At 37.9% G+C, this 72,089-nt stretch overlaps 1 protein-coding gene and 2 long non-coding RNA genes across 4 annotated transcripts; 1 reads left to right on the top strand and 2 right to left on the bottom strand.

Annotated features, from left to right (window-relative positions):
* The first annotated feature begins 23,682 nt into the window (after nucleotides 1-23,682).
* LOC149918587 (uncharacterized) lies at nucleotides 23,683-32,836 on the top strand. Its single transcript, XR_016465171.1, has 3 exons — nucleotides 23,683-23,732; nucleotides 30,314-30,373; nucleotides 31,242-32,836. It is a non-coding gene; the product is annotated as an uncharacterized LOC149918587 (long non-coding RNA).
* A 504-nt stretch (nucleotides 32,837-33,340) lies between these two features.
* LOC149918586 (uncharacterized) lies at nucleotides 33,341-38,335 on the bottom strand. The gene is made up of 3 exons (XR_016465582.1): nucleotides 38,293-38,335; nucleotides 35,195-35,302; nucleotides 33,341-34,229 (listed from the first exon to the last, which is right to left on the bottom strand). It is a non-coding gene; the product is annotated as an uncharacterized LOC149918586 (long non-coding RNA).
* Nucleotides 38,336-59,867: 21,532 nt separating this feature from the next.
* On the bottom strand, nucleotides 59,868-62,938 carry PPDPFL (pancreatic progenitor cell differentiation and proliferation factor like). 2 transcript variants are annotated; one of them, XM_031612843.2, is made up of 4 exons: nucleotides 62,776-62,938; nucleotides 61,869-61,958; nucleotides 61,677-61,776; nucleotides 59,868-61,272 (listed from the first exon to the last, which is right to left on the bottom strand). In XM_031612843.2, exons 1-4 carry the CDS (start codon nucleotides 62,828-62,830, stop codon nucleotides 61,260-61,262), a joined length of 258 nt encoding a protein of 85 aa, XP_031468703.2. In that variant the 5' UTR covers nucleotides 62,831-62,938; the 3' UTR covers nucleotides 59,868-61,259. The 2 variants fall into 2 exon arrangements, with proteins under 2 accessions (XP_031468703.2, XP_089993695.1); XM_090137569.1 differs by having other exon boundaries at nucleotides 61,869-61,954; nucleotides 62,776-62,933.
* Nucleotides 62,939-72,089: the final 9,151 nt, after the last annotated feature.

The raw sequence follows: 72,089 nt of genomic DNA, 5'->3' as shown, positions 1-72,089 counted from the left end.
TTAGTCACTCAGCAGTCTCTCTATAGTCTGTGAAGAGAAAGATGCTTAACTACTTTTCTTTGTTACAGACTGGCAGAATCTGGCATGAATCAGTCTTATTGAATCCATATACATATTTCTCTCTACTGACTAGAAAGAACATTTTGGACAGCTTGAACAGTATGATACATTTCACTGTTAAGCCTCCAGAATGCATTACAAAGTGTGGGAAAGCTGAAATGAAAATAAAGAGTTTCTGGAGAGTGGTACTCAGTGGTCAGATATATCTCAGCTTATCAAAGGTATTTTAGGTATACTGCACTCCAGTTAAATTTACAAAGTGTGAGCTTCAGATGGCCTCATCAGTATAATTACAGCAATTTTGGTGGAGTTTCACTCACTCTGGATGTGGAAATAGTTTATACCTTACCACCGTGCTTCACATTGGGTTGTCTATGCACCAATGACCTATGGGTACAAGAAAAAGCCAAGGATTGACTTGAATGTTGTTAAAGAAATTTTTGTGAATATAATCTTTTGAAAATATTGATGCACTTGAAAAAAAGCATTACAAATCCATGTTCTTGGACAAAAACCGTATTACAGGCAGAAGTATGAAAGGTTTGTACACATCAACTTATAGAATCCAGAACAGCCTAATTATCAGTATAAAGCATGTAGAAGAAACATTCACAATATATTTTAGAGGCGGGCAATATTACATAATCATACTGTTAGTCATTATCATTCAAGAGCAAATTATGTCTTATGAAAAGCATCCTTGACTATTCTATTTCTTTTGATCTAAGTAGTCTAATGAGTACAAGAAGTGAATTAGAAAAACTGAAGATATAAAATCATTAATTCTCAATACAGATGAATCATTTGCATAAATTTTATTTGGCATCACATGCACAGCTCTGGATTGATACTGGTCTCTAGAGGACAAACAGCTACAGATATTGCTTTCAGCATGAGAAATTTGTCAGCGTAATCATCTTGTGTTGGTGAAAGAAGGCTTGAGAATAGGCTGATAAAACATCCAGGATGCTGCAGAACTGTGCATTTCAGGGTTGAGAGGTTTACGAACATAAAAATCCTTGCATTGCTCATCATCCTTCATTAGCAAGATAGTAAAATCCATAGCAATTTAAAGCAAAGGCTATAACTTTACACAAACTCTCCCTTGTGGATTAGTGAAATTGCAACAGTAAGTAGGTAAATATAGCTACAAGCTTCTTCCATATCTGAATCAAAATCCAGTACATTTCACTCAAGATCCAGCATTCATTCAAAACTGAAATGAACAAAGTTCCCTCAAGAATGCACACATTTCTATAGAGATGTTAAGACTTCTGTCACAAGACTGAACACTGTTTTCAGTCCTTTAGTTTTTCATGAAAATAAGTATAGAAAATTGTCTCTATTGTTTATATTATCCTTCTGTAATAGTTCATAATCCAAAGATACAGAAGGCGACAAGCCCGTGAAATGACAGGCTTTTTTCCCCAGCTGCGGCAACTGATCAAGATAATTCCACAGCTGCACTGAAGGGACTGATCCTCCCAGCTCACCTGAGACCACCTGAAACCGTCATTTACTTGTTATACAAAAAGGTACACTCTAATGGAGACCTCTCTTCTGCCTGCACATAACCAAGTCCTTTCAACATTTCATTCTTCAAAACATCTGAGCTATATCTCAATGAGAGCACACCAGCAGGATTTGATTTATGCACTGAAATCATAGAATCATAGAATGGCCTGGGTCGAAAAGGCCCTCAAAGATCATCTAGTTTCAACCCCCTGCCATGGTTAGGGTCACCAACCACTAGTAGGCTGCCCAGAGCCACATCCAGCCTGGCTTTGAATGCCTCCAGGATATCCACAACTTCCTTGGGCAACCTATTCCAGCACATCATCACCTTCTGTGTGAAACCCTTCCTGATATCCAACCAAACCTCCCCTGTCTCCGTTTAAAGCCATTCCCCCTTGTCCTATCACAATCCACCCTCGTAAACATTCCAAATATACACATATCCAGTGAATTTTACTGTTATTTGTTCTCACTTTGGGGGGTTAAACGTCCATTAATAACTGCAACTGTACTACTGTACTGTATAACTGTACTGTACTGTCAATTTCTGGAGCATATCTGGTGTTTTTCTGCTACGAATACAATAGGTGTGCTTCTTTTTCGGAGATATCACGCATTTGCTTCTGGTAAATACTGTCTGATCCTCTTCACTTCATTTCATCCTAAAAGAGTCTGTGTTTTGATGCTTTCTCAGGTTGTTAGCTTCTCTGTTTCCAATGGTTTCTTCTCGAATGCCACTAACGTTGAAAAGAGGCAAGAAAGAGTATTATCAAGACAAACAATCAGAACAGCCTTTAACCTATATATAGGGTTGCTTAAAAGTCTGCAAATGACACTTTCAAAATCAGTTTAATTTAATCTTTCCCATGTTTAGTCATCAACAGGAAAGAAATTAGAAAGTTCATTGCATTTCATAAGTGTTAGAAAAGAACACCAGTTATCTAATTCTTCAACAGTCAATGTGGCCAACACAAAATTAAAAATGGAGGAGAGTATCCAATGTTCCACTAAGATTCAAAGCTGGATTTTTCTGTTTTTACGGTGGTGAAAATAGTGCTTTCAAGTGAAAAAACGTGGAACATTATGATGCATTCAAAAAGCAAAGTAGGTAGCATAGAAAACTACTCTAGAACATTGTTCCCTCTAATCAGTTTCCCTCCACTTCCCAAATTCACATCTATTAAAAAATTTCGGATCGGTCACTATCACAGATGCATAGGTCCAAAAATATTATTTTGGATTTCTGCCTTTTCCCAAGCCACATATCTTGAACAAATTCCTGGAAGCTCAAGTTGTAACACTTTAATATAGGCCACAATATGCTGAAAAATATAATAAAACCAATGTTCACTGATTAAGAAAATACCATAAATACCATATACTTTTTTTTTTTTTTTTTACAATAAATTACCGTAATTATCCTTATTTTTACTTTCACATTTCATTATTTATCTTCGACACATCAATATTTTACCCCTCCTGCTGTTCTTGAGTGAAGAAAAATACCTTTTTAACACATTTTCTCCTTACTGTATTTCATAGTTATCACATGCTGCTATTGTTTGGACAGACTGCAGCATAGGGAAATATGAGATCTGAAGCCAGTTCCTCACTCTGCCATTGACATACTACACAAAGTCTGTCAAGTCTAAGCTTTGTTTTGTCTTCATTATTTCCCTTCAAAACGAGACTAGTCTTACTATTATACCACTGAAAAATGCTGATTGAATTACTCATATGACATTTTCATGGTCCACTTACTTTATACCCACTCCACTCCCATAGATTCATTGTTTTCCTATCTCATTTCTCTGCTAGTTTTTCCTTTTCTCTTCATCTTTACAGTTATTCCTTCCCTTGAAGAGATAGTCCATTTCTATTTTCATGGATTCTCCCTCTGATATAATAAGATTACACTTTTTCCTTCATAAGTACCAATGTCTGAAAAGGCTACATATCTGAAGGTCAGCTTCACTGCAGAAATAATAACCTAACTGAAATTCTGTCATCTTCTTCCAATAATAACTCCGAGGTTTGTAGTTATTAGTTCATGCACAGCTTGACTAAACAAAGCTCTTAATTCCTTCCCTTCCTCTCCGAGACAACATTCTCATCCATCAGAGCAACACTATACATCCTACTAAATTCTATGTTGCTTTACATTGTGGCATATAAATCCATGCATTTTTTTACCCCGATAAATCCTCAATTGCAGGATATGTCTAAATCTTGCTGAGTTTTATGTGCGGTTTTTGTTGTTGTTTGTTTTTGTTTTTTTTTTAACATAGGATTGCTAAATACATTTCCTATATCCTTACTCAGCCAGAACAGGTGTTTAGATCTTCATCTCATTGTGTCCTTATTCTTGAAACACTTTGTCTTGACAAAGGCAATCATGACCTACCAAAGTTTTTGAAATGCTTATAAAAAGTAACCTCTTCATTTCTTGTATTGTCTGTGTTGCACTGAATCTCTTTTCGCATTTCTTGGAGCATAAGAGTCTTTTAATGCTCTCTACTAGTTTTCTCTCTCATTCTTATTCTAGATGTCTATACACCAGCTTAAACAATTCCTGGGTGTCCAAATTCCTTGTTTATTTATCAAATTATCCAATAAGTATATTTTTTCTTTCTTCCTTGCTTCTTTTTATGCTTAGAAAGAATTTGCTGTAATATTTCATCATTATATTTGCGTCTTTAAGATAGTATTGTCATATTAGCAAAGTACCCACCCATGCTGAGGGTTAAATATATGTATGCATGTAAAGATATGTGCCCAGATATAGATATATAGGTGTGCGTGCAGGAATGAGAATAAATACATTTCTGTGTATGTAACTGCATATGTATAGGTATGTATGCACACACATGCATAAATTTGGATGTGGCCACATGTATGCAAATATGTGCATGCATAAGCATTTGTGCACATGTATAAATACATATATATGTGCTGGGTGAGTGTACAAATATATATCTGATTTCTTTTTTAATGTAGTTTTAGTAACCTTCACTATGTCTGTGAACATTTCTAGCAGATACATTTGAAGCCAGACTTTAATAACCGCACATCTCTATGTGCAGTTGTAAATCGCAACATGCAGTGCAATCCCTTTAACAAAATTAGTTCAGACACCCTTCTTTTGCAGGACATCAGAAATGGAAAATAACATTTTGTATAAGATGTTGGATGGCTTTTGTAAATGCTTCATTTAAAAGTCTGAAAATAAAGTATTGTTTACTTCTGTCTGAAATATTTTAAGAATATTTTGAACCCATACATACACTAAATGCATAAAGCTTGGAGGGCTTTCAAACTTACTGCACTGGATAAAGTAATTACTGACTAATTTCCAGAATTTAAAGGTGACTGATTAAATTTTATAAGCAAATAATAATGCAACACAATTGGCTTCTCTGAACATTGATAGTATTTCTTACATTAACATACCTAAATGGTAAGGTTCCATTCCAACCTCTTGAATAAATAAGCACTTCTTCCAAATGAGAAACTGCTATTCATTAGAAAATTAAAGCACTTTACTATTCTTTTGCACTTACTGCATCATACTGAAAATTACATCTAATTTGAGACAGTTTAAAGATATTTTTCAAAATTAGTGTTTGAGTATTTTAGGAAAAGACTGCAATAACAATCTGTAAAATGCCTTTTTTTTTAGCCGAAAAAATAAGTATTAAAAAAACACTAGAAATAGCAGTTGACTCTAAAATTTCACAGAATAACAGAATCCCAGGGGTTGGAAGGGACCTCAAAAGATCATAGAGTCCAATCTCTTGCTAAAGCAGGTACCCTACAATAGGTCACACAGATAGGCAAATTTTGTTGAATTTTTTCACAAATGAAACATTATTTTTGTGCTATGCAATATTTCTACAGAATCAGAACATCTTTATACACAAAATAAGAGTAACACTTGAAAATGCAAACATTTTTCTTTATTTGTTCACAGAAATAAACAGAATGTATGTTCTGTTTGCATCTTAGATTAGTTATTTTCAACTGTGAGAATAACAAACAAATCAAAGTCACAAAGATCATCCAAGTTTCAGATTTCCTAATGTCAGTTTAAGCTTCTCCCTGGAAAAAGTTCTGCAGTTGAATTTCATCAGTTTTCCAGAAATGGCTCCCACAGAGACCAGCTCACACTCCTTTGTTCACATGAGCATTTGAAAACAAATAATGACAACAATCAATAGATGACAGTAGTTCTTTTGTAAATTTTCCTTACAAAATTCAGAGCTTAGTTTCAGTTCTGATATGTTCAAGGGCCAAATTTCTCAAATTATTCAGGTTTGGCTTAACACCTTCTAATAAAATACTTCAGCATTCCAACATTTTTTATTCTATATCCAACATGTTTTATCTCATTTGAACTTCCTAAACTTTATACAGTACTAAGCTGAAATTCTAAGTACAGGATTTCATAAAAGCTACAAAATTTTCTGACACAATCTGGAGACATTTTATTCCAGAATTCTGTTCTGAACACTTCTATTCTTCAGGTATGGTTCTTACTATCCACCTAAAATAAACACTCTGATTCAGTACCTTTTTTAATGTTCACATATCTAATATAGAGCTGAAGAATGAGTTAGATTGATGAGTTCGTAATAATATCGCATCCTTTGTGCAATAGAAATAAAATGCCAACCTCACATATAGAAAAGTCTAGAGTCTCACTGATAATGACGACTTTATAACTACTCTATGAATTTGTAGTTTAACCTGGCAAGCAGCTAAGCATCACACAGTCTTTCACACACATACCACATACATTATAACATACAATAATATTTTTTTCTTTATTTTTCTCCCAAAGTCAAAACAAAGGCAAAACAAAGCATCATACCAGACACAGTGAAGAAAATAAACTCTGTCCCAGCTGAAACAAGGTTATATATCCACAGAAGCATGGGAAATTTGTGAATCATTAACCAAAGCATTTTCCTTAGCCACGTTTAAAATATTCTCAAAGCAGAATCGTAGAATGGCTTGAGTTGGATGGGACTTCAAGGACAATCTAGTTCCAACCCTCTGCTGAAGGCAAAATTACTGGCCACTAGATCAGGCTGCCCAGAGTCTTGTCTATCCCGGTCTTGAACACCTCCAGGGATGAAGCATCCACAATCTTTCTGAACAAACTGTCCCAGCACCTCACCACTCTCTGTGAAAACCTTTCCTTTAATATCTATCTAAATCTCCCTTCCTCTAGTTTAAAATCATTTTCCCTCATCCTATCGCTATCTACCCACCCAAAAACTATTTCTCTCCTATTTATAATCTTCCTTTAAATATTGGAAGGCCTTCTCTTTTCCAGACTGAACAAGCCCAACTTCCTCAGCCTGTCTCAGTACAAGAGACATTCCAGCCCTCTGATCATCCTTGTGGCCCTCCTCTGGACCCTCCCTGTGCTGGAGGTCCCAGGCTTGGACACAGTACTCCAGATGGGGCCTCATGAGGTCAAAGCAGAAGGGGACAACCCCCTTTCTCTCACTGCTGGTCACCCTTATTCTGATGCAGCCCAGGAAACAGTTGGCCTTCTGGGCTGCAAGTGCACACAGAAGTCTCATGTTAGTTTATTTATTTATTTATTTATTTAATCTACCAGCACCCCTAAGCTCTTCTCAGCAGGGTTACTCTAAGAGTTCTTCTCCCAGTATGCATACATATCTGGGATTGCCCTGACCCAAGTGCAGCACTCTGCACTTGGAGTATAGGTAAAGAAATGTACACATACTTTAAGGTAAAAGTCTAGGTGTTTTCTTTCCCACATAAAGAGCACTTCGTTGCATCATATTTTTCAGTACAAGTCATACTGCAAAGCTGGCTTTTCTTCCACATGAAAAACAGCAGTACTGAAGAAAGGTAGATGCTGTTAAAGAGAGAAACAGGCACTGGGGTTTTGGCAAAAGACAATGGCTTCAACAGAACTACTTTCATCTTTTTCTGTTTTAGAAGTCTTCAAAAAAGTATAAAGACTTCACAAATGTCAGACTTCTGCCTTAAACCATCCTAGAGGTTGTGAAGTTGAAGCTAGCTAACAATAGATGTTATGCTTGTCTGTAGGACTCAAACGCATAGTACTTAGAAGACAGTCTTATTTGTGTAAATTTACTATTCATTGCCTCTCACAAAATACAGTGTTATTTCTAAAGGCAGCCAGGGAGACAGGCTCCTTTGAACAATGATTCATCCTACACAGTCACTGTGATCAATTAGATTCAGTTTATTTATGAAAGTTGAGGAAAATGAAGAGGGGAGAAAATTTCTCTTGGAACTCAGGAAAGCAATAAGAATCACAATTCTCCTCCAACTTCCTACTAAACACAAAATTGGCCCAGGAGATTGGGCTTTAAATATTCATCTTGCTTCGAACTTTAAGAAAGAGAACCCTTCAGTTCTAAAAAATTGGAAACAAAGTACAGCAGGACTGTCATCTTTAGTATGTACATTTCATATTGCCTTTCTTGTCTCTCATAGTGGTTGAGCCCCTTTTACAATGTAAAAACAGGTATTTATTAAAAAAAAAATATATAGTTTCTGTGTAAATAAGGTAGTATAATATGAATAAGGTAGAAAATTCTTAGGTTGTTATGAACCCAGGCAAGACTAGCTTATACGCAAAACCTTAGGAGATTCAATCTGAGTTGGGTGCTCATGTAATTAGTAATAGTAATAATTAGTAATTACTAATTTCCACCAGCATAAAAGCTAGCTGGTTGATAATACATTTAACTAAAACGCATGCAAGTTATTTTATTAATTCAACAAAATAAGTAACAAAAATACTTAGGAAGACACATCACTATCTAACTTGTATTTTAATCACAGAATAAATACATTTCAACTGGAATTTTTTTTTATTTTATTTATAACAAACTACAATACAAACACACTTTGGCTTTTAAAAAACATTAATAAGAAATCAGTGAAGCAAACATCAAACTAAATATGAATTAAACAACCATTGACATCAGGGCATTTAAAATAGCTATAAATACCTCTGGTCTCAATATCTGCTTTAGGCTGATACCTTCACCCAAATCATCTCCTCAGTAAGAGCCACATACTGAAGCCTAGGAAGATGTATTTGTTTCTTTCATGAAGTACAGTCTCTTCAAGTTGTCTGAGACAAGACAATCCCACCACAATGAATTCTATCACTTCCTGTAAATGAGAATAAACCTTTTGGGAAATTACAGTCATCTAAGAGACATTAAAAGTCAGACAAATACAGCACCATAGTAGCAAAAGGTCTGTATTTCCATATACAACAGTGTTATCTTGAAGATACCCTTTAAAAAATGGGTTAGCTGTGTTCCTCTCCTTTAGCTGCTTGAAGGCTAGAGTCCTTCAGCACATCTGTAAGACAACTTCCTAGCTTATGAAAATGGAATGTTGCAAATTATGGTTAAACAAGAGATTGTTATATGCAAGAAGAAAGTATTATCACAGCCTCAGTCTTCCATAAAACCAGTGGTCTATCTACCACTTGCAGGAAAAGTCTCTTTAGGACATCATCACTACTTCCCCAGGCCTTTATTTCACTGTTCAGTTATACAGAAAATGGTTGAGATCCTGGCATTTTATAAATCAATTTGCTTTGACAATACCGCAGTTACTAAATGAATTTCTAGTGTTTAAACAGAAAATGTAATTCATCCTTTTCTAAAGTTGGAGTGAAATTGTATGCACATTTTGGAGGCAAAAGTATTAGCATCTTAGGAGGTATTATTTTCAACACACGTTACAAAAGAAACCAAGAAATTTTAAGAATTGCAGAATGTGTTGAGATGATCTTTGAGGTTTCTTCCAACTATTTCCAATCCTATTATGAGCAGAATTGCCAGCCACTAGATGAAGAACAAGATCAGGCTGCCCACATCCCCACCCATCCTGGCCTTGTGCACGTCTAGGAACAGGGCATCCATAATCTCTTTAAATATTGGAAGGCTGTAATGAGGTCTTAGAGAGCCTTCTCTTTTCCAGAACAAGCCCAATTCCCTCAACCTGTCTTAATACAAGAGATGCTCCAGTCCTCTGATCATCCTTATGGCCTTCTTCTGGACCCTCTCCAAAAGCTCCAAAAGCACCTTCCTTGTGCTGGGAACTTCAGGCCTAGACGTAGTACTCCAGATGGGGCCTCAAGTACATACTGCTGGCTCATTTAAGCATGGGATGTAAGTGGATTGAAAAAAAGATATGATCTAGAAAGAACCAACAGCTAGATAAGGAAGGTATCTTATGCTATGAAGAGAATCTGTTATGCCACTTCCAGTCAAGATACATTCAGAAGCAAGGAATTAGTCAGATACGACAAGCTTAGTGTTAATTTGACACATCAGCAGACTGGGAAAGAATCACAGATTCACTCAAAAGAGAGTAGAATCTGTGTATATGAAGGTCTGTGTTAACATTGCTGGAAAATCCTGCTTTATTTAGAAAAAAACAAGAACTGTCTTCATTTGTGCTCCTCTGGAAGTCTTTTTTCAGATGCAATTTCTGCCTGAAGAGAAATCTTGCATTTCACTTTTAATCTACTCAACACTTATTATTAGAGTCTAATCGAGTCTTCTTATCAAGACAGAAAAAAAAATAAATATATATTTTAGTAGAATGCTTATGTAGGTAGCCAGCAGATTAACTATTTTCTAAACAGAAAAAAAGAAAGGATATAATTTATATATTCAGATACCAAAAATACATTTAACAACAATCATTAATGAATAACAGCAAAACCTATTTCTGTAAGAAGTGAAACATATTCAAGTTTCCAGTTAGACCAGTAGTAGTAGAATTAACAGGCAGAAAGAACTACTTAAAAATATTTTGGGAGCTGGTCAAGAATAACATTCATTTTCTAAACTAACCATGTTCTTTACTAAAGTTCCAACAGACCACACGAGCAGTCTACTAAGGAGAACAATTAAACTGAATACACCTGCAAGTAACTGACATCTCTGGAGCCTGAAGAGTCTCTTTGAAGTCTGACTCAAAGGAGGGCTTGAAAAAACTATTATGTTTTCAAATACTGTCTAATGTATCATATCTGAGACACATCTTGAGGGAAATATTTTTCTTTTTAATAGAGTTTTGGGATTCATTTATTTGTTCTATTTTCTTCTGAGAACAACCTAAATGAATCCATGCACGAATATATATGAGCATGGCCTGCTGTTCTGATTCCCCTCACTGTCAGAAAGTACTGGAAGAGTTACAGGATGAGTAACAGATATTATAGTCATGAACTGCTTCCTATTATAGTAACAATGAAACAAAGTGGGACTTTTCAGCCTAGAAAAGATAGACAAAGAGTAATATCACAAAATAACTTTATGTGGCACAGAGAAATTGAAGAATGAATAGCTTTTTTACATCTCCCATAATAGAACTACTAGAAAACAAAAACATGAAGTTAAGATGCAGATTCAAGGAGGAGAAAGGCAATTTCCCTTAATGTTTCCTCCTAGTTAAACTGTATAGTCACTTTAACATCACAAGCACTTGTCTACAAAATAAAAATAATGACCAGCAAGTTTATTCTTTTTCAGATCTCATACAATTCAGATCACATAAGATGTGAATGAAGATCAGACACCAGATCATGCAGGACAAATCTTATTTAAAAATGCTGTTTTACCTAATCAATTTTGATGTTTAATGGGTTGTCACTTCTATAAAGTTGAAGTGCACTAATCAAGAAAATTTTTAATTGCAGGAGATAAGTCAGACAACAGAAATTACTTTAATTGTTCAACTACATATTATTCAACTGCACTTCCTAAAGCTATTGACAGAAAACAAATTAAGGTTTTTTTTCCCCACTACTCTGTAACACTTGCAGAATACTATCATTCCCTTGATTAGAGTAATGCATTTTGCTACATTAGCTTTCATTTGAAATATACTTTAGAAGATGAACTGCTTCCTGCTTTGGAAACAAAAAAAAAAAAAGAGAGAGAGAGAGAGACCCAAAACATTTAATGGTGTTTTTGTTCTGTTTTTAATGTTAATCAGAAGCTAACAGTACATTCTGATAAGCAAGAGTTTCCTGAGCTTTCCCATCCAACTAAATTCCAGCAGAAGATATTCTCCTTTTACACATTCTTTCTCAGGTTAAATTCAGCCCTACAGCCAAAAAAAAAAAAAAAATATGTACAACCTATTCAGACACATTTTTCAGCTTGATTAGCTGACATTACCTAAGGAGGACACAGATAATGGCTTCGCTGTCCAACATACATAGCACAAAGTTCATCAGCAGTCGTAGAACTGCATTACAGCTTCAGAATTACTATAAGACTCTGGCACAGACTAAATCTTGTTTACGTCCATCATTCTGACAAGGGAGCAACATGAAAACGCAATGCTAACCCTAACACTAACCAAACACTGAAATACATGCTCATAAAGCAACCTTAGCTTGCAGAGGTATCTTTAGGCTGCAGGCTACACGCAGAGTTCAACTTTTGCCTAGTCAGCAGACCCGAACTCAGATGGTCTGACTCAGGAAAAAAAAAAAAAAGCAGCTTTTTCACCGAGACTAGAAATCTAGAAATGTTATACTGCCTTAAAATTACTATTTCTAAGCTCTTCTTCACATTATTTTTCATGATGAACAGATCGAACAGATTTATCCTGAAAAGTACTAAGATTTGTTTATCTAATGAAATAACTTACTACTGACTCTCCCCAGTTTATTCTGTCCTATATAGCATTCCTATGCACGTTCCCCAACTCAGTTTTCCAACATTCACCTGATAAACAAGTGAAAAACTAATCTATCCCTCAATTCTTGCCCCAAAATTTCTTCTGGGGTCCATCATGCCAAAGATGTCACCATCTCCAGAACCTTATCCAAACAGTCTCCCAACAAGGATCTTGTCAGAAAATCTAGAAGCAACATGTTCACACAGAGAGACTATCAGATAACTACAGAAAATATTGGTGAAGATATGGCACAGATATTGCCAGCGAACATGGCAATAGCTGAACCACTACTGCCATGTGAAAAGATATATCAATATCACTTACCTGCATTGAAATACTAAAATTATTTTTTGTAAATATAAAGAGCCAGTAGGAATAAACTTTTCTTACATACACCTTACAATATTAGGCGCATTCCAGTAAGAGTCAAAAACAGGATACTGCCTATAATACTGGACAGAGAAAGAAATTTAGGCTTTAGATCCTGAATTCATTATGCTTAAATATTCGATATTTTAAAATACTGAAATTCTTTTCTCATGAGGAGAGAGAAAAATACTTTGAAAGTAATACACATGTAAATAGTTCTTTGAAAAATCTCTTAATGATCTGTAGAATATGGTTGAGCAAGATAGACACTTAAAATTAAGAATTTTAAAAAGTCATAATAAATAACATACAAGTTATTCCTAGGCTGAAATTTAGGAATAGTCTTAGGTAACTTGCTAGATGGAAGAGCTTCTTTTTTCAACTTCATTTTTTTCTTTTTCAGAAGAAAGTTTGTTATATCACCACAAAAAGACAAAGTATTTCTTTCCTTTTCTTTGAATTCCAAAAGGAAAGCAAAATGCTTTGTACAATTGGAAAAACATTCTTAAACAAAATTTTTATTGCAACATCACGATAAAGCCAACATCACTTACTGCACTATAATTGCATACAGAACAATCTAATAATCTTTTGCTTTATACTATAATTTACTCTATCTAAAAAGTTCAAAACTTGCAGGTGAGCTGGTAGGCTTTTAAACACATTTGTCATTTATTTTTAAAAAGAGCAAGTAATTATACTAGAAGAAGAAGGGGACTGAAGTGACTTACAAAGTCTAATCAGATGCCTTCTCAGAGAGTCACAGAATCACAGGCATTGGAAGGAACTCTAGGGATCAAGTCCAAACCCCTGCTAAAGCAGGTTCTCTAAAGTAGCTTGCACTGGAAGGCATGGAGGATCTTGAATATCTCCAGAAAAGGAAACTCCACAACCTCTCTGAGCAGCCTGCAGAGTCCTTCTCTTAGATTATGCTATAACCTGACACCTGTGCAACATTCCCACCAAACCCAGCTGCACACTATCTGCCACTCTACCTCCCACCAGGGACTGCTGGCCTGCCCAGGTGCCTCCTGTCCCACCTCACTGAGCTCATTAACCCCATTGCTAGCACATACACCTGCCCACCACTGCCCTCACAGCAGGTATCTGCTGCTTCTGGGACAGAGCTTTCTGCTGCAAGACATCTATGGGTGGCTTCTGGCTATAGGAGCCCTGGAAAAGAGAAGGCAGTTTTCCTGCTGCAACACACCTCTCCAGCAAATAGGGCGTTGTGTATCCCACAGAAGCAAGCAGGGCAGCCTCAGGGGGACCAGCTTTGGCAACATCTCTGTTGGTGGGACAGGCAATATCCCACCTGGGACAATGCCTGTCTTTCAGTAGACAACATTATAAAAAAGAAAAGAGAGAGAAGTAGCTTTCCAGCTACAAACTGCTTTTAAAAAAATAGACAAAAAAGAGGATTTTTTCTTAAAGCAGTGTGCAGGTTTGCTGATTGATGGCCTGTCTAAAGAATGCTCTTAGTAGGGTAGTTTAGAAAAAAAATATCAGCGCAAATATAAAATTTTACATCAGAGTACTGCAGAAAAATACAACCTATCAATTTATTTTTTTTAATCCTCTTTCATATGAGGCTTTATTGATTTTTTTTCCTCCAGTTTTTGTTGTTTTAATGTTCAACTACTGTCACCTAAGGAGCCAGCCCTCATTTTCTAAGTACCTAAGCTATTTTTAGAGATTCTTAACACTTTTTTTTTTTTTTTTCAGATATGACCTAAATAGACCTCCAGGGCCCAAATTCATAACATGAGCATCTTTAATAGTCAGTGGCATTATTCCAACCAAGTCTTCTCATCTGTGTTTTTCTTCTCTTTCCACATAATGGGAAGCATCTGAAGCATCTTTTGCATCTGGTAGTGACACCTGCCTTTGGGACACAGTGAATCTAATTTTTCTAATATCTTGCTGTTTGATGCAACTATTTGATGCATACAATGGTTCTTTGATCATATACATTACAGCATTTCCTGTTCAACAGTCTGCTCGGTATCATCGCATGTTTTATTTACCAAATAAAATATTTCTCTAAGATTCCTATATCAACTCTGTCATCTAGTCTCACTTTTTTTCTTCACTTCAGAAGAGGGCATTTAAAAATAAATTTAACTTAGAACTATGTATCTTCTCCTATTAGACAGCAGTCACTTGTAGTTGAGATAAGAGATACTAGTTTCCATTTGAATTTTAATTTACATCAATTTTGTTCAAGTCTATATGCCTTATCATTCAGCTCTAAAGTGACTGTAGTTAAAACATTTGTGAATTCACTCTTCATAAGATAGAAGAGATTCTTCAGCAACAGACCACAGGTCTAGTATCACTGAAGGCCTAGAGATGTTCATGACTAATTTTAATGAACAAAAAAAATCTATTCCAAGAGATAAAGGAAAGTGGATTCTTCAAGGAGTCATTTAAAGGAGTCACACTTACATTAAGATGCAAGGAAAAACTTCTAGATAATGGTCAGTGATTACAAGCATAGTTTTATATTAGCATCAACAAAGTTAAATTATTATTATCACTTTAAAACAGGTTTATAAAAAAATAACTTAAAAAAGGAACAATATCCCTCCTAAAAATATATTTTTCCACCATTTTTACTTTTCCTTTTTTCTGTAATGCAAAATATTAGAGCCAATATATACAAACCAATACTATTTACAGATACTTTGCTCTGAAATACTGTACTGTTGTGCTAAAGTTCCCACTGCCCAGCATTGTCATCTGAACCTATACGTGGTTTCCTGTATGTGAAGATGTGTACAGACATATAACATATGAAGGTAGCATGCCTAATAAACTTTATCCACTTTTCTTGGACTTCCAATTCTTCATCTGAGAAATAAGCTTATAAAGTAGGTTTTCTCAAGAAAACTCAAACTGTACACTGATTGTTCTGATGGTTTTTAATTTCCTTCAGTGTTATATGGGTGACCTGAATGTTTCCTTTGTATCAGCAGATCTGGGAGCAACAGAAAGGAAGATTAGAGTAGGCGATGTTTGGTCTTTAAATACAGCCCAGGAGGTAACCCAAATAAGACACTGACCTATGAAGTTAGTCTTTGAATTTCTATTCTTAGCAACCAATATTCTGAGAGATTGAGATTATAAAAACTATTTGTTGAACTGTTCTTTACAAGCAGAAAACATTAATCTGATCTTATGTGATGTAAGCTAAATGCTTCTATGGGGGAATCAATAAGGGTTATTCTACAACAAGGAAAAGTAGAAAGTGACCTTTATGGAAGTCATACTTCATTGAAAAATTATTATTTTATCAATTGGCATGATTGATACGGAAACCATCCACCATTGCAGTTCTGAGAACTTCAGTAGTATGTAGAATTGTTTGAAATACTTCTGCCAGTTCTCTCATTCTACAATTGTTTCTAGCAATTTTTAACTACTTCCTTGCATCTTTCCTGGATATACCACTTAGAAAAAAAGCAAAAAATGTTGCACAGAGGAAATCAAAAGTGCATAAGACTTGATACTTCCCAAATCTTGAATGTTTTTAACAACCTCTACTACTTATGTTATAAAAAAATTTCAAAATTTGTGCTAGTATTTTTTATCAAGGGAGCACTCCAAGGTATAATAACATAATCTACTTTAGCAAAGGCAAATGTAGCACTTCAGACCAAGTTTTTTTGCAGAGCCATTGTTTTTCATGGCAAATGGGAATGTTTATATTGATGGATTTGTAACTGATACAGCAGCCAGGCTCCACCCCTTCCTGTCACATAGGTGAATTGCCTTCACCTGTGCTCCCATGGCTGACTCAGTCCTTTCCTCAGGTGATCAATCAGTGGTTCAGGCCCTGACTCAGCAGTTCCCATACAGTATAGTAAAACCCTTCACTTCACAGTTTATGCTACAGACAGAGAAATGTTTAGCATGTTAGTTGGCTAACACTTATAATACTGTTCAACTCAAGAGAATGTCTACCTGTCTATTAGTCTGGGATTCTTAGCTGAAGATTTTGATTGCAAAGACACATCAAAAATATACAGAGATAATTTGCTGAATCATGGATTTACTCTGTCATTTTAGGAGATTAATTACATACAGGTTGCTCCAGAATTAATGCCTTCTATTTATTTCCATGAAAACTAAAATCAGATACAAAGAGCACAATAACACTATTTGGAAGAGCAAATTCTTAGCTACAAAACTGTAATTTTTTTTCAACACAGTCACCACCATTAGCTATTCCTTTTTGCCAGCAGTAATAAGAGCCTACATGCCACACTTGCTGAAATCTGCACCAACAGAGGTGACTCACCCTTTTATAGCTGGCATGGTTGCTAGGAAAATATTGCAAAAGGAAGGTTGTCTTGTTCTCTGGCCGGACTCTGGACTCTCAAGCCTTCAGCTTACCCAGCATAACGATGTAGCAGACAGAGCTGTTGGTTCATGTGGGTTCCAGGAAATCCAGAAGGAACATCCCTTTCCTATTCCAAAAGGCAGTGTATATCACTTTTCCCTCTGAGGTCTGTATCTTGAACTTTTTTCTTGGCAGGGAATCCACGTCACCACTCCACAGATGCCATGAACTACAGTTTTGACTCCAGCTCACACCGGTGACACTATGTCACATCATCAGTAAAGACCTGTTTCAAGAAACTGTCACTCACCTTCAACCCCACAGCTGTTCAACAGGTCCTGAAAAACTTGCATACAGTGTTCTTTCTGATCCTGTGTGAGGATTCGTGGCACCCAACTGACATAAACTGGAATATTCCAACACAGTCAAGCTGATATTCAGCTCCTTACAGAGTTCTCTGGTCATAATCTGACGATTTGAGCAGGTGAGCTCATTGAGATGCTCTTAATTTTGAAGTGTGACAGGTGTACATGGCTTTCCAGAATATGACTTGTCTTTCATTGTCACTGTCACCACTGTTGAAACACACCACTCACCACCACTTCACTGTGCTGAAATCCACTGTTTGGTCTCCATAAGTGTTCAACAAGCATCAGTAGATGTCAATGGGTGTAATTTCTTCTGCACAGAGGAACTCAATGACACACTTCCTCTTCATACACACTTCCAGGTCAGACTCTGTTTTGTCCCTCTGCTGCCATCTGTTACACAGCAACAAAATGTAATGGAATATTGGCAAGAAGTTTCAACCTCTACTGCCATACCCCCAACATCTACCTCTGATGTCATGGACCAACATAATAAAATAAGAGGCATTACTTTCAGAGTACTCCTCATTCATAGTATTCCACCACCAAAGAGGAATGCATTTTTGAATAGTATTTGAAATTATGATGTATCATTAAGAGGCAAGGGATGATTTCACATTCAAAATAGAAGACAGACTAGAAAGGAAAAGTTTTGTTGCTGAGTAATGTTGGTTCCTCAAACCATCATGAGTATTCATCAAAAAGACCCTGTGGAGCTGAGACTCTGGCTTGACTAGCATTTTCTTTTGATTTTTGTCTTGGATCTATGATTTCTTTCTGGCCTGCACAACCAAGGACAGACTTTGGTGCTGCATAGTTACTTCGCATCTCAGTCATACAGTGATATACTGGTATCTATGTAAAGAACAGAAAAGGAATCTTCTAATAGCTTAGACAGGGAAGATAAAGCTCTGATGCATTAGGTAACCGTTAAACTTGAAAACAATCAGAAATCTTCAATCCTGGTAAAAAAAAAAGCCACTAGTTATGTTTTGATATTCGAATGAGACCCAGGAGTGTCCTTGGAGATTTGCCTACCCTTCTCTTTCTTTTGGTAGACAATCCAGTTATATGGCAGCAAGTGACTTTGACATGGACATCCTGGCAAAGATGAAGGTGCAGTACAAGGGAACTCCATAAAATACCATCCTGACCAACAGTTTGCATGTAGTATTCTTGTCACCTACCAGTATAGAAAATAGCATCAGAGAAAAGAAGCTTTTCTAAAACTGAAATATACTTGTGGAATTCTGCATGTGGTAATGAATAAATCAGTAGCTCTGATTTATGTAGAGAGATTTCTAGCATCTGTTTGTCACTTGAACTGTTGAGTCACTTCCTGAATGAGGCTAAAACATTTAATAATACTGTATAAATATAAGAAAGTGGATGAGGGCAGGAAGGGCTACATTTAGAAAAGTTATGGTGTTGGGGATTTTTTTGTTTGTTTTGGTTTTGATTTTTAAACTAATGAATTACTGATTCCTTGTGTACAACAAAATCTATATATCAAATATATAAAACTAATCTCTGTTTTCTTCTTGCAATTTTATTGTTGTTGTTCCTGCAAATATCATTACCTACAAACACAACTGTGTTTTAGGAAGGACTTTCTTATAAACTGAGTCAACAATCAGAACAACTACAGAAGCTACTTTAAGAAAAATTGAAAGGTATCTCCCGAAAACTTGTAGTAAAACATTAGAGATAGTCATGTTGGTCTGCAAGCATGGAAATGAAAGTTTTTAGGTATCAAACATAGTCATATGGCTGTTCTTCAGTTCAGAAAGCAATGCAATATGCTCCCATGGAGTGCAGTAAAGTGATCTGGGGATTATTCAGATTGTTAAACAGACAATACTGAGGAACAAAGTGTTCCTTTGTTTGTTCTACACTTCAAAAGTGCTTATAATTGAGAATAGCAGTACCCATAGAGACCTTTGGAGGCAAATTAGTGAATTATAGCTCTCTGTTGGCAATAGAAATGTAAAGTTTGCTTTTTCTTATACTGACAAGCTTTAAGTTTGGGGGTATTCTATTGAAGATTTCAGTAATTTTACTGTTTGTAGTAAGATTGTTTTTTGTAAGACTGCAATTCCACCAAGTAGACATGTAAAAAGTAGAACATTTGAGTTACATTTACATTTAATCTTATTCCTAGACTGAATAGTAACTCAGATACTTATTTTCATTACATCCATTTTTATTTTGTCAGATGGATAAAACAAAGAAATGTCAAACATCCTGCTGAAATGAATATGGGTCTTTTTCAACCTGAGCAATTCTATGATTCTGTGTTCTTTTCTTGAAACTTATTCAATAAATACACATTTCCCTGCCAGCTACATTAAGCATCCCACGGAGTTATTCCCCTCCTGTTGTGCAGCTGGTATTTAGCTGCTTCTTCTCATTGAGGCTACATAAATGGAAGAGTGGATTTATTTCTCATTATGTCTTTGTAAAACTTTAACCAGAAGACAGCTAGAATACTTATTTGACTTGGCTAGCCTCTTTTTCATTATTATTTATTGATCTATTTACAGCTGTTGATGAAGAATTACATTTTACAGCCTGGACAGTGTAATAGCTTTTTACTGATAGAAGTGTTCACCAGTATTCATTGCTGTGCAAACAAAGGTGAGACAAAGGTGACACACAGATATATTTGGTACATTATTCATTCTAAAACACATCATAGCAGTTAAGTCTGACACTCTAGGAAACAGCTCTCACTTTAATATTATAACTTATAAATTATATAGAATGTCCCATAAACAGAGTTTCCAAGTTGATGCAGTTTCAACCAATCATGTGTTTACAGTTTTATCTGGGAATATGATAAACCAGAATCAAATGTGTGCTGTGATACTTGAAATTAAGGATCTGAGATGTTCTCAGAGACAATTGGTTGAATTGACATTCATATACCTACAGACAGCATAACAGTAGAACAGATTTTTAATTAAATGAAAATCATTCTGGAAGGTATTTTTGGTAGTGATAGTTTTAAGAGATGCCTGAAAATGTCTGCAGTTTTTCCCATTAAGAAAAAAAAATTTATTTTTTCTTTCAGAGGGAATTATAGGATTCTTACCTTTGACAAACACAGTTTAAGACTTGTACAAATTTTGATGCATGAACTCCGATATTTTCTGTAAAGTAGTCACTTCTGTCTTTATGCTGTATTTCTAATCCGCACAATGTTGAACTCTGGAGCCTCAATCATTATCTCAGTCTCGTCAGTATGAATCCAAGCTACCAACTTCATTGCTTCTAGTGAATATACTAGCCTTACTCTAAAACAAAGTATGACTTTAAATCTTTATCAATAATGTCCCCTTCCTTGCTGTTCTCTGTCTACTTCGTACACAAAAAAAATTATCTTATTTACCTTCTTTTCCCAAGTCTTCCCCCTCTCCATTAGAATCCTAGGCTGATATGCTATGTTGATCAACTCTAGTAATTGCTCACATTTAATTGTTTTCTTACTCTGGAATCACATTCACAGAATACTAAGAGGTTTTTTTGGTAGATGGATCTTCACCTTGTCCTATGCAAGAATAAAATTCTAAGTATCTGTTAAGTATCTGGGACAGTTACTAAGCACAGTGAGATCTATGTCTGAGAAATAAGTTGAGTAGTAGTTGAGTTTGTAGTTGAGTTATGCAGTGGGTTGTAGGATCTTACTTTTTCATTTCTTCTTTTTATATTGAAATTACTGTTAGTAACACACAATACTTTTCTAGTGACATCTGCCCTAGCTGCCTTAGCCCCTTTGTCAGATAGATCTCTTCTTCAGAGTCCTCACTGGCATCTGCATCCTTTTCTCTGGGGGAAGAATACTTTTTTTTATATTTATACCTTATTCCAGCTTTCAATTTTCTCTGCCCATACTGGGTATTAATTAAGTACACAATAACAAGGGTAGCCTACAGAATGATGCATGAAACAAGCCATTATACTTTTCTCATTTAAAACTAAGTAGACGTACTAATCTAGTTTCCCTATTGGCTTCATTTTGGCTGTAAAAGCAAAGATTAGTGAGATGTTCTAATTAGTAGGCCTACTATTCATTCTGCAGTGTCAGATAACAAATGTACCTTCAGCTAATAAGTATGCTGTTCTGTAGCTTCATTTACATGAGCAACCCATCCTTCCCCTCCAATGTCAAGAGATTGTCATTTTTAACTGAAAAATTCAAATGATTCTCTGGGCACTCTTAGAAGAGGCACAGTAGAATGGATGGCTGTGCAAAAATCTGGCATTAAGAGATGCTATGTCCACTCTTTACTTTCTGCATTTTGTATGGTTCAAGAATTATTTTTAAGGCCCATCTATGAGTACATTTCATAGCACTGATCTGATGAGGATGTATAGCAAGTGATTTCATAATGCAGTTAGATCACTAATAAAAACTAATTAAAGTGACTGTGTAGTGTTGACCTACTACTGGAAAAAAATACAAAGAACAAATTTAATAACAGGCTTAGTAGAAGATTCTGAGACAATGGAGATGCTAAAGAATGACTTAATTTTATATTTTATGACATACACAGATGAGGTGCTACTGACCAGAAGGGGCAAGAACATCATAAGCAGCAAGCTAGCAGGGCTCATCACAAGAGTTTTAAGCTAGATTTGAGGAGGGAAGGAGATATGCTGCTGAGTGACAGAGAAGAGCTAAAGAACACTTTCACCTTAAGAAGCAGCAGGAAAAAAATCTCAGATTTGTGCCAGGGAAATTTGGGAGGGCTTCTCCAAGAATGTAATGCAGCTGACAGCTCAGCTAAGTATCTCCACACCCCTGCACGCAGCAGGAAAAATAAGCAAAAGCGGAGTCAGTACCCGAAAGTTTAGGAGAGTGAACTTCAGTATATGTCAGGAATTATTGGATGAGATCTCCTGTGAAACTGTCCTTAGGGACATAGGAATGGAAGAAAGCTGGAAGCCCTTTAAAGACACCTTTCTGAGCTCTCTGTCCCTCCGCATAAGAAATCAAGCATTGGTCAGAAGAGACAAGCAAAGGAGAGTGTACTCCCTCTGATAAATGAGAAGGGAGAACTGGCAACAACAGACATGGAGAAGGCTGAGATACTCAATGAGTTCTTTGTCTCACTCTTCATTGGCAGACAGGTTTCTCATGCCTCTTATTTTCCTGAGCCTCTTGGCCAGGTCAGGTGAACAAAATACCTTCGCTATAAGAGCAGAGCAAGTCAGAAATCACCTCATAAGGCTAACTGTGCAGAAGTCCACGGGGCCAGATGGCATGCACTCCAGGGAAGTGAAGGAACAGGCTAATGTGGTCACCAAGTTTCCATCATGTTTGAAAAGTTGTGGCTGTCAGGCAAAGTCCCTGATGACTGGAAAATGAAAACATCAATCCTATTTTTAAGAAAGGGAGAAAGGAAGACCCAGGGAACTACAGGCTGGTGAGCCTCACCTCTGTGCCCAGGAAGATCATGGAGCAGATCCTATTAGAAGATATTTTAAGGCACATAAAATATGAGAAGGTTATCCGAGATAGCCAGTATGGCTTTACCAAGGACAGATCATGCCTGACCAATTTGGTGACCTATGATGGAGCGATGTCATCAGTGGACAAAGGAAGGGCAACTGATGTAATCAACATAGAATCACAGAATCACCAAGGTTGGAAAAGACCTTCAAGATCATCCAGTCCAACCAACCACCTATCACCAATAGTTCTCACTAAATTATGTCCCTCGACACAAAATCCAAACATTCCTTGAACACCTCCCAGGTCGGTGACTCCACCACCTCTCTGGGCAGCCCATTCCAGTGCCTGATCGCTCTTTCAAAAAAGTAGTATTTCCTAACATCCAGCCTAAATCACCCCTGGTGCAGCTTGAAGTCATTCCCTCTAGTTCTATCACTAGTTACAGGAGAGAGAAGAAGCCAACACCCAGCTCACTACAACCTCCCTAGTTATAGAGTGCAATAAGGTTTCCCCTGAGCCTTCTCTTCTCCGGACAGAACAATCCCAGCTCCTTCAGCCATTCCTCGTAAGACCTGTGCTCCAGACCCCTCACCAGCTTTGTTACCCTTCTTTGAACCAGCTCCAAGACTTCAATGTCTTTCTTGCAGTGAGGGGCTGTATGGGAACTGCTGAGTCACGGCCTGAACCTCTGATTAATCACCTGAGGCGAGCAATGAGTCAGCCCTGGGAGCACAGGTGAAAGCAATTCACCTGTGCTGCAGGAAGGGGTGGAGCCTGGCTCCACCTCTCCTAGACCCATTTAAGAGCTGACTACCAGTGGGGAAAGATCTGTCTCTCTTTGGAAGATCTACTCCACTGGTCTTTCCTGAGCAAGCCCATAATGTAGGTAAGCATCCTATTGATTCTCTTTGTCTTACTGTGCCTAACTCTCTTGCTTATTTTGTTATTATAACATCTTAATATTATTTGATTATATAATATTCCTTTATATAATTTTCATTGATTATACACTTGGCAAGCTGAATATACTGAAACTTACACTATGTCCTTTCTTTGGAATTTCTGTAAACAGTTCAAGGGGGAGAGAACACTACCCCTCCTAGATAGAATAATTCCAGGGCAGATCCCAGGATTTGTGGGATCCCCTTATTATGAATTTTCAATTATCATTGAAAAATGGGGTCCCTTATGTGTTGTGGGAAACACTTCCCCATATCACCTAGCAGATTACTTTCAGGGACTAGGCAAAGATATATTTTTCACAAGAGAAAGACAATTAGCTGCTTCTACAGTGGCATGGCCACTGTTAAATGCTTTAAACAATGCTGAAATAAGGAATAATACTTTAGTGAATGAAAATGAACTTTTAAAAGACTGTATTGAAAAGTTAGAACAGGAACTTGGCATATTAACAGGAAAGAAAACAATTCTACATCTTCCAATAGGTTAAGTTCATAATATTTCAATAAACAATGACCAGGTTCCTGAATCAACAGACTGTGTTGATCAGGAAAATAAACAATCTAAATCAGATCTTGAATCTCCAGTTTTAACGGATGCACTAGAAGTCCATCCTGTTATAACTCAAAAAACAAAAAAGGTACAGGACAGACCGGCAGGGGTGCCGCCTGATCAGTAGCCCCCTGTTCAAACCCTCTTGCACGTAACAGCCCAACCGTACATGGCAACAGAACTGATGGACTTAGTCCAACGATTCAGGCAGAAATCTAGAGAAAGTGTGCCAGCTTGGTTATTAAGACTGTGGGATTCTGGGCAGAAAGTGTTCTGGTGAATGGCCCGGAAATAGCCGAATTGGCCACAGTGACTGTCCATCCTGCTCTTAGACAGAGATTATATGCAGGTAATCAATATAATGATGAAAACCATTCTATAATAGAATGGTTAATGGCAGCCTGACATATGGTATGGCCCAATAAATCTGATATTCCTTTACATACAGGGATGTGGTCCTCCATGGAGGACCTTCAAAATTACATCCGTGAACTAGGTGTAAGGGAAGCAATTTATGAAGATACCTTTGATGGCCCGGATCTGGTCAAATTCTCAGTGGGGATGAGAGACCTAATTTTACAACAATCTCCCTCCCATCTGTATGGTATTCTGATCTCTATATTAAATCCCCTAGTGGCCTCAGAAGTAGTTGTCTAGCAGGCTGCGCAGTTAGTGGCTGACCTAGGAGAAACAGAATGCCTGCGGAATAGGCGCAACATTCGGACACTAGAAGAAGCCGAGGTCTTGCTGGTGACTAAAACCAAAATGCCGGCTACTTGAGCTCCTCAATCAGGACCCATAAGGGTCTCCTGAAAACAAATGTTTAATGATTTAATTTGGGCTGGGGTCCAATTTGCTAAGATTGACGGCCAGTCCAACCATATCCTTCTCCAACTGTGGAAACAACTAACGGACAACCAAAAATTTCAGACCTACCCTAAGAAAACAAGGGTAAGGGTTATAGAGAGAATGCCAACAATGACATGGAACTTAGAAGATTTCATTGTTCCTAATAGGAAAAAAAAAGCCGCCTTAGGTGTCTTGGGCTTCAATGCCTGAGCCACCGGAAGGAAAAGAATTGGACATGCTCATGCATGGCGTGACAAGAGATGTTAGTCCCCCTAGGGCCTCCAGATGGGACCGGAGGCCCTATGTAGAATTAACAATTTACTGGTCCCGAAAAAACATTCAAAGAGTTATGGCACTGGTGGACACTGGAGCAGAAACATCAATTATTTACAGAGATCCAACCGAATTTGATGGAGACAGAATGATGATTGGTGGTTTTGGGGGACAGACTATTCCTGTCACCCAAACATGGTTGAAACTGGGGGTTGGGCGTCTCCCACCCCGGGAGTATAAGGTATCTATTGCCCCAGTCCAGGGGTACATCTTGGGCATAGATATTCTATGGGGTCTGGCTCTCCAGACGACTGTAGGAGAGTTTTCAGACTTCAACAGAGATGTATCAGTATCCAGGCAGTGCAGGCAATATTAAGAGGCCATGCAAAACATGGGCCTATTTACCTGCTGAAACCACGCCGGATTACAATGTAAGACAGTATAGACTCCTGGGTGGGCAAGATGAAATATCGAGAACGGTGCAGGAATTAGAAAAAGTGGGCATTATAAGACCTGCACACAGCCCATATAATTCCCCCATATGGCCAGTGTGGAAGTCGGATGGCACGTGGAGAATGACAGTAGATTACTGAGAATTAAATAAGGTCATGCCGCCTATTTATGCGGCTGTACCCAATATTGCTTCCCTAATGGATATGTTGAGTAGGGAGATAAAAACCTATCATTGTGTCCTAGATTTAGTAAATGTGTTCTTCAGTATCCCAATTGCTGAGGAATCGCAAGATCAATTTGCGTTTATGTGGGGAGGCAGGCAGTGGACCTTTCAGGTCCTGCCACAGGGGTACGTGCATTCACCAACATATTGTCACAATCTAGTGGCGCGTGACCTGGCTGATTGGAAAAAATCTGATGATGTTAACCTGTATCATTATATTGACGATCTCCTGCTGACATCCGACTCATTGGAGGCAGTAGGGCAGGTGGCAGATTCATTAACCGCCTATTTACAACAGAGGGGGTGGACTATAAATCCCCAAAAGGTGCAAGGTCCGGGCCTGTCTGTAAAATTCCTGGGGGTGGTTTGGTCAGGAAAGACCAAAGTACTACCCAGTGCTGCCATAGATAAGGTTCAGGTGTTCCCAGTCCCTACAACATCGAAGCAGCTGCAAGAGTATCTAGGTATACTGGGTTACTGGTGTTCCTTTATACCTCACCTAGCGCAGCTGCTAAGGCCACTGTACAGACTCACAAAAAAGGGGCAGCTATGGGACTGGGGGAAAACAGAACAGGATGCTTTCCAACAGGCAAAACTGGCAGTTAAACAAGTCCAGGCATTGGGTATATTTGATCCTACCCTCCCAGCTGAGTTGGATGTTCACGTTACTCAAGATGGCTTTGGGTGGGGCCTGTGGCAACGCCGGAGTTCTGTTTGCACCCCCATTGGTTTTTGGTCTCAGGTCTGGCATGGAGCAGAAGAAAGATATAGTATGATTGAAAAACAGTTATTGGCTGCCTATTCAGCATTACAGGCAGTAGAGCCAATAACCCAGATGGCTGAAGTTATAGTTAAGATCACTCTGCCGATTCAGGGGTGGGTGAAAGATCTGACCCACCTTCCTAAGACAGGGGTGGCCCAAGCACAAACAGTGGCACAATGGGTCGCTTACCTCAGCCAAAGGAGCAGTCTGTCTTCATCGCCCTTAAAAGAAGAGCTTCAGAAGATCCTAGGCCCGGTGACCTATCATTATGATGTACCAGAAGAAACACTGGTCGCTCCACCAGAGAAGAGCCCTGTTCAGGAGGGGAAATATCCTATCCCTGAAGATGCCTGATATACAGATGGGTCCAGCAAGGGCAACCCGAGCAAGTGGAGAGCGATAGCATATCATCCTTCAACTGAGATAATCTGGTTTGACGAGGGGGATGGTCAGAGCAGCCAATGGGCAGAACTGCGAGCCATGTGGATGGTTATAACCAAGGAGCCTGGTGATGGTATTCTGAATATCTGTACAGACAGTTGGGCTGCGTACTGGGGGCTCACTCTTTGGATTGCACAGTGGGCCACCCAGGAATGGACTATCCACACCCGGCCAATCTGGGGCAAAGACATGTGGCTAGACATATGGAATACAGTCAAACACAGGACTGTACGTGTCTACCATGTTTCTGGTAATCAGCCCCTACAGTCACCGGGAAATGATGAAGCTGATGCGCTGGCCTGAGTTCGATGGATTGAGAAATCACCATCGGAGAACATCGCCCGTTGGTTACATCAGAAGCTACGGCACGCGGGACAAAAGACAATGTGGGCAGCTGCCAAAGCATGGGGGCTGCCCATACAACTACCTGACATCGTCCAGGCATGCCAGGATTGCGATGCTTGCTCTAAGATGAGACCGAGATCATTGCTGGAAATGACAGCCCATCTTGCTAGAGGACACAATCCTCTCCAGCAGTGGCAGGTCAATTACATTGGGCCCCTTCCTCAGTCTGAGGGGGCGAGATATGCTCTGACCAGCGTCGACACTGCAAGTGGGCTACTGCAGGCCTATCCAGTACCAAAAGCAAACTAGGCATATACCATCAAGGCACTGACTAAACTGATGTCTGCCTAAGGGACACCTCAAGTCATTGAGAGTGACCAAGGGACTCAATTTACTGGTGCAACAATAAAATGCTGGGCAGAAGAAAACAACATTGAATGGTGATTCCACCTGCCATATAATCCAATGGGGGCAGGCCTCATTGAATGTTATAATGGTATTCTTAAGGCTGCCCTGAAGACAGACTCCCAGTCCCTGTAGGGGTGGACTAAAAGACTGTATGAAACCTTGCGGGACCTGAATGAAAGACCCCAAGACGGCAGACCCAGTGCCCTGAGAATGCTGCAGACAACATGGGCCACCCCGCTTAGGATCCAAATTACGGGGACTGATTATCAGGTAAGACCCCAGATTGGTAATGAAAATAATCTGCTCTCTGCCCCTGAGAATTTAGAACCAGGCACCCATAGAATAAAATGGCCTTGGAAGGTGCAGGTAGGACCCAAGTGGTGTGGCCTACTTGTACCTTGGGGGAGACTGTTGGAGGTAGGAGGATCAGTAGTTCCTCCAGTAATAGGTACATGGCCTACTGATATTGTGGTCAACACTCCGATCTTCATTGCTAAATGGACCCCCATCATGTCCCTATGGCAGATCAGGACACCTCCTTTAGTGCCTGACATAGTTATGCAGCCACAGACATCTGGCAAGAAGGTGTGGTGCAGGTGGCCGGGACATGCCCCAGTACAAGCGGAAGTGTTGACCCAGGATAGAAATACAGCCTGTATCTTGCCCTGGAGAGCAGACCTTCCTCTCCTGGTACCCTTGAAACATCTGTATTACTCCCCATGAGTCTTCGAGCCTTCAGGATCACCGGAAGGAACGAAATGCCATCAAAGTGTTCTAGTGTTACTGTCAGATCACGTGCGACACCCGGTGATGGTCTATATGGGACTGATGGAACATAAGACGGACCTGCACCTGATGACTGCATGCCTCTAGTAACTTCATCGAGCACTGGCCCATACAAGAATATCAACGTTCACTGATCATCACTTGCCATGAATTGTACCAACATGCATCGCGATGGAAATTGTATAAGTGTTGTGATATAGTGGGTCTCTGTATTAGGAGAAGCTTACCCATTAGTCAACCTGATCATCGGTTCATGCCATGAAGGGGTGGAGTGTATGGGAACTGCTGAGTCACGGCCTGAACCTCTGATTAATCACCTGAGGCGAGCAATGAGTCAGCCCTGGGAGCACAGGTGAAAGCAATTCACCTGTGCTGCAGGAAGGGGTGGAGCCTGGCTCCACCTCTCCTAGACCCATTTAAGAGCTGACTACCAGTGGGGAAGGATCTCTTTGTCTTCGGAAGATCCACTCCACTGGTCTTTCCTGAGCGAGCCCACGACATGGGTAAGCATCCTACTGATTCTCTTTGTCTTGCTGTGCCTAACTCTCTTGCTTATTTCATTATTATAACATCTTAATATTATTTGATTATGTAATATTCCTCTATATAATTTTCATTGATTATACAGGGGCCCAGAACTGGACACAGTACTCGAGGTGCAGCCTCACCAGAGCTGAGTACAGGGGGACAATTACTTCTCTGTTCCTGCTGGCAACACCATTCCTGATGCAAGTCAGGATGCCATTGGTCATCTTGGCCACCTGGGTTCACTGCTGGCTCATGTTCAGTCGAGCACCAATCAATACCTGTAGGTCCATTTCCTCTACATAGTCTTCCAGCCACTCCACCCCAGGCTTATGGCATTGCCTGGAGTTGTTGTGGCCAAATTAAAAAAAAAAAAAAAAAAAAAAAAAAAAAACAACATGGACTTTGACATAGTCACACACCACATCTTTATCTTATTATGGCCTTCCAGTACTTGATGGAACACAGGGAAATGGCTTTGAGCTAAAAGAGCGGAAATATAGATGTTAGGAAGAAATTCATTACTCAGGGTGTGGTGAGATACAGGATTGAGTTGCCCAGAGAAGTTGTGAATGCCCCATTCCTGCAGGTATTTAAAGTAAGGTTGGACGGGACCCTGGGCAGCCTGATCTAGTGGTTGGCAACCATGCCCATGGCAGGGGGCTGGAAAAAGATTGTTTTTAAAGTCTCTTCCAACACAAGGCATTCTGTGATTCTATAAGCAATAGCTGGCAGTACAGCTTTATTTTCACATCAGAGCCAGTTTAATAGCAAGGTGTCCTGGAATTTTTGATTTCTAGGTCTGTTAAACCAGGCAAAATAGCCTCCAGCATAGTTCTGGCATAAATATCACTTTAATTTTTCATATGCAATCCTTTTCTCCTTCTAGCCATTCCTGTTGCAACTTGGAAAGATGACCTCCAAAGGCACAGTATTCCTGAGCCTGAAGGTGAATAAAGCAAAAACTTTTTGTTCTTTTCAAGTTAAACTAGATCGAATTCCCTGTTGTTATGTGGGCTGTTTTGCAAAGCATGTTGTACAATTTAAATTTTTGTGAAATTAATAGAATTTTTGTTTGTTAGAGCATGGTCTAAAGCAGTGATTATATTAATGGTAAACCTAGAGAACGCATTTTCTATTAAAACACTAGCCATGTGCTACAACAATTCAGGCTACTAGAAAGTTTAAACTACCATGACACTTGCTAAAAATGAGGATTTTGAAGACTAGCCTTCTTCTGTATTTCCCTCTGCTGGGTACAATTAGCTGTTCAAAGCACAATTGTTAGGTCTTTCAAGTCATAGTGCCAGTTTTCTCCTCCGGAAATACAGGAATAGGAATATAGGGATATAAGAGCCATCAATCTGAGATGCACCTTCTGTAGACAGTAAAACATATACCATTGCTTAAGTAAAGAGTAACTCTCTCTTGTAACTTTATAAATAAGAGATGATTCACAGAATCATTTAAGTTGTACCAATGTAACTGAGAAGAAAAACAGCTCTAAAATAAGAAAATATGTAGGTATATCTCCTATTTCATCTGACTTCACAAAACATTTGTAGCTTTTGGTTTAAGGTGGTTAATGCCAAGAGTTTATAGCCTTAAGAAAATGGATTTGTTCATTACCTAGAAAGTATTCTCATTATTTGTTAAAATATATATCTCACCTCTTCAGCACTGATTTCAGATGCTTCCACATTTTTCTTCTACTGAACATAGTTTTTTCTGCTTCTCAGTGGCTTTACTGATCTCTTCAAAAAACTTTTTGCAAAAAGTTATTGAAAATGCATTTATCTATCTCAACTTTGGTCTAGGATCAGACTTTGGGATTCACAGCCATACAGATGTTGGACAGGTCTGTGATTCAGAGATAACTGGACAGAAATGGACTGATCATAAATCTCTTATGAAGTTTAACAAAAGCAAATGCAAGATATATCTGTGATAGATTTGGGGGGTTAACCCTAACCAGCAGCCAAGTATCTGAGCAGATGTTTCTTCATTCCCCACCTGTCTCCCTTCTTTGCTTCCTCCCTCCTGTCACTTTCTCTTTCCTTCTCTCATTCTCTCCTCCTCTCCTTTTCTTTCTTAGTTGTATTTATTCTTGTTGAGATTATCCAGATGCAAAAGTGAAAAAACTGCTTAATCTTAATTTTTGTGGTGTGACAATAACATTGTGGTTTTACGGTTTGCTTTTATATTTCCCTTTTAAAAGTGTAATTTTTTTCTTTTTGGTCAAAAAGCACCATATTAATCTATTTGGCATATTGAAATAGAGTTACTTCCAGCTTGTCAGCTTTTGTGTTTGTGTGTGTATGTGTCCTTGCGTGTAAAGTAATGGCAATGGTAAAAAGGAAAACAGAGTCCTGGAATGAGAAAGTAAAATGTATGTGCCTCTTTTTAAATGTTGTTTTTTAAACCTCTTGTGTTCCTTCTGCAGTATTTCTGTTACAGTTGGTAAATTGTGGCAAATGTAAAACTGACATTTTTTACAGCAAATATTTGTGTGTGGGCCTATTCCAACTTCTGCATATTCAAGTTACATCAAAGCAACAGAAGAAAAGCAAGCACAAGCTTATACTTACAGAGAATCTGTACTAAACTGTGTTTTCTACTTGCCCCACAATTGATATGGAAACATGCTGTTGGAGGGAAGGTTTCAACCCCCCAGGAACTGAAACTTTGATGGCAAACAACATATGAAAGTAGGTAACATCATCCAGGAGGCAGCATGATTGCAAGGAAATCGTAAGCATGCTTGCTAGATCTGACCAGATTCAGCATTAAAGCTGCAGCAGTATCAAAAGCAGAAGGATCATGCTCAAATTCATCCCATTTCCCTGGCAAAGCAAATAACTAAGACAACCACCATTAAGTTAGCAAGGGAAGAAGGGAGTAGCAGTGGGCTATTCAATCTTGTTAAGCAGTGCTGAGGATTGTACTGTATTAGTTATATATTTCTGTTTTAAAAGAACTCGCTCACACACGAATTTCTTGTATGCTAGTTGTTTGCTACTGACTCATGATAAATTTTCATATATTTTTTTAACTGAAAAGAAGTGGAATTTATAGTTGTTGTTGCCTCCAGTAAGTCACCATGGTATGACCCAATAGAATGTGTCCTCCAACTGGTCTCGGCAGCATGGCAACTCTGTAGTGGCACTTCCACAGACACCCACCTTCCATGTGCCCATCTACCTGCATGCCTGTAGTCCTTCTAGATTCTACTGCTGGGGCTATTCAAAGCCAGGTGTAAGAATCAGACACCACCATGATAGCCCATGGTGACACAATGGTATACTTGTCCAGCACTTCTTGCCTTTGGTCTCCTATTCAGATGCTGGTTATCCTGATGCTGGTTTGCAGCATGCTCACCAGTCAGTTGCTTTGTTTTGTACTCAGGTTATGGCCAAATGAGACTGCAGTATACTTGTCTCTCAAGCACTTTATGCTATGAAGACTTGAGGATCTGAAATTTCGCATTCTATTGTCACCATTCTCTCCTTAGCCTTCCTGATTTTTCAACAAGGTTAAGGAAAGAGACTAAACACTGCAACCCCAAGTCATCATTCTTTTAATTGTCTGTGGGCCGAGTTCTACAGGCACCAAAGCCTCTGAACACTCCTGAAGGAAGGCCTTACTTTCAATCTATTTTAAGAGTTCATTAATGTTATTTGCAATGATTCTTCTTCCACAACAGTACAGTACACTCTGTTTTAACCATTTTAATTTAAATTGGCTTATTTTTGTCTCTCAAAATGTTTCATTTCAGTCTCTAAATTAAACACAGACACTCCACCCATATAGAATAGTAGAAAAAAATAATAATGTGTAGCTTTATTCCATATTTCCTTAATGGAAAATAGTTATTGTGTTTGTCTCAAGCTCTGATGAGCATGTAGGATCATTAAAATAGGCCTTCCAGTTTTTCATAAGATCAATAGATAATTTTTAAAGATAAGCTGAATTAATTGTATATGCCTAGCAAGATAAAATTGTGTATGAATGTGTATGAGTATGTGAGCGAGTGCTCACATGCTTTATTTAAAGCAATTTGTGTCAGTTGCTAATTTTCAGTTTTCATATTCTGTTTTATACTGCACAACGCTTTTGGCTAGCATATTTTTGTATTTGAATGCTGTGTTACATTCCACATTCATCAAAATGTCAATCATTCACTATGACAGTCTCCCCTTTTTCTTATCAGTTCCTTATATTAGGATGCAGGTGCAAGTACATTTAGCACTGCCATTTGTGTGTACACAATCTGCCATCCTCCTCAATAGATCTCATACTTTCATGGGCATTGATATAAAGCAGTGCACAGAAGTAGAATTAAATTCTAATCTGTTGGCAAATCTACACTGGCAACCATTGACACTCCTGGTACTTGTTTGACATTCTTGTACTGGAAAAAGTAACAGCTGCTTATCAATGATGAATTAGAGATGGGCACAAACCAACTGGTGTGCACATTCACACAGCAAGGAGAAAACAGTCATTGGTTAAGTTATCCCTTGTCTCACACTCCATGCATGGCTTGCATCTGTGTCTTCAGTGGTTACTGTCCTTGATTTCAGACTCAAGGTCATAATGTTTGGAAGTATGTCCATTAGAAGAAGCATTGCAGTTACCCAGGCCATTAGGTTCCATTTGTTTTCTCAGTGTGCGTGTGTGTTCAATGGTTGAAGCAACACCACAGAGCACACAAACGTTTAGAGCCACTGTTGATGTGGAGGTGGAATCTCCAGAATGGAAACGTGACAGGACCATCCTCTTGAAGGACAACACCTGAAAGAGCCCTAGTCCACCACAGATAGGAAAAAGAGAGAGTGAGCACATACCAGAAAGTAGCAATTTTCAACATTTACTTGTGAACTCCAAGTTATAAAATAGCCTCTGAAAGGGCAGAAGCTTTTTTATGATTCTTATAGACTGCATGTGTATGTGTGTGTGTAAAAGAGACTAAGTGCCAGGCATGCCCAGAAGTAGTACAACAGTGAAAAGAAACATTTGAGAGCAGAAAAAAAAGATTACCAGTGAGAAATGCTATGGTCTGCTGCACATTTCAGGTATGCCACAGATCTTATTAGGTCACTGCCCAGAACTGTTTCATCCGTTGCAAAGACACAGTAAATATGTGAAGTGGCCCTGAGGGCAATGTTGATAAATTTTAGTACAAACACGGTTGATCTTCAGGGTTTCTCTCTTTCCTTTCAGATCTGTTTTCACGTTTGCTTTTTGTTTGTTTGTTTCGTTCAGCCCCATAGTAAAGATGTTAGGCTTGACCATTTGCAGGGAAAACTGCATTTTCAAAATAGAAAACATGAAATCTGAAAAAATGGAAAAAAACTAACAAGGGAAGGGAATTGTTGCAGAAAGAAAATGGAACTGTCAGCTGACAGAGGAAAAAACTGAATAAGGTTTGAAGCTGGCCATTTTTGCTTTCTCAGTCAAGTCTTAAACATCTTCAGGAAAAACTTTGTGCTTAGGCTTAGAGGGATCAGAGGAAGCTGACTTTCAATAGATATGTATTATCTTTAATAAATAAGACAGACAAGATAAAACAACAATATTGCAGCCTGACCACCACTTTAACCTTGCTTTATCTCCAGGTTCACTGCATGTTTCTTGTACTGGTCAGTTTACACAATGAGGCATATAATATTTCTATGGTTTTGTACAACAAATCTGACAAACTAGAGGAAGTAGTATTGCTTTATATTCTTTTAAATGTAATCTTGTTATAGTTAGAGAAACAACTGACCTCACTGAAAGTCACAGTACTTCAGCACTGATAGGTTCAGCAGACGTGTTTCCTTTATGGGAGGTTCAAGGAACAACAAGATGCATCACACAGTACCTGAAATCCTTCCTAGAGAAGATCAAGAGATAGGCAGCAAGGTGACACTAGCTCACTAAATCCTATTTACCTGTTACTGGTTATTTTTCTCTTCATCAGCATCTGATTACTTCTAATCAGTCACTAACCAGGTATTCTGTGGCTCCTGAAGCATTCTCTATGAGCAATGTGAGTAGAGGCATTGTTGAGATTGCACTTGGGATGCTATTTTTCTCCCTATTCGTTAGTCCAACAAGTCATGTGAAAAAGCAAGTTTAGCAGGAGATAAAATCCTTGCAATCAAGCTTGTCCTCAAATATCAGAGGGGTAAAGATTGGCTATGCTTAGATTTTGAGTGGTGCCCAGTCCAGTCACATTCAACATGTGAACTATCATGATTATGAATTCACAGATATCATACTGCCCAATACATCTAGTCACAATGACCCTTAAGGAATTTGGTTGCATTCAACGAGAACACTCATGGCCACATTAGTGAATAGTGCAGTTTGTTAAAGCAACAGGTTACAGATTATTTTGATTTGTTTGATGATAAATACACTGTCTGCAAAGTATAAGAAGTTAACAAAGAACACGAATAATACAGCCAACCACAAACACATTCAATTATGGAATAATTCCACAGAGATTTCTAGGTTTCCTGGGGAAGCACTCAGTACAACAGAGTATGCGAATCTTACCTAATAGGCATCCCCACTAGAGGGAAGAGAGGCTCAGCCCATTGACTGGTTCCAGAAGCCAGCCAAGTCCTCCCAACTTGTCTGTGATGGTATCTTCCCCCCAAAAATCTTTCTGTCTTCAGCATCTGTATACTATTTTCATACTTTAAGGTGAAGCTTGAGTGACACTAGTCACACTTATCTTTGTTTTGCAATGTTCACTCATAGAATGTTTTGGAAAGAAAGGTTATAAATCTGTTGGCTTGGAGCTGGATCAGGAAAACAAGACATTTTCTCATTTCCAGTTATATTAACTGGATAAAAATCATCAAGTCTCCATCCCCGCAGGATGATCACAAGGCTTGACAATGGGATCACCACTCTGCTCCTCACTTCATGGTTTTATTTTTGTTTTTTTTTTTTTTTTCCTTAGAGTCAGCATACCAGGATCCCCTGGATTTTGTTAATAATCTAACGTTCACAGGTCTTATGTTACTTAGGGACCTGTCATGGAATGGGTTTTCTATCACACTGCACATTGGAGGTTTATCTTGTCTCAAAGTGGAGTACATTTCAATAAGTCATCTCCAATAAATATTCTACACAATCCACCCTGAGACTATAGCCACTTAAGCTTCACAATATTTAGAAGGAACTGGAGTGGTCATGTGCAGTCTTGTTATTAGGATTAGAGCTCAAGGGCCTCTCAGGCTGCTCACTATTTATGGGGTAAGATGATTGACTCATACTATTTAGCAGGACAGTATTATCAATAGTGAACAAGGCCTTAGGTGCAATGCTCAAGACAAAGAAGGAGGCAGGAGGTAGAGGGAAGCATACTGTCACACAAGGCAGCAGAGATTTCTTATCTCCTGGACTAAGCAGTTACTCCATCATCTGTCTGTTTCAGACAAACTCCGCCATCTTGGTAGACATAACTGACATTTGCTTCATACATTTATTTACACAAAACATTCTTGGTCTTCAGGTTTCAGACATAAATATTATAATTTTACTATATTAACAGTAAAAGACTACTGGATTGGCATGCTTGCACACCTACTCTGACCAACGAGCACTGGGCTACAGCTGCAGTTCTCCCTGTTTCTCCTAGGACCTGCAAGCCCCAAACCCAAATTTGAAGACTCCCTACATACATGAAGGCAGCTTTCAATTCTTCAAGTTATCATCAAGCCTCTTACTATTTCCAGATTCTTACAACATGTTCTGCACGTCTTATGTTAGTTTCCAAAGGGAGAAGAGTTTTAGATATTTAGACTAGAGCTTGGTTAAGATCCCAAACAGAAGATCACCTGTAGGAGGCCATTTCTTATTAATGGCATCGTGTGTGTATCTCCACATGAAGTACTTATAGAAGTAGTCAAGCATTCTAGAATAACTCCCACATTACATTTTATTCAAACTGATATTCAGATGCAAATGTAATTCTACCATGATGATTCCGAACAATGAATTACTTAAAGCACTTAAATACACATTAAGAACATTTTGCTTTTATTCAGTTTACACCTGTTTATGAGAAATATGCAATCATTCTTAACAGAAGCTCTTTATTAATGACATTTAATGAAAGCTCACTACTGACTATTCCATTAAAAATAGCACAGCAGTGTGTGAGGCTTTGAAATTCAGTTTATATTATTTCTGGTATATCCTTGAAGTAAATCCATACTGTCTGTGGACAGTTCTTTGAAAGGAAGCATCAAGAAACCTTAATGATGGTATCAAACTGCCAAGGTGAATCAAATCATAAAAAACGTAATTATAGGAGACTTTGAAATTAGTTTGAGGCAGTATGTCAGGCAACATTTAGTTTTAAAAAGTGCCTGAGAAAGACTTTTGAATAGTTTTTACTCTTGCAGTTTATAGATGATGTATAGAACTTACAGAAACCATAGCTGGAATTTGAACTCCTTACAATTTAGAATACATGCTGTCTACAGCAGAACTTCTCTTTCTGCATCTGCAATGTAAGATTTTCATTAAAAATATAAAACAAAATTTTGCTTTCTCACTAAAAAAAGACAGTGAAAGTTGTAACAGAGAAAGTAAACGTGAATACATAGCAAAATATCTTCCTATGATCTGTATCTCATCTGCACTTGAAAAAAGATCAGATACGATATGAGGAAAAAAAGAAGACTCAAATGCAGTTGTAGAAGACTGATTTGTCCATGTCAGTATACTGTGTGAAGCCTAGCTATTAAATGATAATATGGGGTGTATAGTCAATGAATATAAAGATGTTATAATTATGAAATAAACAAGAGAGTTCAGCAAAGCAGATTATAACAACAAAAAGAGAACAGATAAAATGCTCACCCTATGCCTGGGCTCACTGCAAAACTCCAGAGGAGGGATCTCCAGAAGAGATCCTTTCTTACCAGTAGTCAGCTCTTAAATGGGTCTAGGATAGGTGGAGCCAGGCTCCACCCCTTCCAGCAGCACAGGTGAATTGCCTTCACCTGTGCTCCCATGGCTGACTCGTTGCTCACCTCAGGTGATCAATCAGAGGTTCAGGCTCTGATTCAGCAGATCCCATACATGGGGCATGTGCCCAAGCCTGCTACTGGCATAACGCAAGATAGAAGGGGATGGTAAATCCACACTGATGACAGTAGAGAGAGGCACAGGTAATAGCAGGCATTTCTATTGAGTCATAGCAGCCTCAACATGAAGTTATATCATACATGTGAAGGAAGTCCAATACTAATAAGGGTGCGCATAAACTAAATATTAATCCAGAGACAAAGAGACACATAGACACATAAATGCTACTGATCTGCTGATCTTGCATCTCAATTTGCACTGCAAAATGGTTTAGTGGAGGTATATTATTTTGAAGAAAATCTGGAATTAGATTATGGTTGATGAGATTTGTTTTGGCATATTTTGCCATTCTGATGTGACTTGAAATTACTATTAGAGAATAGCAACCAAAATGAGTTGTCTCATGATTTTGATAGCTATTAGAAGTGTTATTAAGCTCACATAATTATTCTTCCAAGTAAAGCTAAATAATACGCAGTAGGTATCTGCAGCCAGAGGTAGTCACTTCTTGTTTTAATAATTTTTTACTGTGTGCTTAGTTAATTTAAGCACTTTCAATTCTTTTATCATCCTCTGAGATGCTGATTGATTGTGACATGGCTCTTGGGTCAATACTGCTGTGGCACATCAAACTGTTGCCAATGTAAGCTGTGTGACTGCTTTATAGAAAGCAATCTGTCACTTTTCCCTGTGTTCTCCAGATATGCTAGTTCAGCACTTTTTTTCTATGCTAAGCATTTCCTCTAAGAGTGCTATCTGTGGATATGTAAAGTGCTTTCATTGGCATATTCTTCTTTTCTGAATACCTGATTACTTCATGAACAAAATACAACCAGCATCAAAATGGAAACCACAAGTAATTTATTTTATAACAGTCTTTAGCAGATAGAAAAAGGTTATCCGGATTCAGGATATATTATTACATTTCTGCTTGAGCTTCAGCTGTGGAATACTGACTACTGCTAACCAAGTTTATAACCATAGCTTAACAAAACAGAGGCTTTTGTCCTTCTTTAACAAAAAAGAGAGGAGATCCTGTGGTTTCTCACTTTAAAATCTTTTTTCTCAACATCTCATCATTTACCACACTTTTAAAAGCTTCAGTAAATAACAGTACTTCACTCTTGTAACAAGTAAGGAACGGCCTGAAGTTTTCCATGCTACCTGTGGGAAGCCATTTATTTTAAAAGCTTTGTGAGAGTCAGCTAACAAGCAGAAAAAACAAGCTTGCACGCATACTACTTGGCATAGTTACTTGTGCATACTGTTCTCTATCTGTTTTCTTAAGGCTAGGAAGCTCATATCTTCCTGGACTGCCTTATAATCAAACCAAGAAGGAATAAATCTACACAAATATTACTGAGTCTTGATCTGTAATTTGTAGGTGGAATGTATCTCCTGGCTAATCTCAGAAAGAACACGATGCTTTATTAAAACTCAAGATCACAGACAAATCAAAAACAAATGTTTGCTGTGGGTAGTTTTCAACCGGACTTTACAGTATATACAACAGAAGGTAAAAAAGAGCAGAGCAAATGTACAGCAGCATCTGTGCTGTCAAGTTAGTCTTAATTTTAACTACCATATTCTGCTAACTTACTGGTATTCTGAAAGCATTTATCTTTTGGCCTCTGTCTATTCTGAAATGAAAGTCTGAAATACATTTTAAATAGGAAGGTTTATGGCTATGGCTACTTATTGTTTTCTACCCATTCTTTTGCTGTGGTAAAACAGAAAATTAAAAGTGCTAGTTTTAGATTCTAATGGACTAAAATTGCTCCTCTGCAATGGTACCTACATATTATAATTAAATGTAGTCAAGAAAAAAATTGCAGTCATTATGTGTCCCTGTATTGCTAGCAGTACTTGACAGTCATGCAAAAGAAAAAAAAAAAAATTATTTAGAAAAGCTCTATCCAGTAACTGCTTCAAAAGAGGAGCTATGCAAAATTCACACTCACAAAAGCAGTTATTTATGGGTTTTTAATTTAATGAGACTTCTAAAGGAAAAATTCGCATAATATTTCTATCATTAATTGCCTTTTTTTTTTTTTCAAATAAGAGAAAAGTAATGTTTCAAATAACTATATAAGCTCTTGTAATAAGCAAGAGTTAGTTGGGTATGTTTATTTCTTTACACACTCAGATGCCTCAAAGAACACAGAATAACCTTTCACCAGTCCAGATCAATTCAGAAGATGCTAAATTTAGACCCTTGAAGTTTGAGCATGAAATGACTTTGTTTTTTTAGAGTTAACTTGTTACTGAATTCCTACTGCAGCCTTCATTTTTCTTTAGCAAAATTTTCACTTTGAGTACTGTTTCTTTACTCATAAGAGTATCTATCATTCTACTCCTAATAAAGGGGGGGAAAAAAAGGAAGTAATTTGCCTGCTTTGGGCGACGTGTTTAAGAAGATCATTTTTGCCACAGTTTTAGAATGCAAAACAATGACTTTATGATTAACATTGTTGGTTTTTTGTTTTGGTTTGGTTTTGGTTTTGGAAGAAGTGGTACAAAATAAGGGAGGGTAAAAATATATATTAAACCTGAAACCATTCTAATTTGTATCATCTTGCATGCCCAACCCCATAGAAGATACGTGTTAGATACCTATTTTTATTCCTAAAGATTCTGCTCAGAATCACTCAGAAGTTACCAACAACATTGGAAAGTTCTGAATAACCTTTACTTGCCTGTGTTGCACAGATTGAGAACCGGTTTTCCTGCTGGATAAATGAAGTCAGCCAAATTTTGCCAGCTCATTACAGGTCAAGATTGAAAAGTGTCTTGTATTAATTCTTGTGCATGGGTACAAATTGGAGAAAGCACAGAAACACTTCCTATTTTCATGTTTTAACTGTTGTGTGGACTCTCGATAAAAGAAATCCAAAAGATTTTCAAATTTTTGAGGATGTGTAAATGTCCATACCTCCTCCTACTAATAGATCCCACTGAAGGGTAAAAAATAATCAAGATCTCACCAGCAGTCTGTCTTTAACACACTGCTACTCCCTGCACTCTGGCAACTGAGAGAAAAGGTAGCAATAGTCACCCTGAGTTCAATGGCGACATATGTTATCCAGGTAGATGAAAGCTGAGGTTTCTACGCTTTCTATGCCCTGGACTTCTGTCTCCTGTGATAAGAGACAAATGTAGATCATGGGAAAAACACAGGTTGGATGGATCCACTTTCCACCTTAAGCTGTAGAGATTTTAGCTTTTGTGATATGAGATTACATAGATGGGTGAAGAGAAGTTGAAGGCAAATTTGGTTCCTAATTGCTAATAGTCCAGTGCTCTCAAAGCTCATTTAAAGAGCTAAGCATTTCTTCACCACAGTTGATTATAGTGCCTGAGCACTCCAGAGAAACAATTTCTCACTGATTTGTAGGAGGAGATGTTATTGACATTACTTTTATTTAACCTTCAGCAGTACCTAAATTGTGCTTTTCAGTTGCAAAGAGAGATCACAAGAGAGAACTCCCTGAAACAACAAATGTTAACATCTATTTTTCAAAATTCTATTTTGGCAAATAAATAACTGCCGTGAATTTTAAGATGTCTGGGTTAAAGTATTAAAAGGCAGAACAGACCTATGGTTTATAGCTATTGCACCATAACTGTATCCAAATTTTGGCTAAACACTATTTTGGAATTGCATTTACCTTAAAGTTCTCAAACCTAGTTTAAAATCCTACCAATTTCCCCCAAGGACCTTCTTCCACCTTTGAGAAAAGCGAAACCCATCTGGTGCCTGCAGGCCTAGTACCACGCAGGCCATTCAGTTGTCAAAAAACCCAAAGTTTGGGCAGTGGCACCGGTCACAAAGACAAGCGTTTACAGATTAGACACTGTTGCTGTTTTTTCAGTGTCTCTATCCTAATTTCTGATCTATGGGCAGATCAAAAGAAAGTTATTTGGGAAAACATATATCCTTCATAGCCTTTGTCAGCTGCTCCAAACGGCTGCCCAGCAGCTTCCAGTGGCATTTGAGGCTGCAGGAAGCTACTGTCCCTAAAGGATCTATAGTAGGCATCTGTCTTTTCACCACCTCAGAGCCTGATTGTGTCAGAGATTAATTTTACATCCCTTCTGTTTCTTCCTACTAAATAGCTTTGATCTTCACATGCACTCACTGATCCATATACTGAGGTATTTTTCCTATGGCTAATTCATACAGCTGTGGATGAAATGTGATCTGTATAAATTGAATAACAGTGATTGCTGTTCCTAGAGGGCTTCTAAACTTAAAAGTGTTAATTGTGATTATCCATTGCCCAGACATGTTTCTTGATATTTTCTATGAAGTTATAATTCAGTAGGTCATCATCCAAGCATTAATCTGTGGATTTATTTCTCACATACTTTATTCAGCCATCTGGATAAAGACATTATTAAACTTAATAGTTTGTTTCTATTAGTTCAGTAAGTTTCCTACCTCAATAATGATCTAACTGAATTAAATCAGATCCACAGTTTTATTTTATCTAACCCTCACAGACTCTTATTTTGTTAAGGTTTTTTTGTTTGTTTTTTTCATTTGTTTGTTTAATTGATTGATTGGATTTTCTTACTGTTTGTTTGTTTGTTTTGCCAATTTGGATTTTTCCTTACAGAAATCTATAAGTATTCTGTACTGTGATTGTGATTGAAAGCACAGGATATAAAAAAGAAAAAAATCTGTTTTACAGGTGATGGTTATTGTTTCAGAAGTATTGAAGACAATTTTTGTCTCAATGTGTCTGTACTGTATCAGTCTATAAGCTGCACACAAAGTTGTATGTTACATCTTGAAGGTCTTTTCCAACTGAGCTGATTCTATGATTCTATGAAATTGTTTAAACCCTTTCTTGTTGCCTTAATTATGCACTCATAAGAAATGGGGAGAGGATGGACTTTAAGGCCAATAGTATAGAACAGCCCCAAAATGTTACAGCCTGTTCCAAAAAACAGCCATCAGGACCTTCAAAGAGTCAGTTTGTTTCAATTACATATTTCTAATATTTTGGGGATAAAATAGATAATAAAAGAGATAATTTTGGGTTCTGCATGAAAAACAAAGTTTTAAATGAATCAGAGGACATAGTTTTCTCTTCAATTATTTAATTCTTCTAAAGGGCTGTTCAAGTACTGTTTTTGACTCTCCTAATAAATTTTGTGATCTTTAGACCTATGGAAAATTAACTTTTTTCAATTCATTCATGCTTAGTAATTGCTTCTAGTTAGAGCTGCTGCTTATCAACTCTGACAAAAAATGGATATTGCTGTTTTTCAGATTTAGAGATTTCATTCAGGTTCATATATAATTCTGAAGGCTGGACTCTGGACTAAGAGGCTGGATAAAAATTTAAACCATTGTCAGAATTGTTATTGAAAATATACTTGATTAGTTCTTATCTGACTATCCAGTTTACCTGGGAGTCGATTTGTAAAAAGCAAAGTCATCATAATTTCATTAGAAACATAGCACATAGATAGCTCTTTTATTTTGTAATCTATAAGCACTCTGAATAATATCAATTAACTTCAATTAGAAATACCCACAATAGTAAATTATAAATATTCCTTTAAAAAATATGGTCTGATATGGTCTCAGTCTGGTAAAGTTGTCAGAATTAATTGTGGAAAAGCAACAAATTGTAGGCCTGAACATCCTTAAATAAAAGTGAGAAAAAATGAGTGGGGAAAAACAAAAAACAAAAAACTTATTTCTAGAGCCAAAAGTGGAATCAAAATATTGTTTTTCAGAAGGAAGATGTAAGTTTCACAGATCTTCAGATTTTCGAGTATCCAGAAAACAATGAACTATTTTGGGCTTCATATCCTGAACATAAGGAAGTCACGGATCAAAGATAGATGTGTTTTCTTCTTAAACTAGACTTTTGCCCAGGAGGTGAGAGGATATGACATTTTTAAAATTCATCTGTTTTTCATTAGGAGCAGCACAAAACCTCTGGAAAGCTTTTCCAAAAATAGAAAAACCGATAAAGGGAGAAAAAGGAAACTTTAACAAAGTTCAGTCTTCTTCATGACGTATCATAACTTTTGGAACTATATGGGTAGTCATTTGAATGGAGAAAAGTATGAAAGGAAAAGTCTGTCTGGTCCAATGTACAATTTCTAATTAGAATAAGAGAGGCTAATTGAAGATATGAAATGTTAAACTTAGATGTTAGAAACCTAATTGAAAAATTTATGCGAATGGATTTTAACAAAAAGTTTCGACTCACATTTACCAAAGAAGAAAAAAAAAAAGTTTAATCAAGTTTTGTATATATAAAAATGGCTTGTATTGTACATTATTCCATATATTTTTTAAAGAATAGCTCTCATGAAATTTCCAAGGAGTCTTAAGCATTCTAGCTCACACATAAACACACACACACAAATAGTATTATCAGATTAATAATAATGTAAAAATCAGTTATACAAGTATCATATTCTAGACTTAACCAAAAAAGTTATCCTTTGCATCTATGGACAACTTAAAAGCATTGCTCTTGTGAGACCCCACCTGGAGTACTACTGCATCTAGTTCTGAGGCCCTCAGCACAAGAAGGACATGGTGCTGTTGGAGCAGATCCAGAGAAGGACCACAAAGATGATCAGAGGGTTGAAGCACCTCCCCTATGAGGACATGCTGAGAGAACTGGGGCTTTTCAGCCTGGAGAGGAGGAGGTTCCAGGCGGACCTTACAGAAGCCTTCCAGTAGCTGAAGGGGGTCTACAGGAAAGCTGGGAGGGAAAATGGTTATCAACTGGAAAAGGGTAGATTTAGACTAGCTATCAGGAAGAAATTCCTTACTGGGAGGGTGGTGAGACACTGGAACAGGTTGCTCAAAGAGGCTGTGGATGTTCCGTCAATGGAAGTGCTCAAGGGCAGGCTGGATAGGTCTTTGAGCAACCTGATCTAGAGGGAGATGTCCCTGCCTATAGCAGGAGGGTTAGAACTAGATGTTCTTAAAAGGTCCCTTCCTACCCCAACCATATGATTAACATTCTTACCATCTAACATGCTACTATCTAACAGGAGACACTGTTATTTTAGCCTCTTTTTTTTTTTTTTTTTTTTTCTCTCTAACTTGCAAGAAATTATCTAAAAAGTTCAGAGAGTAATTTCATCACATTGCATGTAGAATATTTATTGCACAACTTGGTAATACTATTTGTCTGACTACTCAAACTGTGATTATGAGTCTTACATTGGAAGCAAGTTATTCAGCTGAAAATAAAGTTCACTCTTATCACTATAATGTATCCAGGTACAGCCAGTGTGGCCATATGCATGCTCAGTGTACTTAACACAGTAATTCCTTGAAAGGTTCAGGAACTCCTCAGCCAGTCATATGCACAGGTGAGATAATGGATCAGCCTGAGGCAGTGGACCAGCTTTAAAATTAACTGAGCATTCACATTTAAGTATTTGACTGATGATTACAGGAGCCTCCCAGGTGTGAATTTCAAATGGTTCTAGAAATTCCCCAGAGGCAACTCCTGTTGTGTCTAGGGCAATTTGCATGCCTAAATGTGTTGATTAACAACCTGGGTGGAGTGTCCTGAAGTGTCATTACTGCAGCAGTATCAGATTATGCATAGATAAGACATTTGTGAAAGTCAACAGAAACTGCTCCTGCAGAAATGATAGTCTTCTGTATGCAGTCCTTAACAGATGTCTGCACATGCTTATTTATTGTTGTTGATACATCTTAATGTAATCGCTGGAGTGGTGGCATAGGACCAGCTGGATTGTACGAACTGAATAGAATTGAGAGATTCCTCAAACTATTTATCTGAGTGTTCTTCCACTGGGACCCTGGCAAATAACACTTCTGCTGCCACCAGCCATCTACCAGAGATCCTATTTGGGAGATTTGATTCTCCATGCAAATTCTTACCCTTTAGCAAGATTCCAGCAAACAGCCTCATTTTTGTTTTCCTTTTAAGAAAAATTTTGTCTAAAAGCCTGTATAACAGGGTTATAATTGAATGGAAAATAGTACAGCAAAAAATTAGATTGAATTTCTTAATTTCTGCAGGTCTTTTGTATATTGCCATGAGCTTCTTCGTCCTAGTGAAGAGAATAATATTTATCCCATTTTCAAGTGACTCCTTTTAAAAGAGCATACAGGGATTCATGAAAACAAGTATTTTCACTTTGTTAAATCATGCATCTGGTATGGAAATAGTTCTGCAGCAGTTACAAAAATCCTTAACAATTTTATGACTGCTTAATGTTTTTATGACAAATTTTTCTTGCAAATATAAAGTGAAAACAAGTTGCTTAATACCTCTCCACTTTGTTATATTGCTAAAGCATTTCAGCTTAATCAAAGTTATGAAGGAACTTCTAAACAGGTTTTCAGTGCTGCTGTGTTACAATAAAATTGTGTTTTAAAGTTGGATACAAAATGATTTCAACATATATTCCCATTTTGAGAATACTCCTGACAGCATGTTTTGCAAAAGTAGCCCAGTCAGACCATGGGTACCACATTCAAGCGTCTCCAATTACAAAACTGAACTCTTGAAGAGACAGGCAGGGCAACAGATTTCAAACTATGTTTGAAGTCAATAGCAAAATCTGATTATCTTGCCAAAGACACTAATCTAAAATACATTCTTAAATTTGGGTGGTAGAAGTGAGTGCGTGCTGTACAATGAGTATGCAAAAATGACATGGAAAAAATGAAGTCTTTCAGTGTAACTTAATATATCACCTTTTTTTTTTTTTTTTTTTTTAACTCTTTCCTAAATCATAATCCCCATAAGAAAAATTATGACGAAGTAAAACATCCCACTGTGTTGAAACAGGTTTGAGTAATTGTGTACCTGATTTACAACTATCAAAATTCAATAAATGTGGGAGTCACCTTGAGGTGTTGTGCGAACAATGCTGAGTTGAGTTTTTAATCAACTGGTGAACATTTTACTTCTTCTGTTAATCAGTCACGATCATAACTTTCTCATCCAGATGTGTTTTGACTGATCTATGAAATGTGAGGAATAAAAGAGAAGCGTGGATTTCTCTGTTGCTATTTGACTTTGAATTCATCCCTTAATAAGTGACTTTCGCAAGTGGACTACTGAATTCTTAAATACAATTAAGGTAATGCATGTTAATTTTGTGGAAATATTTGTGGTTACTATTCTGAAGAAGTCTGGAAAAATCTTCCATCAAAGGGCACAACATAGAGGATCTTTCTGGCTAAAAGGTAATTTGATTTTCATTCGAGTAATAGAATAAGAGAATAATAGAATGACTTATGTTGGAAAGGAATCCAAGGATCAAGTCCCAATCCGCCCGCCACAGGCAGGGCCGCCAACCTCCACATTTAATACTAGACCAGGTTGCTCAGGGCCTCACCCAGCCTGGTCTTGAACACCTCCAGGGACAGAACATCCACAACACCTTCAGGTAGCCTAGATAAAGAGTGTTCAACTAAACTCTGAGTAAAAAGTCTGCTCCAGTAACATTTCAGTGAGACCAAATTTCACAAGCATGTCTTTGTCTAGCATAAGAAAGTGGCAAATGCGAAAAATAACTTCCATAAATGCAGATTCAGAGACAGTATGAAGATTCCAGGAAATAAGCCACAGCCATTCTTGAAAGCTAGAGAGGTAATAAATAAAGCCAAAAATATGGTCAAGAGGTGTGTTGATATTTAGACTCATTAGTCTCTTAGTGTTCTTTTGAAGGAGAATAGTGGAGAAGTGGGGAAAGAGGTAACTACTGCAGTTTTTCCTGAATAAGAAAGTCATACTTTAATCAACACAGACACTTGTTGAACCAAGTTGAAACCTAATCTGGCATACACCAATGTGAATCCTAATAGAAAGGCTTTAAGAAAAGAAAATTATTTTTTATATTATTTTCTCCCCAGCAGCATCAAGGTAACTGGCTTTTATGTCATGGACCATGAGATCCTTGCTCTTTGGAGTTAGATTTCAAGAGTTTGCAGTGCAAATTACACTCATACAAGTGTGTAAACTATTAGGAAATGTCTGGGCATTTTTAGATGGCTGTCTAGAAAACCATATTATTCAGCTCATCAAAACAAGTGAGAGTAGGAAATTGCTGTAAATGTCAACTTTCAGAAAGGTTATGGAACACTCAGTTACCAGAAGATTATGTTGCATTTTTCACTGAAGCAATACAGAGGTCCAAAAATGAAAACTATCCCTAGGATTTGGGGCAAAGGTCTTGTTTTTTGTTTTTGTTTTTTTCTTTCTGTTATTGCTGTTGCCTAAGACTTTTCACAAACGTACTGCCTTCTGACGTCCAACATTAAGGAGTAAGGAGCAGTCACATCTTGCACAGCTCTGAGCACACATTGGTAACTAACATATAGTAAAAATGTAAATCAGTGACCATAACTAATAAACAACAAGCAATTTTGTTTGCTTGTTTACCAAAATCCTAATCATATGGCAGTATTCTACAACTTTGTATTTATTGCCTCTGGTCTCTGTTGAAGAAGTTATATTTAATTTCACTTCATAAAAAAAACAAACAGCATTTATTCTAGGGCAAAATGAGTTTAGTATCCTTTAAAGATGGAAAATGCTTAGCAATTGAAAGTTATTAGAATTTACTACTTTTCTTACCTCCATTTATAACACCTGCAGTATTTGGAACTGGTATGTTGGCTCCTCAGAGATGTGCTTTATAAAGATCACTGCAGCACTTTAAAGAAAACACACTCAGATACTCATGTGACGAATGACAAAGCTCTAAACGAAATACACATTTTCTCATTGGATTCTGCTTAATAGGAGACAAAAAATTCCTATATATATAGAATCATAGGATCAGCAATGTTGGAAAAGCCCTCCAAGGTCATCTAGTTCATCCTTCTACCTATCACCAATATTTTCCCACTAAACCATATCCCTCATTCAACATCTTAATGTTCCCTGAACACCTGCAGGGACAGTGACTTCAGTACCTCCCTGAGCAGCCCATTCCAGCATGTTGAATGGTCTTTCAGAAAAGAAATTTTTCCTAATATCCAACCTATTAATAATATATTACTATTAAAAATATAAGAATATTGACACATTATGGCATTATAAATAAATATACAATAACATACTACACTGATCAGTGTATCTCAGAGACTGCTGTTCTACTCAGTGTTTCCTGTTGATCCTTTCTACTTTTGAACAGCCTTTAGAACCAGCAGATGGAAGTCTTGAGCCCCAGATCCACCAAAAAAGGAAAATCATATCCAAGATTTGTAGCAATGTTCATTGCCTTTGTAACATCACTGACTTTCCTTTTTGGTGAATTATCCTAAATATGATGATTATATGAGAAGGAAATACATATGTTTCCAAGGTAAATATAAAGACAAATCATATGTTCAAGCATAAATATATGTTTAAGGCACAGAATTCTCAAAATTAGCTTTAATGTATGATCACAGCAAATCAATTTGTCTTTCCCACAAGACAAATTTCTCTATAAAGACAAATTTCTCTTTTTCTAGAAAGGCTAGCCTCTCAAAATAGCCTAGAAGTGTGGGCTTTATTACTGTTATTACTGTGATTATCATCTCTATTTTACTGGAAATAAGATCCAATCTTGAGGAAAGAAGAAGATGTCCACAAAACAAAGCTTTGTTAATTGAGACTTACAATGCTTTTAAGACTCAGATTATTGTCACCAGACAAAAGAATCAAATGACCCCAGTAGGGATGATACCAGTGACTTCTGCACAGACAACAGTTTTTCAAAATGATTAGATTATGAATTAAAATCATTACTCTTTCTGCAGGTGGCACTGCAGATTTTAATGCAGCGTTCAGAGCATGTTTTAACAAAGAGTCATAGGAACACTTCTGGAATTAATCTTTCTACTTGATTTACTGAGTGATCTCAGTAAATCTGAGCTCACTGCTGGATTCCTCAGCCACACTGGAATCAGAAATAAACCTCAAACATGAAAGAAGCATAACATAACCTATGCACAGTTCCACCTGATAAATCATGAAAAATTAAAACATGTCTTCAATAGAAAAAAAACTGACAAGCTAAGATTCATCATTCTAATTCCAGTGGGTCTGTGAAGGCATCTTCCATAACACAGGCTAGGAAAATTCACCCAATAAATAAGGACGTTTTAATATATGATGACTGCTCCAGGAGTAATACCTCCTATTTTATTCTGTTGGCCCACGATATCAAAGGCAGATATCAATGGTATGACTGTAGAAGCTGAACATTTCCACCAGTGTTCTGTTACACTGTTGTAGTGTGACAGATGGCAACAGAGGGGCAGTCCGACAAAATGGCATCTGACATGGAAGTGCGTATGAAGAAAAGGAATTCCCCCACGTGGAAAAAATTGAACCCTTTAACATTCATTAATACTCGCTGAACATTCATGGAGACTAAACAATGGATGTGAGCACAGTGATGGGTAAGCGGTGCATTTCAACAGTAGGAAGAATGACACGAAAGACAAGCCATGTTCTGCATGGTCACATATAGCTATTACACCACAAAATGAAGAGCATCTTGATCAACTCATCCACGTGAATTGGTTAATGGTGGTAACTATGTTCAGAGAGAGTCCTTTGGAACTGAGAATTTGTATCTGTTGCAATTTCCATGGAAATAAATAGGAGGCATTGCTTTCAGAATCACCTTCATACCATGCAATCCAGAAAACAGAAGATGCTTTTTTGTACATTTTCAGGTGGCTTAGTAGCAGCAACTACCACAACTGTATTGCCTGATAGATGAATCACATGTTAAATTATTCAAGGTAAAGTTTTATCCCATTCTGAAACTCGGCTTACATGAAACAGTATTTTAATACTTCATAAGAATCATAATGAATATAATTCTTACTTTTAATATGATCGCTGTTTGATTTTAACAAGAGTACTTAAAATGCACAAAGTATGACCATTCCTAAGTTTTTCTGTACATGTAAAAATATGCATGATAGCTTATCTTGTTGCAAGAATGAATCAGTTAAGGAAAAAAAAAAATGCTATAAAAATTTTGTATGCATAGAGTCTATTCTCCCTGAAGAAATGCAAACACCATTACAAAGCATTCTTGATTATTACTACTTATTGTAGTACAGGTCCCACTTGTTATGCAAAGGGATTATTACTTGTGCTGTGGTAGTTCAATGTGAGAATGAAGACAGAACTAGGAGATGAAGTAGACTGCTTTATGAAATACATGCATTACTCCTTTTATATGAATGAAAGGAAACAATGTTAATAGAGTTTTAAGATTACATAGTCAAAAAATGTTAGTACATGCAAATAAAAGTTTGTGTGAAAATGCTAACAACAATGTTGCATAGAACAATGTGGAAATGCTAATTTTGAGGTAGGGATTGTATTTCAATAAGTACATATTGCTGTTTAATAAGCATTATGAAGTACACATGCATAAATTTGCTAAATTAGTTTCAGAACTGGAAATCTTTGCATTTGGTGCAACACAAAACTGTGACTTTACCCTTACATTAACTCTGGCTCTGCAATAACATCCTACCTTTCGTTGAAATGAAATACTTGTGCTTGTTAATGTTAGGTTTCAGATTCTGACTTCCATACATTATATGTTACAACACCCTAGCGTTAAGTATTTCCATTTCTGCTCAAGTTAGGAGTTTGACTGGCAAAAGTAGTAACAACATGGTGGAAATCAATTTGATAACAAATGGCCATTTTAGCTTTTAGAGAAACCAGCAGAATAAAGAAGTCAGTCAAAGTCAGAGAGTTTGTATTCCACCTTCCCTTCTCCTAGCCATCTTCTCTCAAACCTTTCTGGCTTCCTGCTTCCTTAAATACCGAGTGTGTAGGTTTCTGTGCTTTAAAGTTTTTCATGTACAGCTCATAAAGCAGACCCCCACACTCTTTGTGTACTCATTTTATGCTATGTCAGAAAAATATTAGAAAATGCTAGAGGAAATCTAGGGAAGTCTCAAAAGAACAATCTCAAAAGAAAAAGATTTTGCTTTTAGTGCTCAAATTGTGCCTGCACTTAGTGATGACCCAAAAATTGCACAGTTCAATAAATGCCAAATAAATGCTTTCTAGCCTTCTCTCCCATATGTCTTTATGCACATTACTGTAGGAGGATCATAAATGTAAGCATCAAGGGTAAGGGCCTTTATTTAGCTGAGGCATAATAATTTAATATAAATGTAATGGACATAATGTGCTGACTTGCGGATGGAATACTTTAAGATCTCTAAATGCATATTTGCAATAAAACAGTATTTTAAGAACATTTTTTAAACTAATGCATTCAACGCTTGTATTCTTTATTATCTATTCATGAATCTGTCTCTCTTTCATGTACTTGAAATTAATGTTAAATTGACTTGCCCTCTAATTATGGAACAGTGCTAACCAATCCTCTGGTATCCTGGGTGACTTCCATAACACCAGAGACATACAAATTTCTTGGAATTAAGGAGCTATATGAGATGAACTCTTTTGTTATATTTGTGGTACAGTATTTGAGCAGACAAATGTAAGCAGTGCTGTTTCTAGGCTGTTACTTTGCATGAGGGAAATGAAAGTGAGGTTTATTAACTGAAGTTTACTTTCAGCTGAATGGTCTTTTTAATCCTGAAAGGACACCATCAAATATCCTTTCTTTGTTCAGTCTGAAGGTGTACCCCTTTCATCAACTAAAAATCCTCAGCTTGCCCATCTGGTGACTCTGGTCTACTGCGAGACATCATTAATAGTGATGTCCCATAGAAAGGATGGGAGGAACAGCTTAGTTACAGAGATTAGTGTTGCCTTCTTAGAGAAGAGTAGAATCCCTAAGATATTACGGGTTAGTATTAGATTCATCTCATTCCTCACTCTTTATTTCCTTGTAGCTGTCATAGTTATAGTCAGATAAATTTGATGTATTTTTTTGTTGTTCTTTTACTGAAATAAAATTAAAACTTAAGTTCCACCTGAAATTCACAGTGTTTTGAACTGAATACATCCATGAGGAACCTCTCACAGAATATTTTCTTGGCTGCAGCACATCATCATGTACCTCATAAGGACTTAATTCACTTTAATGTGACATGTGCATAACATCTGGGGGAAAACAAAGTACTTCCTGCAGAGTAATCCATAAAAGAGCTCATAACCAGAACTCCCACTAGCTATCTCAGGAATACACCTTGTCAACATATTTCAGGGATGATGTTTTTTGTTTTTTTTTTCCCCCACCCAAAAAGACAAGACTTGCTTGAGGTAAAAGATTTTGCTGCAATTCCATCTACTATTTCATAGAAAGACTGTAGACGTTTAATTTAGCTTTCTTACTTGAGAGCTGACTCAATACAAAGATAACCAAGCAGTGCCTGGTTGTCTGGAATTTCTAGTATTGCCCTGGTAATTTGCTGGCTGCAGGAAATGTTTTTCTTTTCTTCATTTTATTTTTAGTTGGAGATGAAAAGGTTCATGTCTTGGAGATGGACTGCCCAGTCCAGCATTATACAGAGACTGCTAGCTGTCCTTTCTAATACCTCCGTGTTATTGTGTTGTAGATACAGAAAAGTAATTCTTTTTTAACTAGTGTAGAGAGTAACTGGAAAAGAGGAGATAAAGTGAGTAAGCATTGACATAGAATTAAATATTAAATACATATGACTCTGTAGGGGAGCTGTTCGGTCACAGCTTGAACAGGTGATTGAGCACCTGGTGAAGGGCCATGGCCAGCCCAGGGGAAGATAGGCAAATTGTTTGCACCTGTGCTCCCTAGGTGACCAGAAGGAGTGGACACAGGGTGGAAGCACCCTGGGCTCATATAAGGGCTATCCATCTAAACTGCTTCCTGAAAAGAAATGCTGTATGGCCAGAGATCCCCCTCTGTATTATTAATATGTTATAATTAAGAAATACACAAGAGAGTTTGGCTAAGCAGGTTATTACAGCAAGAAGAATAGACAGAGGGCTTACCTGTGTCATAGGCTCACCGGAAAACTCCAAAAGGAGAGATCTCTAAAAAGAGATCCTTCACCCCTGGTAGTCAGCTCTTAAATGGGTCTAGGAGAAGTGGAGCCAAGCTCCACCCCTTCCAGCAGCACAGGGGAATTGCCTTCACCTGTGCTCCATGACTGACTCATTGCTCACCTCAGGTGATCAATCAGAGGTTCAGGCCATGGCTCATCAGTTCCCATACACCCTCATTAGGTGGGTGAGTTCAACTCTTCTGTCTATATATAGCTATTGGTCTACTTGCAAATACTTAGCCAGGTATTGCCAAGATCCTGCCAGAAGCAGTCCTGCTCTTCTGTGAACAGCCCAGACTCTGAACCTGGTGATCCAGTTTTTGTTTATAATTAGGATTCTAGGTAGGCTGGAGTGACTACTATGATGGTTTCACTTTTAAAACTCTTAATTCATATTAATCACTGAAGAGTTTCCACATATTTCTTACAAAAAGCACTTTCATCTCAGTGTATTTCAGCAGTAAACAAAAATGAAGTTATTTTCAGTTTTAAAAAAAACTTTAAATGGCTTTCCTATTGACTGAAAGAAATGCCGTGAGTGTGAGCAAGTTTAAACATACAGAGGATATATTATTTAAACTAGTATCTTACAGAAAGCCTGTCCTCAGCTGAAAAATGTTTTGGCCAGTAGATTGTAGCCCTTACTCATGACATGCCTTCTTTAAAATATATCATAAAAGCTGTAGATCCTTTAATGTCCAAGAAGAAGTGAAATGATATCTATATTGAAAACTAGTTGTAAAGCCTTGTACGTAATATTATCGTGCCTAGCAGCTGACAACTTTCAAGACACTTGCACGTTGCAAAACACAGAATAAAGACCAGCCCTTAGATGGAAGGGTCTGGAGAAGGAGATGAAGAAGGCTGAAGCTGAGCTACTTGATCAGCATAGTGCTGCTGCAGTGGCGTACAGAATTTTAGAAAGCATTCACACCATGAAGCTTCCCAATCTGGATAACACTCCTTTTACATTCATAGAAGGGAACAGGTAAACAGAGAACAAACAACTTCCCCTCTAAACACATTAAGCAAGACTGACAGAAGATTAATGAAAGACAATAATTACGACAACCAGGAAAAATAAGGAGTGAAAGTAATAATCTGTTTCCTTAATGCTTACAGCTTGTCACTCTCTTGCTATGAAACCAGAAATACAAAGCAACTAATGCTTCACCTGAGAAAATATGTTTCTGGAAAGCACAGAATGAGAATACTTCTGTTTTAAAACTGACTGCGTATTTTGCAGGCAGGTATTTTATTGTGGCAGAACAAGAAGGAATTAACACATAACATGTATGTTTATGTTGCCTTTTATATTCAAGGCTTTACTCAGTCTGCTAGACTAGATGAAGAAATTGCCTGATGCATTCAACATCTTATTTATGTGATTAAATGGTAATGCTAGATTACCTGAATTTAAACATACGAGGAGACTAAAGTAGAGTCACAATAGAATTAAACCTGGTTAAAATATAACGGGTAAACATCTATCCAAAGCAATATCTCATTGTTTATTTTACTCCTAGTATTATCCTTTTACTTCACATTACTATGACACAGGGAAAATGGCAATTCATACATTCTTGGATTACATGTAAAATAGACTTATTTAAGGACCTGCTCGAGGTTCCAAAACTTTCTTCAAAACTTAGAATACTATATCCATCTCAGAAACAGTGCTTTCTATATATACTGTGTCAACAGAATCAAATGAAAAAATACATAACACACATAATGCTGTAACACAATAGAAAGTGCAGCAATGACAGAAAAGTAGCAAAGTCCCAGGCTGCAGCAAGTGAGAGTTTGCTCAAATGCAACAGGCACGGACAGAGAAACAAAGAAAAGAAGCTACTTCCTTCAGCAGGCCTCAAGTACACAGAGATCTCCAGCAAAACCTCCATGGCCAAACCTTAAATGAGGCCTGAGAAGAGGGGATCCTGGCACCAACCTTTCTGGTCACTCAGTTCATTGCACGCACCTGAGCTCTCTTGGGTTGGTCCTGCATTCCCACCAGGTGTTCAGTCACTAGTTCAGGCTGTGGTTTAGCATTTCCACTACAACGTGTAATCCAAAAGTGATTACAAATTACTTTAAAATGAAATTAAAAATGTTTTGAATGTACATGTTTGCAGTGTGTGTACAAGTAGTTGGCTGCAATGAGTAGGGCTCTTTAAATACATTAACATTTGAGATACTCAGCAACCTCTTAACTGATTTCCATTATCCAGAGAATTGTGATATAAAGTGCAGTTTAGGGTCTAAGATTTCAAACTCTCCAACGCTTTTGTGCTACTGTAATACTGCACTATAACCTTCTTCCTTCTCATTTAGCTTTTTTGGCAATGGTTTGTATGTTCTCACTGTATCTAAAATAAGTAAACTGCAGAGTGGGAAGCATACTCTAAAACCTTGGCTTTTAGCTTTCACCCACAGAAGCAAAAGCTTCCATCTATTGATCTACTCCTATTGTGCTGAAATACCTCCTGAAGTAAGTATAGCTGGGGATTAAATAAAATGATATAACCTCTTCTGAAATCACTGTTGAGAACCTTGAAGAGGTGATGGAATCAGCACTTTCAAACTTTCTTGTTTGTTACTTGAGTGCTGCATTCATGACTAATCTCTGAATTGTTGTTCAAGGAAAAATTCAAGCTGGTAAAAAATGGGGAAGATCTGCAAAGGTGAGAGTGATCAACTGTGGAAAATTTTTGCTAGTGTTTGTGGACTTCCTGCTGCTAATTCAAAGTCAGTTTTAGAAGTTTTCTTTTTGCAAAAAGGACAACAGAGAAAGTAATAATAATAGCTGAATAAATATGTTTTTTTTTGTTGTTGTTTTTTTTTTAAACTTCTTCAGAGTACTGCTGTGTTTCTCCAGGACATCTCAGCCTCTACAATGTCAAGTAGTGAGACTGACATCCTGCCAGTCCTGTTATGGTAGAGGCTGTTCTACAGTGTACCCTGTCGTGAGAAAAATAATATTTGTCTTGCATCCAATACTGCTACCTCAACTAAAGAAGTAAAGTGAGATTACAGAATCTGCTTTATGGGTATAACTGAAAATAAATTCCCTTGAAGCTGAAGATGGCAAAGATTTAAGGAGATGGATTGCCTGACAGCTGAGAAAAGCAACATCTTTTTGAGATTACAAGCCTTTCCTCTTCCTGTTATGAGTTGATCTAATAAAAGTATTGTTTCTCTCTAGTAATTTGTCCTGTCATTGTGACTACAAGCACTTTTATAGCTCTTCTTTCAAAAAAAAGTCAATGTGACTCTGAACACAGTAACTGGGAACTGAATCTTCTCTCTTGGCATAAAAAGAAACAGTGATTTTCTTTCTTTCTTTCTTTCTAAGAGTTTCAGGTGGATAGAAGAGGGTGGGCAGGGGGAATTAAAAATGTGTTGTTTTCTCTTTTTTCCTTGGCTTTCTGTCACTATAGTGATCTGATATTCTTCTCTGTTGGTGATAGTCATTTCCTATTACAAAGTCACATCTTCCACGGGTTGTATATAGTAAGTTTCACATCTGCTATTGCAAGAACAGCTTAAAATGACATATGACAGAGTGTATAGCAAGAGAAATCTGACAGAGTCCCTCCATAACTTAAGAGGCATTGAACGTGTCATGGTCTAAAGTTTTCACAGTCACCAGCAGTGCCAAGAGATGCTTTGCAAACAATATTAATCCTGATACAAATGGCTGAAAGAATCCTGCTTAACTTTCCCTTTACAGAATACTTGAGAAGTGGGGTTAAAATCCTACTGTTTTCATAACAAAACAGTGAATATTTAGTTAACAAATAAATAAAATAATAAAAATAGGCTTTGTAATTATTTTAAAACTTCAAGAAACTGTGATGTCACAAAGAGAAATAAAAATTTCAAGGAAATCACAAATGAATGCTAAACTGCATTGTTTATTTGAGTTATAATTGCTGCATGTGTTAGAAAAAAATATCTATTTGAGACATCTCAAATTGAACTTGACTTGATGGTCTTTCTTTTATTGAAAATCTATTCCTTAAATGAGTTTATTTATCATGATGGCTTCTAAATAACTGGCTACTATACAAAAATAACCCCTCTCATTTCTCAGAAATAGCTATAGTCCTTACTGTTGTTCATACGCTCTATATAGTGTGACAGTACTTAACATGATGCTTTCATAAATTCTGCTTAGCTCATATCAAGTGAGAAAATTCTTAAAATGGGAACACAATTTTTATATTTCTTCTAAATTTTAGCCACTTTGACACTGCAAAATGGAATCTGTAAACCATCGCTCTAGTATAAGCAGTCTTTTATCTTTTGTCCTAACAGAATTCAAATTTTCCAAACACTTAGAAACAATATTCTATAGTATCTAAGAAGAGTTATTTATATATGTGTGTATGTGTACATGCACATATAAGAAACACAATCTCATTAACAGACAGAGAAGGTTTCTATCATGAATCAGCCTTCAGTGGAGACTGAATAACTATTTGTCAAGAAACTGGAATATTACTTTTATAAGATAGAATTAGTAAAGACATAATTAAATGTGAGGAATTGATACAGGGTAATGCGTTTATCCTTCTAAATGTGCTCAACAAGACGTTTTCATCTTTCTTGATCAAGAAACAAAACACATACTAGGATTTGTCTTATATTTTGGCTATGAAAATATACTAATCGATTACAATTTATGTTTTCCTTTTGGAAAAGAAATGAAATCCCATTATTGACTACCACTACTGTAAATGCATTTGGGCAAAATTGTCTTTTTCAGGTTCACCTCTGTGTTCCTAAGTCTGTAATGAGACTTGGGTCTAACACTGATCTAATGTTTGTATCTGTCTTACCCTGATGAGGTATTCAAATCATTTTCTTTTCTCATTTTCCTTATTCTAAGCTGGACTTAGGTTATATGGGTGTAATTTCCCCTTTCTATGTCTTTCTTTTCTGACTTATCTTTAAATCATTTAAGTTTTGGTTTTGTTCTTTCACAAAATTACATAATATTTACATTTCATTCAAGAAAACTGACATTTTTTTGTTACTGTGATATAACAAAATGCAGTGGTTTTAAAAAAAAAATGTGTCTTCAGCTAGCTCATGTTCCATCCCTCTTGTCTTCATCTCACATCGAAGTTTAAAGTGGCTGAAGGAAGAAAGGCACTCCAGTAAGATTTAAATGGGAATTCTGCATTTTCCTACTTCATATCATTAAAATATGTCAGAAAACTACCCACGGAGCACAACACAAGCACTGAATACCATTTGTATTAGAGGCCCAAAATAAGCCAAATTAAGTACTGATTAAATCTTTATTTATTAAAAAAAAAACCAAAAACATACAAAAATAGTTCATTCTGTACAGTTAGAGAAAGGACAATAATGAAATTGCACAATAGTGATACGGGAAAAATGCATAACAAAGAGATTTGAGGATTCCTGAAACCATATTTCCATCATTGCATTCTTTTCTGTTGTCATGGGGCAAACATTTATTGCCTACACCAAAACCAAATCAGCCACTTGATACACTTCATAGTTCTAAGCATTACCATGACAACCACTAATCTATAATTAAAAAAAAATTACATTGATGTTTGTTATTGTTGCTTCATCCAGTGATGGACAAAGGCCAGATAGACTTAGTGACGATACATTAAAAAAAAATTGCACAAATAAACACACGGAAGTGATGTCATCCAGCCAAATATGTTATTTTCTATGACCTTTGATCCATTTTAGCCATCCCCAGTAGAACAAACAATCACTGCTTTGCAGTGCTTAAGACCAAATGAAAACATACTACAGTATATTTCAATAGCATGTATCCTGACAAAGACAGACTTTGTTATTAACATTAATGTTATCATTTTGAGTTGAATACTTTGCCAGCTCTTACACCTTTCATATTATTCTGATGGACAGCAGTGAATGCTGATAGGATTAGTCACTTGAGAACAAGAAGGTCTTTCAAAAACAGCAAAGAAGATGAGGGTAATTTAAAAGTAAAACAGAGCTGTGAATATCAACCCTGATTAAGATTACTCATCTGCTTGGAAGATGTCAGTGTCCATTAGGATTAGCCCTATCTCTGCTATTCTGTTCTCAAGTAAGACCATGCATAGATGTGAATGAAAAGTCTATCTAAGTATTTGTGGCTGGGGTCTACACATGCAGCTGGAACACAGCAAACAGATTATTGCTTCTCTGTGTAACTGGGCTTTCCAAAAGCAAAGCTATTAGCAAACAACCTTGTGAACTCTGATGCCTATAACTGATATAGAACAGCTGGTAGAAAATACACACAATAGAGTAGGACTGATCTGTTCGTGATGCATTTATAGCAGTGAATGTCTAAGAGCTGTTATCTTAACAGGTAAAACTTCAGGTAAGTATCACCTATTGCAAAGTCATTCCATACACATACTTTTAAATCTATTCTATCTTACTGTTGTTTTCTTTTTCTTAGTATCCAAATAAGTCATCAGGATATTTAATCCAAGTAAGTTTCATTAGAGTTATCTAAAATTATAGCAACTCCATAATGAAGAAGGTAAGCCATGGACATGTCCATTATACAATAGTTTTTAAGATACTGACATCTTTTGAAAGTACACCTTTTGTCCCTCGTAAAGGTTTTGTTTTCTTCTTGCAGCTGAACCCAGACACTCAGAAGATCCCAAGCCTCTTGGAAAAATAAGTCCGTGCGCAGAATCTTAGACAGTAATCCAGCTTGCTTTCATATTCAACTGTTGGTACTGCAGAAATATAGATTCAAAAAGGTTAGGAGTAGGGTCATTATATTTTTTGCAGAGGTATTTATCTGCAGAAGTTTTGGTTTCATTCATATTAACTTTTTAATCTAAAGTTAAGTGGAAATGCATAAACTGGAGTACAAGTGCAGGGGGTCAAGGATTAAATAACTATTGCTACAAATGACAGTAATAGTCCCTATCATAACATACAGTGTGTGTTCAGCTTTTAAAATGTACACATGGGCAGCTTCTAAGGCCATACATTTGCAGAACCTTTCACTTAAGCCATCAAAATAGTATTGTGCCTCCATACCGTTTTAGCCGATTATGACTTGTTTAGTAACAGTTTTACCAAAGGAAAAATGGAATGAGTCAATTATCCCCATCACTGCAAGACCAGGACTCACCTGCTTGCTGATAGTGCTTTTCTGCCAACAGTTGGCGGAGATGGTTCACAATGGAAAAAGCTTTTTATCCACCAGCATTTATCGAGTAATTCAGGTAACCCTGCCGAAAGAGAAGCAGCCCTCACCATTAGACACTCACAGAATAACAAACAGGTGAAATCGAGAAGACTGTTTGAAAGAAGGGAGCAATACCATGAAATGCTTTGTCCTGTTCTGCAACACTCACAGGATCGGAACAGCAGGAGGAGCTGGAAGAAACGCTGGATTCCGAGTTCTGCCTTGCTGTTCACAGAAAAGGAGGACATATTTAATGAAAAAGATGGATAACTTTCCATGCCAATAATTTCTCAGACTTGCTGCTATCTCAGAGGAAGCAATCTAAAAGATAAGATAAGCTTAGCAACAAGTAGTTCGCTACAGTGTGACTTAAATATTTTATGTACCATTTTGCTATGGTTGTTTAGTTGAAACCTTTCACCTAAATTGATTTCTCATCACCTGAAAGCACACTGAGATCTCCTTGTCCAGCTTTCACTGAAATCAGTGATGTGCTTTATGATGATCACATATACACTGTACAGTAACCAAAAAAAAAAAAAAAGAAAGAAAGAAAGAAAGAAAGAAAAACTTCCATACTTTCCATTGTGATACAACTAAGAGTACCATCCTTGCACTACTGGTACACTCTCAAAGTATTTCATGTATACAGAAACAAGAATGTGTGTTGATTATGTATTCTATCTAAATCTGCAAAGGCAATATAAAGTACAGCTTGAAGCCAGGATTTGTTGAGCTAATGCTTTGTCAATGTCACAGTTTATAATAAAAAGATTGATACTGCAAAGTCATAATGAACAATTCCACAGGCAAAAAAAAAGTGTATATGAACAACCAGAAGCAAATACTCATTAGAACTGCAGTTCCTTTATGGAACAAAGACACATATATCCCTAAGCAAATAATAATAAAATAAAAATAATAACGAAACATATAGCAAAACCCCACTCTTGCCTCCAGCTCATTCACCTGAAACTTTCTAAGCCGCTCATTCTGCAACAAACTCGGAACCTGATGGGGCTGCTGGGCCCTGAGCACTTACTGCGGTAGTACTGGTTCTTGGCCAGGAGGCATCCGGCGGAGGGTACCGAGGCCATGGCAGCGAGTAGAAAGAATGCTTCTCTCGGACTAAAAGATAAACACGGGGCCGCTCACTCCTCACCGAGTGCCGGGCCGGGTCCCGACCCGCTCCTATATGAGTCGCGGGCGGCCCGCCCCGTGGCAGAGGGACGGGACAGGACGGGACGGGAGGGGTCATCCCGCCCCACTGACTCCAGCCCCGTGCCTGGCCCCGCCCGCGTCCCCGCAGGGCCAGGGACAGCCCCGCAGCACGGACCGGGGGTGCGAGCGGAACACAGCACAGCTCGGAGGGGTGAGGGGTGCCCTGTACCCCCGAGCACTTTTCTGCAGTGTATAAAAAGTATTTGTTTTTTTCTTTCCATAAATAAATGCACAACTGTTTTATTGTATTTGTCAACCCTATCCCATGGTAAAATCTGCCCTTCATTACGCTGCCTCGCCTGATGGTTAAGGTCAGGCTGGACGGGGCTCTGAGCAACCTGATGTAGTTGTGGATGTTCATGCTCATTTCTGGGAAGTTGGGTTGGGTAACCTTTAAAGATCCTTCCCAACTCTAAAGATTCTATGATTCTTTCAGAGTGGTGAACAGTGAATCTGCGCTCTTTGAATCGCTCCTGATCCACAAGGAAGCACTGCGTCACTTCTTTTTTTTTTTTTTTGTAACATGAGTTGTGGGTAAGGACACAGCCGTGGGCGACGTGTGATCCCATGCTACTGTGACTCATTTGACTGCCTGAGCGCTGTGCCTTATCTCAGATGATAAGGACACAGTTCACAGCAGCTCCTCACCTGTTTGTAAGGAGAGTAAGCATGCTGCTGGGAGGCTGCCTGTAGGATCAGACTCATACAGCAGGCATGCCAGGTGAGCATACGGCACCATATGCTTTCCTGGGCCTTTCCATTGACCTCTTGTCAGAACCCAGGATTTCCTAAGCAAAGCCTGAAGGATTACCTTTGTCAAAACTGCAAGATAGAAACAGAAAATGGTTTGCAGCTTAGCTGGTAACAAGCATATGTGTGAATTACTTCTTATGTTTATCTTGTTATGTGAAAAATCTCCAAAAGCACAGAACATTTTACAGATGCTTTGATACATCATTCAAAGCATATGTCCCTACCTGTTGCTGCAGCTCCTTTTATTCTGAATGTCTGAAAGTAGCTCAGCTCTCAACTTATTCTATCAGTCACCTCTTTTCCTGTCTTATTATGAATTCACACTTTGAGGTTTGTTTTATTTGGGGCAATACACTCCTGTACCACATCATCAACAGTCACCAGCTCTGTGAAATTTTTGCTTGCTTCATGGATGCATGTGTATAATTTTTCTATAGCATTTCGCATGGAAATGATTGGGAGGAAATACTTTCAGGGCAACCTACATATTTTTTTTAAGCTAACAAGCAGGAATTCTAAGATTCAAAGGAGTGAAAAGAATCCACAAAGATTTGGTGCCTCATTTGAGAGAAGCCTAGGACTTGATTTTCTGTAACAATTTACTTCTATGCCACACTTCATTTACCCGCTTACAGCTCTCATTGACTTTAGATCCAGATTTAAGTATTCAGTACATCAATAAATTAGATTCTTACCAGATCTAAAAAACTGGTTAGAGGCCATCTATGATAAATTTATTGTAAGTGACACACATAGCATCAATTACAAACTCAGGGGCAAGGTTATAATTTAGCTTTCAGGACAGCAGTTGGTTGCTTTAAACACTGACCTATTCTTTTTTCCTTTGCTGCATTCACTACTGGTTCTTCAGCTTTTGTCATGAAGACTGTAGAAGTCCTATTGAATGTCCTTTAAGATCTCTCTAGTTTTACAAGTTTCAGTTTGTATCCACGTTTTGTGCCTAAAGAGGCAGAGACCCTGTGAAACAAAAGGTATGTAATCACAAGCTTTCTAAAAACAGATTTATAGAAGGAGTATCTTTGTCTTTTGACTAATACTGTGACCTTAAAAACTGTTCCTTTAACATTTGTGTGTGCATAATTATAAAATAAACCAAACGCTGAATTATATATTATCCTATGAATCATAGATACTTTGAAATGTATAACTTGGATCTAAAAATTAAATTAACTGAATAAATCTCCCACCTAATCCCACACATTACCTGGTATGACCTGTTCTTAAACATCTCAGCCACAACAACAAAAACTAAAGAACAGTCTATTTTGAGCTTTACCTTGAAGCTGACCTGTAAATTATTTGCTAGAAAAGGTTTATCTAATAAACATAGCTACTCTTTCAGTTCTTGGAATACATGAGCAAAAAGCCCATCTTTTTCAGGAACTTGTTTTTGGGTGTTTTATTCTGTTCACTTCTGTGGCCACTTTTAAAAATCTTCCTTGTTACTTAACCTTGTGGAAGAGTAGTGTAACACCTGAGTTCGTACAGCATTACTTCAAAGCCATGTCCCCTGAGTGACTGTACAGGTATTGGCTCTAATGTTCAGAGAGAACTGAACAATTTCAGTGAAAGTGTCCTTCCACACAAATGTAAAGAAAGGTGTATTTTTGGTTAAATGAAGTAGAGTATTCCCTTCTCCCCTGCTCTTCTTCTGGAAGAGCAGATTTTACACATCTTAATTGTCCAGTCACATTGCCTACCCACAACTACCTTTTCAATCAAATTTGTACTAAAATTTTAAATCACTTTTATTTGAAAGGAATTGGATTTTAATTTAATGGTAGGAGAATCCATGAGAAGAATGGAATTCCCTGTGCAGAACTTTGCAGTACGTGCATTAACATTTTCAGATCATGTCTTTCGCACATCTTTCAATAACTCTAGTTATTCACTGTCTCAACAATTTGTTTTGCATGCTACTATTGACAGATATTGAAAAGACTGGATATAAGGAGAACTGCATTAAGGAAATGAATTAGCTCCTTTATGTAAAGAACCTTTGCCGTACTAAAACTAATTATCAAAACCTGTTGGATTTGTTAGCTGTTTCCAAGGAGCAGCGCCACCATTTACCTTTTCCTTTATTTGTTTTACTCTTCTTCATTTGTTTTACTATTCTTGCAAGCCAGACAGGAAATGTTGCCTATCAAAAACATGATAGTTTGAGAAGCTGATGAAGAATTAAATGGCAGTCTGTGAGGTAGCAAGGGAATGAAATTTTTTATCATATTTAACCTACAGAAGAGACACAGAGACATAGAGCTGATGATGAGAGACTGAGAACAGAAGGAACTGCAAAAGCAGAATTTGTAGTGGGTGGCACCACTGCAAATCACCAGCTCTCTCCTAATTCAGTCACAAAGAAGTTGTTCACTGACAGTTTTGGCACTTTAAAAAAATATATATTTTTAATCCTTAATTTTCTAGTTATTACTATTAATATTAAGGAAAAAATACTTCATCAAAGGAAAATTAATTATTTTTATGATACTCATTCTCTTTGTGCAAAATATCAAAGTTTTTGTCTTATTTTGTTGTTGTTTTTTTCTAAGAAACCACAGCAGTCTCCTCGTAAGTTAATACATCCCTTCAGATGATACCAAAAGAGTAAATACTAAAGTTTATACTCCATGCAGCCAATCTTTGAATTATGCATGTTGGCTGAAGTGCCAACAAAAGTAGGAAAGACACATCTTTTGACCTGTAAATGGAATTGCCAGAATACTTTATGCTAGGTTGCTACAAAAATAATGCCTCCTATTTATTTCCATGGAAACTACAACAGATGTGAAGAGCATAATAACACTGTTTGATAGAGCACATTCTCAGCTACAAAGCACTATTTTTCAACAATAGACATCATCATTATCTGTGCATTTTCAACAGCTATTTAAAAAGAATGCTGGGCTCCTAAAAGTCTGCACCATCAATGTCAGTGGGTGTGGGTGCCATTTTTTCAGCATGGAGGAATTCAGTGACACACCTTTGCTTCATATACACTTCCATTCTGTCAGACTGCCCCTCTGCTGCCATCTGTCACAACAACAAGTAATGGAATACTGGTGGGAAGGTTCAACCTCTACTGCCATACCACCACCATCTGCCTCTGATGTCATCGGCAAGCATAATAAAATGGGAGGCATTGTTTTTGGAGCAGCCCTCATATGTTGCTGAACTGTTGATAAAACTCTGTGCACTTACAGATAAATATATCAAGTTTTCAAAACTGTTATACGTTTGTCTTCTTTCAGTTCTCTGTCTCAGTGAATACTATATTCGTAAGAAAACCAACACATTTTAATGTGTGTCACTTTAGCTTTATTTTAGCATTTAATTAAAACATGTTTTTCTTTAGATCCAGATAAAACAAGCTGCAAAAGCTTGATTAATTCTTCCAGCAAGCTACATTTTCAAGGCCTCTTATGAATTTTTCATCTCTCAAGTATTCCAAAGAAAAAACTGTAAGGTTCCAACATTACAAGAAGGGGTGAGGATGGGAGGGTTATATTCTTAAGAAATAGAATATGCAAGTAAATAGAATATGCAAGTAAATAGAATGTAATTGCATGAAGTTGAATCATAGGTATGTTAATATATCCCTTCAATATATCCCTGAGGATTTTAGTATCTTTGTCTATTTTCATGAAATCATAGAATCACCAAGGTTGGAAAAGACCCACAGTATCACCCAGTCCAACCATCCACTGATCACCAATAGTTCTCACTAAACCATTTCCCTCAACACAACGTCCAAACATTCCTTGAACACCTCCAGGGTCAGCAATTCCACCACCTTGTTGGGCAGCCTATTCCAGTGCCTGACCACTCTTTCAGAGAAGTAGTATTTCCTAACATCCAGTCTGAATCTCCCCTGGCACAGCTTGAAGCCATTCCTTCTAGTCCTAAAATTTTGGTTCAAATATATATTCTATTGCATTTATTTTATCTACTTTTTCTGATTGCTGTAAACAGTACTGAACAACTATATTAACTAAGTTCACGTTAACTATTATGGGTTCTTATCACAGAATCACAGAATGGCCAGGGTTGGAAGGGACCTCAAGGATCATGAATCTCCAACCCCCCCACCACATGCAGGGCCACCAACCTCCCCATTTAATACTAGACCAGGCTGCCCAGGGCCCCATCCAACCTGGCCTTGAACACCTCCAGGGACGGGGCATCCACAACCTCTCTGGGCAGCCTGTTCCAGCACCTCACCACTCTCTCTGTAAAGAATTTCCCCCTGACATCCAACCTAAATCTGCCTTCTCTCAACTTAAAACCGTTTCCCTTTGTCCTGCAGCTATCAACCCTTTCAAAGAGTTGATTCCCCTCCTGTTTGTAGGCTCCCTTTAGGTACTGAAAAGCTGCAGTGAGGTCACCCCGCAGTCTTCTTTTCTCCAGGCTGAACAAGCCTAGCTCCCTCAGCCTGTCCTCATAGGGGAGGTGCTCCAGTCCTCTGATCATCTTCGTGGCCCTCCTCTGGACCCTCTCCAACAGCTCCCTGTCTTTTTTGTACTGGGGGCTCCACACTTGGATGCAGTACTCCAGATGGGGCCTCACAAGAGCAGAGTAGAGGGGCACAATCACCTCCCTGTCCCTGCTGGCCACCCCTCTTTTGATGGAGCCCAGGATCCCATTTGCCTTCCGAGCTGCAAGGGCACATTGCTGGCTCATGTTCAGTTTTTCATCTATCAAGACCCCCAGGTCCTTCTCCACAGGGCTGCTCTCAAGGACTGCTCCTTCCAGTCTGTATGGATGCCTGGGATCCCTCCGGCCCAAGTGCAAAACTCTGCATTTTGCTATGTTGGACCTCATCAGGTTCACTCAGGCCCATGTTTCAAGCCTGTATCGAGGTCCCTCTGAATGGCATCCCTTCCTTCTACCATGTCAACCACACCACTCAGCTTGGTGTCGTCAGCAAACTTGCTGAGGGTGCACTCGATTCCATCATCGATGTCATTAATAAAGATGTTAAAGAGCACCGGTCCCAAGACAGAACCCTGGGGGATGCCACTCGTTACCGGCCTCCACCTGGACACAGAGCCATTGATGACCACCCTCTGTCTGCAGCCTTTCAACCAGTTTCTTATCCATCGAGTGGTCCACCCATCAAATCCACATCCCTCAATTTGGAGATAAGGATGCGGTGGGGCACCATGTCAAAGGCCTTGCTCAAGTCCAGGTAAATGACATCGGTCGCCTTTCCCTTGTCCACCAATGCCGTCACTCCATCATAGAAGGCCACCAGATTGGTCAAGCATGACCTTCCCCTGGTGAAGCCGTGCTGGCTGTCTTGAATCACACACTCATTCCTCATGTGATCAAGCATGTCATCCAGGATGATCTGTTCCGTGATCTTCCCAGGCACAGTTCCCAGAGTCCTCCTTGCTCCCTTTCTTGTAAATGGGAGTAATGTGACCCTTCCTACAGTCATCCAGGACCACACCTGACAGCCACGACTTTTCAAATATGATGGAGAGCAGCTCAGCAACCACCTCAAAAGCTCCTTCAGAACCCTGGGATGCACGCCATCAGGCCCTATAGACTTGTACACATTCAGTCTCATGAGGCGGTCTCAGACCTGCTCTGTCCTCACAGTGGGGGGGGGGGATTTACCTCCCTGGTTTCCATCTAGAAGTTTAGAGATGCAGGGCTCAGGGACATGAGAAGTACTGGAATCCTGGCCACCAGTGAAGACCGAGGCAAAGAACTCATTCAGTACCTCAGCCTTCTCTTTGTCCGTTGAAGCCAGTTCTCCTTTTACGTTTACCAAAGGAGGTACACTCGCTTTGGCCTGTCCCTTCTGGCCAATGTACCTGTAGAAAGTCTTCCTATTGTCATCTTCTCTATCTTATCTTCTTTTATAGACACACAGCAGTGCAACGTGAAATATGTCTTTCACAGAAGATGCAGTAAAATAATGTTAGGAAGAACTTTGTCATTAATTTAAAAGAATGTGTGAAAATGCAATTAGGAGGACTATACAAATTCTGGAATTCACTGCATCTCAGTCAGTTCTTAGAAATTCAGATATACATTTGAGCTGCACATCGAATTTTTGCTGAAGACAGCTCTTGGAGTCTTCTGATATTACAGTTGTATCTCTATATACAAGATATACTGATATTTTTCTGATTTTGCTCTCAAGTCCCACAACATTGACTGCTTCCAAAGCATGGAGTACACACAGGTTCTGCTATGATTCATTTCTGTACTTATTCTCTTTCTGTCCTTGCAAGTAGCATGGCCTCAGCCTCACCACACTGGACACAACCTGACACCTCCACTGCTCTGCAAAGACATTTTAGAGGATGCTTATAGCCTATCATTTACCATACCATAGAGACACCATTCCTCAGCACTGAGATATGATACTTTTGGCATCCCCATTTCTTGGCTAGTTTCTTTGTCACCAAGCCAAATTCTCAGAAGAGAGCAGTGTGAGGTGCAAGAGGAAAAAAAAAAAAAAAACAACCTCAAGGAGCTTGTGAACAAGAAGCACATATTCACAATTTTGCAGCTGGAAAATCTCCCATTCATCTAGCAACAGAGTTGGCCCAGGGTACCAAAGAACTGTTACAGATTTAAAAAGCCAAAAATAGTATACATGTATGTTTAGGTTAGAACAAACTATCAGGAAAGGCTATGTTATGAGATTCCTATATCGTGAGGCAGCTATGCCATGTTGTCAGATGATTGTGGCCTTTTTGATGGTGGTGACAAGTTCCCTTACCCCAGCTCTATCTCCAGAACACAGAATCACAGAATTGTAGGTGTTGGAGGGGACCTCTGGAGATCTTCTAGCATAGCCTTTGCTAAAGTAGGTTCCCTATGGTAGGTTACACATGAAAGTGTCCAGGTAGGTTTTGAGTATCTGCAGTGAAGGAGACTCCACCTCTCCATGCAACCTGTTCCAGTGCTCTGTCACTTTCAAAGCAAAGAAGTTTTCTTCTCATGTTCATAAAGAACTTCTGAGCTAACGTCATTCTGAGTCCAGCGAGGGTGGTTAGAGTGCTGGAGAGATTTCTTCCTGCTAGGTAACATAAGAAGAAACTTCAGCCCAGCCCATCCAATTGTCCTGCAAGTGTTTAAATTGTTGACACATCGGTTTTTGGGAAACTTTAAATCATACACTGCTACAGGAACTCATTCTGCCAGAGTGAGTGGTTGCTCTTGTCTGAGCACAAGAAAAGGGGCTTAATCTCTATGTGAGTGACAAATGTCCTCTGGTTTAGTGAATGCCATGTTATCAGGAGGACCTGGAAGCCTTATTCAGGCAGCTCATTTTTCTATCATGATGCTTCTTCTCCATTCTATTTTTCTCTTCTCTAACAGGTAAGAGATGGAATTCCCTGCTGATCACATTTTAGAGTTTCCTGAGAAGGTAAGCAACTGATGCAACACAATGGTAAAGAAGGAAGCTTTATAGCATCACAGTGCAATGAAGCATGATCTTGTCCTGCTTACTTCAAGTCTCATCAGTCCTTTAAAGCTCTCCAGTTATCAGAAGTCAATTTGTATATATGACACTGATACATCACATCAGGGCTCATACAATTTCAAATTGTGTACAGTGTGCTCTGAAAACAAAAGCACTGTGCAGCTCCATAACCAATAACTCCAGCAACACAGCTGTTTACTGCATTCTCATGTTACTGTTTCCATCTCCACAGTTACTGTTAGTGGGAGGACTTTTGCATAGGCTCCTGCAAAGCTGCGTCTGCAATCTCAGTGCCAAGTCTTCTAGCACAGCAAAAGCTGGTATACAGTCCTATTCAGACAAGCAGTGGTGTTTTGCCTGAAATACCCAGCATATCAGCATTAAAAAAATGTAGAAAATAGTCACTGCCAATTCCTACTTTTGTGACAACACCTCCTCTAAGAGCAAAATAGGGAAAAGAGCCAAAGTAGGAGTTTCTTTGAGAGCCTTTTAGTTCTCATCTTAGTCCTACTTGAAAATATTGCCAAGACATGACCTACAGACATTATATTTCAAGTTGCCCCCATGAAAATTCAAATGGAGACAAGCTGAATACTTTCCGAAGTAAGAAATACCCAGCATTCCAGCAGAATGCCAACTACCAATGCATTTCAACAGTAATGAAGGAACAGTTGACAGCATTTACTGGATCTGAGGAAAGAAGATGATAGTCTTCCTCACGTCCCCTCACTTATGCATCCACATGTTTATGCTGGAGAAATCTTTTTTATATGGTTTTTGTCTTACTTGCTTTATCAAGTTGTGTTTGGCTATATACTGTGTATCTTATCTGCATGCTGTTTTCCTATCTTGTTTTGCTTGGGTTTGGTCTTTGACCTAGTTTTCTATTCTCCTGTTTGAATAAACATGTTTGA

This window comes from Phasianus colchicus, chromosome 3 (genome assembly GCF_987193195.1).
Source record: "Phasianus colchicus chromosome 3, bPhaCol1.hap1.1, whole genome shotgun sequence".
Classification (NCBI taxonomy): Eukaryota; Metazoa; Chordata; class Aves; order Galliformes; family Phasianidae; genus Phasianus; species Phasianus colchicus.
Note: the sequence above shows the minus strand (reverse complement) of the source record. Positions and strands in the feature narration are given on the sequence as shown.

Excerpts from the sequence above, each read along its gene's own strand:
- PPDPFL (XM_031612843.2), bottom strand. The coding sequence starts at position 62,830 with ATGGCCTCGGTACCCTCCGCCGGATGCCTCCTGGCCAAGAACCAGTAC. Across the intron at positions 61,959-62,775 it reads CAAGAACCAGTACTACCGCA|CAAGGCAGAACTCGGAATCC; the intron begins GTAAGTGCTCAG and ends TTCTGTGAACAG. Across the intron at positions 61,777-61,868 it reads ACAGGACAAAGCATTTCATG|GGTTACCTGAATTACTCGAT; the intron begins GTATTGCTCCCT and ends CTCTTTCGGCAG.